This window comes from Andrographis paniculata, unplaced genomic scaffold (genome assembly GCF_009805555.1).
Source record: "Andrographis paniculata isolate CXL003 unplaced genomic scaffold, ASM980555v1 Contig54END, whole genome shotgun sequence".
NCBI lineage: Eukaryota > Viridiplantae > Streptophyta > Magnoliopsida > Lamiales > Acanthaceae > Andrographis > Andrographis paniculata.
In genome coordinates, this window is record NW_026137589.1 from 3,684,335 (window position 1) to 3,738,635 (window position 54,301).

The following is a 54,301-nucleotide window of genomic DNA, read 5'->3' on the forward strand; positions in this document are numbered from 1 at the left end:
TCTCTCGTCTCTTCTTTTTTTTTTCCGTATCAAATGTCAATTATTTATGTAACAGATAAGATCTGAATCCGTCGAATTTGAACTTATCATACATTGTTCAACATGCATGGTATAGATCTAGAGTTGCCAAACAACATAGAATTTCTTTTTTTGGTTATCCCATAGAAACATTATTTAAAAAATTAATTATACACAATTACTAGAAAGATTGCTTGATCATTTGTTGGGATATATATTTTTTTATGATACTGATTTTTATAAAAAAAAAAAAAAACTTATATATATTACATACGTAACACACACGATGTGCTACGTAAGGTTTTTTGTTGTACTTTTTTTCCTTCACTATGATTTTTTCTCCCACAGAATTTTTTCATAGTAAGGTTTTAATGAGGCATATTCTTCGTATAAAAACATCCAATGGGGAGTATTGTACACGTAACACACACGATGTGCTACGTATCTGCTATGTATGCTTTCAATTACTTCGTTGTGGGGTACTCTCGTATATAAATACTGATGAAAAGAATGAAATCAAAACACATCTCATTTTTACTTTGTCTATATAATTGCTATTCCTCTTCTGCATTTCCTCACCCACTTTACATACATTATATAATATAATATATATATATATATACTAGCATACATATTACATATATATATATTATATTCACACACACACGGCTGCACACATACATCTATATATATACCCATTACATATATATATTATATAATACAAAATATAAAATAGTGGCTATCGGTAAAAGTAATTAATATTTCTATTGGTTAATCCTATAATAATATTAAAACACATTATCAACACGATTATATATTTTATTTTTTGCAATGTGATAATTTATATTTTATCTGTTTATTATGTCTAACCTTGCCAAATAGGAATTTCTCTCTCTCCTCGTTTTTGGCCAAAATTACATGGCATAGGCTCGCGATGTTAAAATGCATCTGACATCAATGGGCTTGGAAAATACCATTGCATGGGATAAAAACTCCCCGAGCCAAGATCTTGCAAAGGCCATGATCTTTTTGTGCCATCACATCGATGAGGCACTGAAAATGCAGTATGTCATGCTGGAATCCCCACTCGAATTGTAGGAGAGATTGAAAGAAAGATATGATCATTTGAGGCTGACATTGTTGCAAAGGGCACGAAGCGAATGGCAAAGCCTACGGCTTCATGAGTTTAAAACAGTCCAAGAATATAATTCTGCAATGTTTAAAATAACATCACAGCTGCGCCACTGTGTAGCGAAAATGTATCTGAACAAAATAACTTGTCTTTTGCTGGCCGAACAAAATAATGAATTGCTATTGAAAAATCACGAATCTCGGCCGACAGGTGCAAATCCATTTCTAGAGGCAAATGCAATACAACCGGCAAATCCGGTGCGTAGCCATGGGCAAGTCAGAAGTCAAAGAATTGATCGCGACCGAAATTAGAATCGCGGACGGGGTCGGGCAAACGCATACAGTCACAATAATTATCAAAACAGACCCCGATATGTGCTAAATCGGCGTTATAATGACAGAAGGCCGCACAGACCTCAATAGAGGTTCAACACCGGGAGAAACATAAATAATGACGAGGAATGCACCCGGTGTGGAATCAAAGGCCATTGGGCTCATGTTTGTCGCACAGACAGTCACTTGGCTGAACTTTATTACGTCTCAAAAGAAAGGCAGGGAAGAGTTGTTGCCGAAACAAACCACGCTGCCCACAATGACACATTTGACGATGTGATGAATGAAAATATCACACACCTGGATGTCGATGATCTGCTTGACATAGCTGATGATGTTAGATGATAAAATATTGTTATATCTCTTTTGTTATTTTGATGCTTTTTGCCCCACTTTTTGTATTACCTCTTATAATATAAATCTATTTTGATTATGTTACTAATACATGTCTTTTATTATTTTTACCTTCTTGCAAAGATATGGATGCCAAATATTTTGGAGCCGATGACAATATATGCCTTATCGACAGTGCTACGACTCACAACATTCTGAAAAACAAATGTTATTTCTCCCACCTTAATATGAGAAATACCACAATTGTTACTATCAGTGGTGTATCGAAAATGATTGAAGGCTCAGGAAAAGCTACTGTATTTATCCCAAAATGGAAAAAAATGGCAATTGAAAATGTCTTGTTCTCGAGCAAAGCTCGAAGGAATTTACTGAGCTTCAGTGATATTCAAAAAAATGGGTATCACGTTGAAACATTGAATGAGACAAAAAATGAGTATCTCTTGATAACTCAGATTGTGAATGGCAAAAGAATTGTGAAAAAAAATTCCATCATTTTCTTCCGGCTTATATTATTAAAAAATCAGTGTCATTGAAACATATCACCTAGTAGACCAACTGACTACTAGCAAATTTAAAACTTGGCACGATCGACTTGGGCATCCTGGCAATGCAATGCTGAGGCGAATTGTTGAAAATTCAAATGGCCACTCATTGAAAAAGAAAAATATTTTGAATCCGAAAGAATTTGCATGTGCTGCCTGTTCCCAAGGGAAGTTAATAATCAGGCCATCTCCAACAAAGGTTGGATTTGAATCCCCAGTTTTTCTAGAAAGAATTCAGGGTGATATTTGTGGACCAATAGATCCACCGTGTGGACCATTCAAGTACTTTATGGTACTAATTGACGCGTCAGCGCGATGGTAACACGTATGTTTGTTATCTACTCGCAATCTAGCTTTTGTTAGACTACTTGCACAAATAATTAAATTGCAAGCACAATTTCTAGATCACCCGATAAAGAAAATACGTCTAGATAATGCTGGAGAGTACTCATCACATACATTTGATGATTACTGCATGTCAACTGGGATTACTGTGGAACATCATGTTCCCCATGTACATACGCAAAATGGTCTGGCTGAATCATTATCAAAAGATTGCAATTAATTGCTAGACCATTATTGATGAGGTCTAAACTTCATGTATCATGTTGGGGACATGCTATATTGCATACAACAACCCTCGTGAAAATAAGACCGACAAGTTATCACTATTATTCCCCTACTCAATTGGTTTCTGAAAAAATACCAAATATATCTCACTGCGAATTTTTGGGTGTGCTGTTTATGTGCCAATTGTGCCACCTCAACGCATGGAAATGAGACCTCAAAGAAGGTTGGGTATATATGTCGGGTATGAATCACCCTCGATTGCAAAATATCTTGAACCAACAACGGGTGATTTATTTACTGCAAGGTTTGCAGACTGTCATTTTGATGAATCTCATTTCCCGACATTAGGGGGAGACAGTAATCAACTGAAAAAAGAAATTTCGTGGAAAACATAACTTGAATTTGATCATCGTACGAAACACAGTAAACTTGAAGTTCAAAAAATTGTGCATTTACAGGAAATTGCAAACCAATTGCTTGATGCTTTCAATGATGTTGCCCGAGTTACAAAATCATATATTGCAGCAGTAAATGCACCGGCTAAAATAAATATCCCAGAAGGGAATGTGCCGAGTGCTAATGAGCATACTGCCCGCGTAAAACGTGGCAGGCCGTTGGGTTCCAAGGATAAGAATCCACGAAGAAGAAAATTGTAAATACTGGTGAAGAGATCAATAATGATCAGATACCTGAAAAGGTCAGTACAACCCCTGAAGAGGTTGATACTAAAAATTCTGACGAAAGTGATGATGAATTTATTGAAACTTCTGTTAATTATACCACCAGTGGAAAATTTGGAACAGAAAGAAAACAAATATTGATAATGCATTTGCATATTCTGTAGCACTTGATATAATGAAAAAGATAACGAGGATTATGAACCAAAATCAGTTGATGAATGTCGGCAAAGAGATGATTGGGCAAAATGGAAAGACGCAATTAAATCTGAATTGGACTCATTGAAAAAACGGCAAGTATTCGGCCCTATTGTCCAAAACCTGTCGGCTACAGGTGGGTGTTTGTGAGAAAAAAAATAAAAATAATGATATCACAAGATATAAAGCAAGACTTGTAGCCCAGGGTTTTTCCTAGAGACCGGGTATTGATTTTGAATAAACATATTCTCCGGTCATAGATGGAATAACATTCAGGTATCTGGTGAGCCTGACAGTACACAATAATCTTGATATGCGATTAATGGATGTGGTTACTGCCTATCTTATAGCTCCTTAGACAGTGATGTCTACATGAAAATCCCATAAGGGTAATATATACCTGAATCATTCAAAGCAAAGCCAAAAGAGTCATTTATTCCATCAAATTACAAAAATCTTTGTACAGGCTCAAGCAATCAGGCCGAATGTGGTACAATCGTCTCAGCGAAAGCCTAACAAAAGAAGGTTACATAAATGACCCTATCTGTCCATGTGTTTTTATAAAGAAAATTGGGTCTGAATTTGTAATCATCGCTGTATATGTCGATGATCTCAATTTGATTGGAACTCCTGATGAAATCCAGAAAGCTATTGAATATCTGAAAAAAGAATTTGAGATCAAAGATTTTGGAACAAGTAAGTTTTGCCTTGGTTTGAAAATTGAGCATTTGGAGAGTGGAACCTTTATCCATCAATTAAATTATACCAAAAGGGTACTAAAACAATTCATGATGTAAGTCACATCTGCTAAGTACCTCAATGATCGTCAGGGCACTCGATCCAATAAAGGATCCATTTAGACCAAAAGAGGAAAATGAAGAAACGCTTGGCCCAAAAGTGCCATATATAAGTGCTATAGGTGCATTGATGTATCTTGCTAACAGCACCCGACCTGATATATCATTTGCTGTAAATTTATTGGCAAGATTCAGCTCATCGCCTACTCGATGACATTGGAATGCAATTAAACACATTTTTCGCTATCTCCAAGGAACAATTGATCTTGGGTTATCTTACTCGAAAGATTCTCGACATAAATTAATTGGATTTGCCGATGCAGGATATTTATCGGATCCTCATAAAGCCAAGTCACAAACTGGCTATATATTTACTTGTGGCGAAACTGTAATATCTTGGAGATCAATGAAACAAACTTTAACTGTCACTTCTTAAAATCATGCTGAAATATTGGCGATACATGAAGTTAGTTGAGAATGTGTTTGGTTGAGGTCAACGACTCAACATATTCTGAAAAATTGCAGGTTAATACATGACGATAAAATTCCCCCAACTATATTGTATGAAGATAATACGACTTGTATAGCCCAATTGAAAGGGGGTTTCATTAAAGGAGATAGAACGAAACATATTTCACCAAAATTCTTTTTTACTCATGATTTTTAGCAAAATGGTGAAATTGATGTGTAGCAAATCCAATCCGATAATAATTTAGTGGATATATTAACCAAGGCATTGTCGACGGCAATATTTGAAAAACTGGTGAAGAAAATTGGGATGCGTCAGTTAAGGGATCTCAAATAATGCTCAGATCAGGGGAGCGAATCAATATAAGAATATTGTACTCTTTTTCCTTCACTATGATTTTTTGTCCCACAGGATTTTTTCCTAGTAAGGTTTTAACGAGACATATTCTTCGTATAAAAGCATCCAATGGGGAGTATTGTACAGTAACACACACGATGTGCTACGTATATGCTATGTATGATTTCAATTACTTCGTTGTGGGGTGCTCTCGTGTATAAATACTGATGGAATGAATGAAATCAAAACACATCTCATTTTTACTTTGTCTATGTAATTGTTTTTTCTCCCCTGCATTTCCTCCCCCACTTTACATACATTATATAATATAATATATATATACGAGTATACATAGTATATATATATATTATATTCACACACACACGGCTACACACATACATCTATATATATACCTATTACATATATATATTATATAATACAAAATATAAAATGGTGGCTAGCAGTATAAGTAATTAATATTTCTATTGGCTAATCGTATAATAATATTACAACAATATGAATGATTGTGATTTTTTGTTTTTTTTAAAGAATATACATAGATATTTAATCGAATAATTCATAATAAAAAATGTGTATAAACTGATTTTTTTTTGGTATTATATGAATCAAGAGTCTTACTCTAAAATTCATATATTTAAATTTATTATATTACACTAAAATTTAATTTTACATTCAAAATATCACATCAATACATATTTATATCACATCAAACAATTATTTTAATCAAAATTTTATTATTTAAAATAAAAACCTAAAATTAAAATCCTACAAAGAACCACACCCTAATAACCAAACATTTATAACAATTTTTTTTTTCTTTTTTGTTTTCTAATCTATACAAGAACCAAAATAAATATTAAAATAATTTATTTAGGGTGTGTTTGTTTGGGGTATTGGATTTTTTTTTTACTATTCATCCAATTTTTTTCCCCAAAAAACATCAAATCAAACACCTATTTTTTATTTTTTATATTATACTAAAAATTAATTTTACATTCAAAAACATCACATCAATACCTATTTATATCACGTCATACAACTATTTAAATTCAAAATTTTTACTATTCAAATCTCAACTCAAAATTCAAACCCCCAAACATACACACCCTTAGAGTACATTGAAAGAGGTCATTAAAAAATTATATATATATATATTGAAGAGATTTTTTTTATTATTTTTTGGACCACATTACATCACAAAAGATGCTGCAACTTTTCACGAATAGAAATAAAAAAAGGAAAAATAGTAGTAGAAATTACTTGCAAATAAAATTGAAAAAGTTGCAATATAATACTCGATCTGTTTCGACTATCGTGTCTCGTAGATACGAGAAGTTAAAAGTGATATAATTAATAAATAATTAAAAAATATTAGTAAAAACAATTGTCGTATAATAAAAATAATTTTAGATTAAAATTAAAATAATTTATTAGTTTAATTAAAATTTAAATAATTATAAATTAAAAAATTTAATACGTGGTTAAAATGTATAATTTTTTTTAAAAAAAGAATATAACAAAATAAGAGGACATACAAAAATAAAAAAGATAAACACGATAAATGAGACAAAAATGAAATACATGTTTTTGCTAGCGACTAAGTACAAAATATTTTATAGTCAAAGGAATTAAATCTCCAATTAGCCCATAAATTAAAAATGACAGCACACAATGTGCTTTTAAAAGATAAATTAAGTATCTATTTGCTTTTTGCAGGTAGTTTTAAAAATATTAGTATTATATTAATATATAGTAGGAATAAAATAGAAATGACTAAAATAACCTTATTAGTATGTGTGATATAAAGGTAATGACATTTGTCGAGTTGTAAAGGTATTTGTAATGTTAGATAGAAAGTATAGTTACTAAAAATAGGAAATAGATACTTTATTATGTGACGGATTAAAGTGAAAAAAATGGATATTTTATTATGAAACGGAGGGAGTAATAAATTAATAATTTTATCTCGTATATGGTAAGTTCAATTTTCCACCGGTAAAATTTACACGAGAGTTATTATTATACTCAGAAAAGCAAGGGCAATAATTATTTGGTTTCGTTCCTTTTGGAATTTAATACCAATAAAATAAATTTCTCAAACTTTAATGTTGATTAAAAAAATATGTTAATCTACACTTTATTAATATCAATTTTATATTTTAAATATATATATTATACTTTTTTCAACATCACATTAATCATTCCAGCAAAAATAAATAAAAAATAAAAAATCACATTAATCACTGATTAAATAATAAAAAATTGAAGTAAAAATTAAACTAAAAGTGGACAGAGATATTTTATTATATATATATAATTTTATTCTAATTTTTGAAGTATGATTTTAAATTTTTTATAATACTTTCAATATAATTATTCACAAAAAAAATACTATATTCTTTATATAGATAATAGAGCCAACACTATTCATTTTAAAAATATCATATTCAAATTAACATTGAAATCCTTTTAAGATCAAAATAGAAAATCACATTTTAGTTTTCTAAAAATATCACAACAAAAAAAAACGTCATTTTATTTCGAAATATTTTACTTAATATTTAAATCTTTTTTATTCTGTTTATGTACATATATATATTTAAATTTCGACAATAGCAATATTTTCAAAAAATATGATTATATTAAATATCTAATTTTTTTATAAATTATTAAATAAAAATACTATTTAAATAAATATTTTATTTTAAATTAATTTTAAACATTAATCTGACAAATTATATTCTAGAATATGGTTATCTATTTATATATACATACATCCTCCCTCTCAACACAATAATTTTATTTTATCATTTTTCAATCGTCACTAATAGTCTTATTTTTATTTTTTTTTAACTACTTTTCTATATTTTTACAAAATTATATCCCATTTTTTACAATAATTACATAAAGTATATTTTGGTTTTTTAAAAAATACTTACATTCAGTATCTATGGATATAAATACTTCATCCGTCCCGATGCAAGGTTATTATTTACTTTTTGTACGTAAATTTTTGAATATTAGTATTACAATGAATTGTAGCGAAGAAAACGAAAATACCCCTATTAGTATTGTGTAATATAAAAGTAATGACATTTGTATAATATAGTATAAATTTGATATTTATTATGTTAGATAATTAGTACATTGCTAAATTAGGAAAGAAAAATAACAACCATTCAAAAGGGAGGGACGGAGCATTATTATTTATTAATTTTCATATTTATCCCAACAGTCTTTATTTTTTTTTCTAAAAAATAATAATACTATTTTTTTTTATTATTTAAAAGATTTTTTATAAGCAAAAAACGGAAAATAAAAATCCAAAAACACAGGCATTTATTACAAAAAATTCTGTTACATTAAATGCTGCCAACGGAGACATCGATGGCCGATTTTCCAGATTTTTGCATTTCTGAGAGATCCGACCTTTCGCTGATTCAGTGCCTCTCTCTCTCTAAAAAGTCTCAGTAGTGTTTCTCTACTCACAGTCTCTTCCTATTTGATTCTCTCTCTCTGCAGTTCAGTCCAGTCCAGTCCAGTCCGTCCGTACGCTCCATTGTTCTTCTTTGGAGCAAGCTCACCGCTCTCAATAAACACATACACAGTCCCTCACACTCACATGTACCACATGATTTTTGCCATTGTTTGTCTGCCTGATTGATATATTGATTTTTCGAATAATGGAGTTTACTGTGTGGTGGGGTTTTCTTTTCCATTTCTGCTTTTTGGCCGAGTAAGGCGGCGTGCTTTGGTGAATCAAAGCCTTTCCTTTCTCCATCTTTACTCATCTTTTCATTTCATTTCTTGCTTGCTGAGAATGAGGAAATCGTTTTGCTTTTGAGCAATGTTGTGCTGCTTCGATTCAGATCCCCAATTTTTTTTAGTTTGATTTTGCATCTCTGGATTGTATTGGATTGGATTGGCTTTTTCATCGCTGCTTTCGATCTTCACTCTGATTGCCTTTAATTCGAAAACCCTAGCTTATACTTTCTCCAATTCCTCTTCGTAATGTGGAAGCAGTTTCTCAGTAAGTTCCCGAAGAAATCTCAGAAATCGGATCAGGATAGGAACCCTAATTTCCGTCCTGTTCTATCCTCGCTCGGTTCGGGCCGGGCCAACGCCATTAGCCCTGCTAAAAGGCGTACTTCGGCTGCAGTGTTCCCAACCTCTGTAATTGCAGGAGTGGAGCCGTTGCTTGCATTCAAGGATGTTTCCAGTTCGGAGAGGATGAATCTCTTCATCAACAAGCTGAATCTCTGCTGCGTGGTGTTTGATTTCACGGATCCTGCGAAGAATGGTCATGAAAAGGAGCTTAAACGAGCCACATTGCTTGAGCTACTTGATTTTGTATCACAGAATCCTTCCCCTAAACTCACTGAGCCTGCCATATCGGCATCGTGCAAAATGTGCTCGATTAACCTGTTCCGAGACTTTCCTCCGAATGCCAATGGAAGTTCCGGCGAAAATGACAGTGATGATGAGCCGACTTTCGACCCGGCATGGTCTCATCTGCAGATAGTGTATGATTTCCTGCTCAAGTTAGTGAGTTCATCTTCATTAGAAGCAAAGGTTGCTAAGAAGTACGTGAACAATTCGTTTATCCTGCGAATAATCGACTTGTTTGATTCGGAGGATCCTAGGGAAAGGGACTGCATAAAGGCGATTCTTCATCGGATATACGGCAAGTTTATGGTGCACCGGCCCTTTATAAGGAATGCTATAAGCAATGTGTTCTATAGATTTGTTTTCGAGACCGAGAAGCACAGTGGAATATTGGAGTTGCTGGAGATGTTTGGGAGTGTGATCACGGGATTTTCGGTGCCTTTGAAAGAGGAGCACAAGATCTTTTTTTCGAGGGTTCTGATTCCTCTACACAAGCCAAAGTCGTTGGGGATTTACTTTCAGCAGCTGTTGTATTGTGTGAGCCAATTTATCGAGAAGGAGCCTAAGCTGGCGAGTGTCGCCATTAAGGGGCTGTTGAAATATTGGCCTTTGACAAATAGCCAGAAGGAGGTGATGTTTTTGGGGGAGCTGGAGGAGATACTGGAAGTAATCAACATGGCTGAGTTCCAAAAAGTGATGGTTCCGTTATTTTGGCGAATCCGAAAGTGTATTAATAGCTACCATTTTCAGGTAACATGTTTTTTCACATTTATTTTGAAAGTGTTATTTAATTCATAGTAGTGACAGATGGATCTGTTTCATGTGCCTAACGGTTGATTGACGAAGTATAATCCGTATTTATGGACTATAATTTAATGAACTGAATCATAATATAGGATGTTTGTACTTTCGATGAGGTTAATTTGCATACTTTCCATTGTAAGAATGCTTAATCAAACACGCTCTATAGTTACCTCATAAGTTCTCTATGTTTCACATGATTACTAGTTTGGATCTGACTATCTAAGTTGTTGACGTGGTTCGTTATTCTCTAATTACTTAAGGAGTTCATTTATGACATATCAACCCATTCGAATTCACTTAAGGAGCTCATTTATTACATATCAATCCATTTGTGACCTTGAAATGAAGATTATGATTCTGTAGATCTGTATATATTATGATGCTAACTCCAATAGAAATTTCTCAATGGATAACAATTTGTATGAAAAGATGATCTTGTGGTGATGCAATAAGAGATGAACTTAGAAAGTTACATTTCCTATTTTTTGGTCATAAGATCCAACTTCATTTGCAGAAGTATGTTTTATTTTATCTTTTCGTCTCCTCATAAAGTGAAATCTTTGTTAGGTCGAATGGGATTGAATGTCCAAATCATAGATGTTTTGTTTGGTTGAAGTCCTGTTTGTGGATTTGGACAAATAGATGTGATCTTTTATATAGTTAAGTTTTGTCTTTGGTAAATTGTAATGAGTTTTTGTTGCGTGTATTATTGTTATTATTTGAATTTTATGATAATTGGATGATTAATGATCCAAAAAAAACATATAGATGCTCTGTTAATTTATATATTGTATATTAAAGTCTATATCTGGCTGCGCCGGTTTGAATGTGTTTGCACCGATGGTAGTATTTCCAATTAGGCTAAGGACATTTGAGCTCTGAATTTTGCTTAGAAACAAGAAAATTATACACTTTGATATGTTGTATGTTTCTGAGTTTCAAAACTGATCTAAAGGTTGATTCGAGAGTGACAAAGCAGCCGCAGGATCGAACAATTTAATGATGTATAGTAGATTTTTCACTCATTGTCATAGGATGTAATGGTCCTTCCCTTCCAATCTGTTTTAGTTCTTAGCAATTGCCATCCTGTGTTGAAAATCGAACATTTGATGTGATCTTATCCCGATTATCCTTAAATTGTGTACGTGTTCTATTTAAAAGGCTTGCTTTTTTACCACATTTATTGCAGGTGGCTGAGAGGGCTCTGTTCATGTGGAATAATGACCGAATTATCAATCTAGTCGTGCACAACCGAACAATTATACTGCCAATAATATTCCCGGCTCTCGAAGCCAATGCCCAAAGCCACTGGAACCATGCCGTCCTCAGCTTAACTTTAGGCATGCGAAAGATGCTCGTGGAAATGGACGACGCCCTCGCCCTGACCTGCATCTCAAATTATCAAAAGGAGCAGGAACTGAAAGACACGGTCGATGAAAAACGAAGACAAGCTTGGAAACACTTGGAAGCCGCTGCTAGTCTCCAACCGATCGCCGAAAACACTCCTGTTCTAGTAAGCCATTGAGGGGTGTCGCCGATCATGTACAATGCTCGTTTTCAAACCCTTATCGTTCATCGTGTTTATCTACCTTGCTTGAACCTGAATCCGCAGCAAAAATATATCGACTAGGATGATGAAAATGTTTATTATCATTCAGTTGTATAATATTTTGTCTTTAATGTTCGTGTAACATCCCCGTAATCGGGTTTTTTTTTTTTTTTAAGCGCTTGCCACATCTTGTTTCGCAGCATTGTAGGTTATCGGAACCAAGAAAAGATCGTTCTTTCTCGGAGCTGCGAGTCCTCGAGCTTCATCCATGTCGATGGCGTCGGGAATCATTCCATCGGGTACTTCCCAGTCGAAATGGTAGAGTAGTTGCGCCAAAAGAAGCTCGACGTTCGCTAGTCCGAAGTTCATGCCCGGGCAAATCCTTCTTCCCGATCCGAATGGTATGTACTCGAAATTGTTCCCTAAGAAATCGATGGAACTGTCGATAAATCTTTCGGGTCGAAAAGCTTCAGGTTCGACCCAATACTCGGGATTCCTTCCGAGCGCCCATAGATTAACTATGATGTTCGATTTGAGCGGGATCGAGTATCCGTTCACCGTGCATTCTTCTCTGCAAGCTCTCGGCAACAACGGGAGCGGCGGGTGCAGTCGAAGAGTTTCTTTGACGACCGATTTCAAATATTTTAGCTCGTGGATGTCGTTATCTCCGATAGCTTTTTTTCCCTTGAATGCCCGTCGTACTTCTGCTTGCGCTTTGATCATTGCACGCCGATTCCTCATCAGTTCGGCCATGGCCCAAACGACCGTCGTCGACGATGTTTCGGTTCCACCGGTGAACATCACCTGTAGCATCAAGCAACGGTAACACGGTCATGTTCAATACGATCGATTAGATTATGTTATAAAATGTGCTTACGAAAATGATCGCTTTGATGTTGTCGTCGGTGATGGGAAGTTCGAGTTTGCCGTTCCGCTGAACCCGGAGAAGAACATCGACAATGTCTTCGTTACCGACTTCGCCTTGCGGCTTCGACTTATGTTCGTTGATGATGCCCTCGAGAATGGCGTCGAGCTTCCGGCGCAGCCGCAGCAGCTTGTACTTGTTCCAGCACAGGATTTTCAGCAACTTCGACGACGGGAAAAGATCGGCGAGCTGGAATCCGAGGGCGTTGCTGTGCGCGATCTTCGTCAACCGAATGAGCTCGTCGTAATCCCGTTGAACTTCACCAAATGCGGCTCTGCAGAAAACGGAAGCTGAAAGCGCAGCGAGCTTCTCCGTCAGGTTGGCGGAGTCTCCCGACGAGGCGCGGAACGATTCAACGAGGCGCGAAACCTCGTCGCGCCTAATGAACCCGAAAGACCGGACACTCCGGTTGCTCAAGAGCTCCAAAATGCATACCCGACGCATCTGTCTCCAATACTCGCCGTAAGGACTAAGGGCAATATCGGTATAATTGTACCACATGATCTCGGCCCCGATGCTCTTCGGTCGGTCCGCGCACGCGAGGTCGTTTGCTTGGAGCACGTCTCGAGCGCCCTCCCGCGACGAAATAACCACCGTCGAAACCTCGCCAAGCTGCAGATGCAAGATCGCACCGTACCGCTCCGCCAATTTCGCGAACATGCGATGCGGCAGCCCACCAAAGACATACTGGTAAACGTGGGTGACGATCGCGAGCGTCGGCGGGGTCGGAGGCAAGTTCGTGTAGCTCCTTCGCGATCGAGATTTTCTCCACGCCTCGATTATGAAGCAGAGGAAAAGAAAAAGAAGAGCTAGAGAAGCGCAGTTAACGAAAGGGAGCTCGATTGTCTCCATTCGACCCGATGAGCTTATTCGAATGAAAACTAAGTGTACTTATAGGCACCCGGCAGCGAGGAAAAGATGACCGTTAGGGGCCGCGCGACGGCGTTTTTCGCGGGGTTTCGGAGGATGTCGGAATCCACGTGGATTGTGAAACACACGTAGGTTGAAAATCGACGGGTGAAATGTATATCTAGAAGGTATTTAGGTTAGGGAATATGTGTAGAGTTGGGAGATGTTCAAAAGTATGTTGTGAATAATGTTAGAAGTCTCGAGTACTATATAGAGTGTCGTAAGGACGTATAACATAGGTTAAGTTGTCGTTGAGCAGCAACGAGAAGTCAAATAAAAGGGGATTTATTTTATTTTATTTTATTTTTTGAAAATTTCGGAAAAATCGGTATAATAATATATATATATATATTGATACTATGTCGAAATTTTAATACAGTATCGATATATCATTTCATACCCACGTACTAAAATTTAAAATAATAATTTTTGTATCAATATATTGAATTATTTATATATACCGAATATTAAAATACCGAAATTATTTTAATATATACTGAAAATATCAAATTATATATTATCTTACAAAAAAAATTCAATATGAAATTAACTCATATAAAAAAGTTTAATATACTGAACCTTTTGTAGGTTTTATAATTAAAAAAAATATAATTTAAAAATTATATGAATAATTGAGAGGTGGGTGGGCACTGTAATGTCATTTAATGTGTGAGTGGAAATTCTTCCGAAATTGTGAATCACGACATGGTCCCGTCAACATTCTTAATATTAATGCATTTCACGCAAATAGGCTAACCGGGGTTAGGGGTAGTAACTAGGGTGGGTTAACAAGTGTTTTTGTTTCCCTCGATCGAACTTAAAACCCTACAAATTAAACCTGATCGAATCTAAATTATTTACAAATTAAACTCGAATCACACTAGACGAATCATGTGTTGCAGATGAATTTAGAGGCATCAAAATTTGAATTCATGACCTTATACTCACAAGATCACCTGCAGAATACCGGACCATCATGGTGTCCCCAATTTTATTTATTTATTTACAGTGTTAGCACTCATTTTTTTAGTCTAAAAAAAGTTTATATATATAATTATGTTAAAACTTCTCCTTAATTATAAGTTTTTCAATCATATACCTTTTTTACATTTTTTTTCTTCTACACCTATTGTTGTTGGACCAAGAAAAATCGAAAAATTCGATGTCGGATCAATGAAAATGAATTGGCATTTAGCCTTTTAGAATTTGGAGGCTGGTTTCGCTACTAGTCTAATGTAATTTACTTTATTTGTGTAATTTATAAGTTATTGCGATTAGTAAAAATTTATTCAATACACTCAAAATAACTATTCAAATTTAAAATTTTTACTATTCAAAATTTAAACTCCAAGCAAACACATTTTCAAATGTTTATAGAGTTTTTTTTTTTTTTTTTTTTTTTTGGGACACAAGAAGAATGATGCCAAAAAAAAAAAAAACCTACTAAAAGTTGCAACAATTAATATTTACATCGTTGCAGAAGATTGCGACAATTACTATTTCATTGTTAAGCAAAGGCAAATATGTGACAATTAACAATTACATTGTTGCAAAAAAATGCGACAATGAATATTTTCATTATTGCAACTTTCAGTAATAATTCATCACAATCTTCTGCGACAGTCATAATAAGCACAAAAAAAATCCAGTATGGAATTACTTCTGCGACAATTCCGTAACAATTTATTAAAAGTGTGTTTGTTTGGGGATTTGGATTTTGAGTTGGGATTTAAATAGTAAAAATTTTGAATTTAAATAGTTGTATGATGTGATATAAATAGATGTTGATGTGATGTTTTGAATGTAAAATTGATTTTTAATATAATATAAAAAATAAAAAATAGGTGTTTGATTTGATGTTTTTGGAAAAAAAAATGAGATGAATACTGGAAATTAAATCCAATCCCCCAAACAAAAATATTGTCGCATAAGTAAATACATTCCCGCAACAATTTCAACATCGACAAGATGACATACATTTTTTCTAATAGTGTCATTTTGATCGAACATTTGACGTACAATATATATCTTTTCAATCATATGAAAAGTAAAATAATCTTATTTACTCGTATCTTCTTCTATTTCTTACTCATCGAAATTATCATTATTCAGTACATAAGAAATCAAATACTTAACTTCTCGAAACCTCATAGACTATGGGAACCAAGAAGAGGCCATTCTTCCTCGAGGCTACAAGTCCCGAAGTCTCGACCATGTCGATATCATCTCCGTCGGGAATCTTCCAGTCGAAATGATAGAGTAATAGCGCGAGTGGAAGCTCGACATTCGCTAATCCGAAATGAATTCCCGGGCAAATCCTTCTTCCCGATCCAAACGGTATGTACTCGAAGCAATTCCCCATGAAATTCACCGAACTCTCGGCAAATCTCTCCGGCAAAAAGGCTTCCGGCCGGTCCCAATAGTCGGGATTTCTTCCGAGGGACCATATATTGATTATAACACTAGTTTTCAGAGGAATTTTGTATCCATTTGCTCTGCATTCATCTCTACATGTTCTTGGAACTAATGGAATTGGTGGATGCAATCTTAGAGTTTCTTTGACCACTAGCTTTAAGTATTTTAGCTCGCCGATGTCATCGTCTTCTACCGTTTTCTTCCCTCGGCAGACTTTTCGTACTTCCGCCTGCGCTTTCGCCATTGCGCCGGGGTTCTTCATCAGCTCTGCCATCGCCCAATCGATCGTCGACGACGAAGTTTCGGTCCCGCCGGTAAACATGTCCTTTGGATTAAGCATTACGATAGGGTTACGGTTACGGTGCTGATTAATTATAATCAAAGAGATATTATTAGCGTACAAAAATAATACTCCCTCCATCTCATAACAAAGTATTCATTTTTTTTATTTAACATTACAAATACCCTTAAAACTTACAATATATTATACAAATGTCATTACTTTTATATCACAAGTACTAATAATATTATTTTAGTTATTTTTACTTTATTCCTATTATATCTTAATATCATACTAATATTTCTAAAACTACGTGGAAAAACACATGAATATTTATTTACGGGACGGAGAAAGTATAATTTTACGCTGAAATCAATTATATCCCTTACTACTATTAGCACGTGTTGATTAAACCTAATACATACCTTATTAATTAACCCTAATTAGCATGTGCGAAAGGAAATGATTTGATACTTACAAAAATGATGGCTTTAATGTTGTCATCTGTAATGGGAACTTTGAGTTCCCCACTTGTCTGAACTCTAAGCAAAGCATCGACTATATCTTCACCCCCAAACTCCCCTACCTGCTTCAGCTTATGCTTTTTTACGATGTCGTCGAGAACGGCGTCGAGCTTCCGTCGCATCCTCCGCAGCCTATACTTATTCCAGCAAAGGAAATTCATCATCTTCGACGACGGGAAAACGTCGGCCAAACTCAATCCAACCGCGTCGCTATGCGCCGCATTCATCAGCGCTATAAGCTCGTCAGAATCCATCCCCGTTTTACCGTATGCCACCCTACAAACGATCGAACCCAGCAGCTCCCGCAGCTTCTCCGAAAGATCGATCGACGCGCCGCGCGGCGAGGATCGAATGCGTTCGATGAGGCACGCGGCCTCGTCTCGCCGAATGTACCCGAACGATTTCACATTCTTGGCGCCTAATAGCTCGGCCGTGCAAATTTTTCGCATCTGTCTCCAGTAGTCGCCGTAAGGACTAAAGGCGATATCCGAGCAATCGTGGCGCATGATCTCGGCGTTGATGTTTGACGGTCGATCGGCGCAAGCTGGGTCGTGAACTTGGAGAACGTCTTTAGCGGCGTCCCGCGACGAGATGACTACCGTCGGAATTTCTCCGAGCTGGAGGTGGAAGACGGCACCGTATTTGTCGGCTAATTTTGCCATTACACGGTGAGGCGGCCCGCGGGCCAAGTGGTGGAGGTGGCCGAGTATCGGCAACGTCGGCGGGCTCGGAGGCGAGTTTTCGGGCGGGCTCGGAGGATTGTGGGCTTTCCTCCGTGGCTTGGTTAAGAGGAAGAGGAAGAAGAAGAAGAGAAAAATGAGAGTGGAGAGGTTAAAATGTTGCAAAATCTCCATTGTTGGATGGAATGGATCTTTTGACAAGCAATCGAACGTATGTTTTATAGTGGTTTTATAGTCTTTTGTCACATTTATTTTTTTATGTATTAGATTTTTTAATATTAATGATTATATGAAAACATAGAATTTAGAAAAAAATGTTAAAAATATTTCTATTAATGTAATATAATACTATTATAATGATATTTCTGCAAAAAATTATACAAATATAAAGATATTTTTAGTATTAAGTATAATGACGCAAAAGGTAAATGAGATCCTTAGAGCCGAACGGAGAAAGTATTTTTTTTTTTTTCAGGGTAAATTATTTTTTAGTCTTGTAACCTTTTTATTAATTTAGAATTTTAAATAGATTATGTTTGAAAATAGTTCCACAAGTAAATTTCTTTTTTGGCTAAAATAGTCATCCAATGTGGCATCGACGTAGCAATGACATGTCAGTCGCGTTTAGCAAAAAAATTCTACATACGAGACTATTTCCAGACATAATCTATTTAAAATCCTAAAATAATAAAATAATAAATAGATAACCTATTTTTCATAAAAGATCTTTTAATATTAATTATTATATCAAAATATAGTACAAATTAAAAAAAAATTGCAAAAATACTTTCATTGTCTTATAATGCTAATAGAAGGACATTTATACAAAAAAAAAAGAAAAAATTTATACAAATATAAAAATATTTTTAATGTTAAATATAATAACATAGAAAATAAATATGACTCTTAAAAATATGCATATAAAATATATATTATTAATTTAAAAAATTAATAAGTTAATACATTTTTATATTTTTTATATTACCGGTATATTTTTTCATACTTAAAAAGCTATTGCACCAAAACACACACAAATGAACACACTTATAATCTTTTTATTTTATACCTCTTCTAATAACTAAATATATTTATATATATTTAAAACTTATTTATAATAATTATATATATTTATTTGTATTATATATTATTATTTTTAAAAAGAGATATTCATATAGAATATATTTATTGAAGTATAATTATTAGAATACTTCGAAATTTAGATTTTATTTTAAATTAAATATATAATAGATTATAATTTAACCATCAATCAAACAATATTTTATTCAAAAAAATTTCCAACCACAATATTTTATACAAATTGCGCGTTTCTAACATGGGAACATTGCTCATTGATATTTAATTATGCAGTAGTACTTTTTGGCTCAATGGCCTATATTTTTGGTGCGACATAATATACTCCATTCTCTATATTTTTTTTTTTTTCGTGATTATATATAATTTTTTTTCTAAGGGTGTCTTTGTTTGAGGGTTTGGATTTTGAGTTGGGATTTGAACAGTAAAAAATTTGAATTTGAATAGTTGTATGATGTGATATAAATAGATGTTAATGTGATGTTTTGAATGTAAAATTGATTTTTAGTATAATATAAAAAATAAAAAATAGGTGTTTGATTTGATATTTTTGAGAGAAAAAAATTGGATGAATAGTGTAAATCTAATCCAATCCCCCAAACAAACACACCCTAGTATTTTGAAAAAATATATATTTGTTACCAAAAAAAATAAAAATAAAAATTAATCAAAGATATCATGTGCTTAGTATGTCAAATTTTTAGAATGATATGTAAGAGCAAATACAACAGCTTGATTATCTATGACAGACTCCCTTGTCATTTTAGTTCCGTAAGTGGAGTCTGTCGCAAACTAGTCCTATAAGTAAAATTTTTTTATTGTTTTAGTCCTCCGGTGCCGGAGACGCCCGCATGGATTTTATTTTATTTTTATTTTTTTATAATTTATTTTTAATTTTATTTTCCTTTTTAAATTTTTTTTTATTTGGTCCAATTTAAAAAAAATGAAAAAAATAAAATAAAATCCACGTGTCCGCCAGGTGTCGCTGACCTGGTGGATACAGTGGCCTCCGGCGAGCCACGCGGGCGTCTCCGGCGCCGGAGGATTAAAACAATAAAAATTTTCTACTTATGAGACTAATTTGTGATAGACTCCATTTACGGGATTTAAATGATAGAGATGTCCATTACGAAATTAAAAAAACAGTTTACCCTAAAATAAATAACGCATAAAAGATGAAAGCATGCTAGATAAATCCAGAATAGATGATAAATTCCATATTAAAAGAGTGTAGGATGCGGATTTAATTGACGGAAAACGTAAAGTTGAATCTCGATTTTAGAGCAGTAGTTAGAATGCTGATTGATCAAATTAGCACCGGATATTATATGATCAAGTAAGCACATTAACTTGAAATAATTAATATTTTTTCACAAGAAAGGTAAAATATTCTATATTATATATACAAATGTGTTTTTATATATTATATTGTGATGAAATCAATATATGTTGTGTTACATGAAACTATAAATATTTTGATTTTGTTAACAAAATGTTATGATTTTTTTTTATATCAAAATTAAAAGATTATCTAATTTGAAATTTTCGATAAATTTCAAAATTAGATATAACTAGAAAATAAATTAAATTCTCTACATTACTATAATTTATGAACCGGCGTGGCATCGCTTCACACCGTCAATAGATTAGAACAATGTAGTAGTTAGTAAAATACTCCCTTCTCCTCGGATATTTTGTCCGGTTAATTTTAAACACGAGAATTTAGGAAGGGTATAATTAGTTAATAATTAAAAATATATTAATGAAAATAATTATTGTATAATATAAATAATTATAAAGTAAGATTAAGATAACTTATCAGTATAATTAAAATTAAAAAAATTATAAATTAAATTTTTTAAAATAAAATTAAAATTTATAATTCTTTTCTAAAAAAAAAGTGACAAAATAAGTGGAACGGACGGAGTACTATTTAAATTTTATAAATAGGTTTGATGTAATCCTATCAAATTTAGATTAGCATCTTACATTATCATTCTACTGAAAATTTTGGTAACAATATTATAAAGGGTAAACTGTTTTTTTAGTCCCGTAACTGGACCCCTTATCATTTTAGTCCCGTAAGTGAAGCCTGTAGCAAACTAGTCTCATAAGTGAAAATTTTTCGCTGTTTTAGTCCTCCGGCGCCGGAGACGCCCGCGTGGCTCGCAGGAGGTGACGTGTCCGCCAGGTGTCGCGACCTGGCGGACACGTGGATTTATTATTATTTTTTTTCAATTTTTTTTAATTTTTTTAAAATTAAATCAAATTAAAAAATTTAAAATATATAAATAAAATTTAAAATAAATTAAAAATAATTTTTTAAAAAAATTTAAAAAATAAAAAATAAATTAAAAAATTCACGTGTCCGCCAGGTCAGCGACATGTGTCGCTGACCTGGCGGACACGTCACCTCCGACGAGCCACGTGGGCGTCTCCGGCGCCGAAGGACTAAAACAGCAAAAAATTTTCACTTATGGGACTAGTTTGCGATAGACTCCACTTACGGGACTAAAATGATAAAAGGGTTCAGTTACGGAACTAAAAAACAGTTTACCCTATTATAAATATATATGTCAGATTAGTTAAAAAGAATTACTTATTTATGAGTTTTTTTGCACGTGCTTATTAATTTATACAAAATTTAAGTTATGCCAAAGTTGTGATTTGACTAGGCATAAGGCACTTGGCCTTGAATCCAATAATTTTTTGGAGAAATAAATAGTGTTTAAAACATTTTTTAAAAGCATAAGTAAACATATATAACTAGTTTTTTTTTTTTTCTAAATTAGATGAAGTATTTATCGTCTCTAATTGGTTGAAAATAGCCGATTGCATTATTTATATTAATATAATATAAATACAATATATAAACTAACAATACATGACATATTTTTGTACAATAACAAACAACATATATCTTCAGAGCATACTCACATTTTCCCTTGACTAATAGTGGGTCCCGTTGTTCCTATATCACTGTATTTTCCGATTCTATATTTCACGTTCTACTGATTTGTCTTGGTCAGCACCTTAATTCATCTATTTTACACGGGATCATACGACTAGTTTGAAGAATTATAAATCATGGGAACTAACAACAAACCTCTTTTCTTCGATGCTACAATCCGTTCTCTCTCAGCATGTCTATGTCTTCTCCGCTCACTCCTCGAGCCATTTTCCAATCAAAGTGATAGAGCAATTGAGCCAACACAATCTCAACATTCGCCATCGCAAAACCAATCCAGAGCAAATCTTTTTTTCTTTTCCGGCCTCAAATGGAAGAAACTCAAAGCAATTCCCCAAGAAATCCATAGCGCTATTCTCAAACCTTTCGGGTAGAAACACTTCCGGTTGTTCCCAATACTCGGGATCCCTTCCCATCGACCAAACGTTGATCAAAACTTTGGATTTTGAAGGAATCGAATATACGACAACCTTTCATTTTTCTCTACAGCATACATTACGGTAAACAGTCGTAAGTACGGCGTCACAAAAAATATATTTTGCACGAAAAATAGGTTGTAGTTACGATTTTTCGGCCATAGTAGAAAACTGTTTTTTTGGTAGTATCTACATGCACAAAGTAGCAATGGGACCGGAGGGTGCAATCTCATGGTTTCCTTGATAACAAATTTTAAGTATTTTATCCCCGAAGATCACTCTCTTTGATCGTTTTTTTTTCCCCCTTGAAGTAGCTTCGCCATCAGCCAGGGTTTCTCATAAGTTCTGCCATCGCCCAATCTATAATTGTCGACGCCGTATTGCTTCCGGCAGCAAACATATTTTACATGTATATCCATTAACTATATTGATTTAAGTACATACTACAAATAAATAAATAAATAAATAAAACATTCATAAACTAAAAATTTTAGAGTGTGTTTGATTTACTTACCTTATGATCTACATATAATTTTTTATTTTTTATTGGAAAAACAGCAAAAAAAACCCTCCGTGGTTTACCAAATTTGCTGAAAATCCCCTGTAGTACTAAAACTCCAAAAAAAACTTACTTGTGGTTTGTAAAATATACTTGTAAGATATGTTTGTTGTTTTGCCTTTTTTATTTTTGTATCTTTTCAATGAATAAATATACTTTATATTTCAATTTTTTTGCTATATTATCTTTAGTTTCAAATGTCCTAAAATTTTGTAATAAGTTTATATAAATGGAGTGCAATTTGTTATTGTTATTATTTTATATTGCTATCATTTAAAGAACGTTTTTTAAAATACATTTAAAATAAAACAGTGTATAAGGATAAAATAGTTTTTTTTATTTAAATAATAATAATAATAATAATAATAAAAACCTTATAAAGTTATATAATATTTTAGATCAAAAGAAGTCCGTGGTTTCATTTTCTTGTCTCCGAGTAGATACAAAAATTTAAATAAATTATAATTAAAAAATAATAAATTACAATTAAGAAATATATTAGTAAAAATAATTATTATATAAAATAAATAATTATATTAAAATTTAGATAATCAATTAATTAAATTATAATTAAAAAAATTATTGATTATGAAATTTAAAATTTAATTAAACTATATAAATTTTTTTTTATAAAAAAAAAATAATAATAATAGTAATAACAATTTAAGTGTACCTACATCAACTTTATGTTCTACACATTATTCAATTAATAAAAATATACAGTCTTTTAAAGGATGCCGGTGCGGGCGAACATCTGATTGAAATTATTGATTCAAATTTATTAGTTTAAATTTTCGATACTTTCATATTTTGTCCGTTACATATGATTCGTTTGGTATAACTTGCCTTATCAGCTATCATTCAATTACAAATTATCACTTAATTAATATATATGATTCAAAATTAATTTCTAACAATTTCTTTTCAAATAAATATGATAAAGATAAGATCATCATATATAATATATATATAAAAGAGATAAGAGAGATGACAGAGATGCTCTTCTCAAGAAATCAATTTCATCTGCACCATATCTACATATAATATATATCATGTCTTTCTTAAGCTATTTTTAATCAATTTTTCTGAGTTTGTTCTTTCTATTCTTTTAATATATTTTTTAAAAAAAAATTAATACACAATATATATTCATTATTTTTATATTTTCTATATAATTTTTAAAAAATATACATAGAAAAGAACAAGATCTTAGAAAGATATTAGTTTTTTCTGCCAATTTTAAAAAAGATTTGGAATTTGATGTTGTAAATATTAGAATGAAACATTAAAAAACAAAAAGAAAAAAAAAGACAAATTAAATAAATAAAATGTATGAAATGAAAAAAAATATAAAATAAAATATAAAATATAAAAAGCAAAAAAAGACAATAGGAATGAATTATTTGTGTTGTGGCGGTGTCCCCTCATCCAAATCCTCCTCTACCTATTTTAAAATTTACAGTGTGTTTGTTTGGAAGTTTGAAGTTTGAGTTGGGATTTGAATAGTAAAAATTTTGAATTTGAATAGTTGTATGACGTGATATAAATAGATGTTGATTTATTGTTTTGAATGTAAAATTGATTTTTAGTATAATATAAAAAATAAAAAATGCGCGTTTGATTTGATGTTTTCGAAGGAAAAAAATTGGATGAATAGTATAAATCCAATCTAATTCCCCAAACAAAACATAAATTTGATTTAATTATTCTTGTGTTTGTTCACCAAATTAAAAATTTTCCATATACATATACATGTCCACTACAGAATTTAATAATTAAATATAAAATATTATTTTTTATATTATCCATATTTTTTTTTATATCTAACATAAATATAAAAAAAAAAAATCTTAAAATACAAACCAAACACACTTGTTTAAAAATAAATAAATAAATAAAAATGAAAACTCCAAATTTTAAAGTGATGCCTTCAAATTTATTTCCATAGTAAATCCATTCATTCGACTTCCTTTAATTCTTCTTTTTCTTATGTGGTTCATTTCAAATACTAGGCACAAAAGATTGATTTATTTCTACAAAAACACAAATATAAAAAAGATTTTTTTTTTTTTTTTTTTTTTAAAAAAAAGACATTAATAGATGCATAAATTGAAATTTAAGAGGACAATCTAATATATTAAAATATTTTGTTTTTTTATACCAAAAAGAACTAAAGATTAGGGGTGGAAAAGTTGGCCCCAAGCCCCTACGTACATCCGGCCCTGATAAGATTGGGGATTTCATCCCATTTTATTAAATTCAAATTTTTCGATACTGTTTTACTTTATTTGTCGAATAAAATTTGTTTAATATAACACGAATTAGTCAAAATGAATTATAAAAAAAATAAATAAATAAGAATTAGAGATGCTAATTACTAAAGAATTAAAGAGTGAAAATATGTTGAAAGACAATAAGGATGACTTATCTGTCAAATTGTTTCATATAATTTTCAAAAACCAAACTTTACCTAACCCAAATTGTAAGAGTACAATTAATCTCTTGATCTTAGATCACTAATAATAATAATAATAATAATAATAATAATAATAATAATAATAATATTTGTTATAATAATATCGATTTCCGGCATCTCCTCATCTAGAGTTGGCGATGGGGTCAATTCATGTCGGGTTTGTGTCGGTGGAATACTTTAAACGAGTTAAGTCACTCAATCGTAACCCAATACATTTATTATCGTGTAAGATTCATATTCACTCGTATACATAATTAAGTCGAAATCTTTCATTCAAATTAAATTATTATTTGTCTTGTGGTTTTATATTAGTTTATATTGTTTTAATTTAAGGTGTACAACAAATTATATTGAATTATTTACAATTTACTTTAATTTAAATTAATATATATAAACTAATTAATTATTAAAGTAGAATTCTTTTACATATATAATAAATATATTAATTAATGTTACGATTTATGGAATAAACTCAATTTTCGTTAAATCACAATTATGGTACAATATTATATTTATACAAGAGATATATTAGGTAGAATATATATATATATATAAATATATAAAATATATATACAATATATATATCAACATCCCCTCAAACTCAAGGTGAAACGGTGGAACCCAACTTGAGTTTGCTCAAAAATGACTGAAAACGCCGGGAAGGTGAGGTTTGGTGAATCCGTCGGCCGTCTGATCAGCAGAGGAAATAGGAGACAAGGAGATGCTTCCATGAGCAACGTGATGACGTACAAGGTGACAGTCGATCTCAATGTGCTTCGTACGCTCGTGGAAGACATCATTCGTCGAAATCTTCATGGCGCTCTGACTGTCGCAATGGATAATAGTGGCTGAGGGCTGAGGCACTCCGAGATCAGCCAGCAGTCAGCGAAGCCATAGAAGCTCGGCAGCGGTATCGGCAAGGGCTCTATATTCGGACTCTGCACTGGACCGGGAGACAACCGTCTGTTTCTTGCTGCGCCATGAAATAAGCGAGTCGCCAAGGAAGAAGCAAAACCCGGTGGTCGAGCGGCGATCAGAGGGATCTCCCGCCCAATCAGCGTCAGAATACCCGGTCAAAACTAAGGAGGAACGAGCGGAATAATGAAGCCCATGAAGAAGGGTACCTTTGACGTACCGGAGAATCCGTAGGACAGCAGAATGATGAGTCGTCCGAGGAACAGACATAAACTGACTGACGATATGGACGGCATAAGCAATATCCGGTCGAGTGACAGTCAGGTAGATCAGACTTCCCACCAGCTGACGATACAAAGTCGGATCATCAAGGAGAACGCCGTCCATCGGAGTAAGACGACAGTCAGAATCAAGAGGTGTAGGAGCAGTCTTGGAGGGAGTCAGTGAGACCGGCACTAGATAGGAGGTCGGAGGCATACTTGGCTTGAGAGAGATAATATCCGTCGGAGGTGTCGGAGATCTCAAGTCCTAGGAAGTACCGAAGAGGCCCTAAACTCTTCATCTCGAAGTGGCGGTGTAGATGAGCCTGCAACTCGGAGATACCTGATGCATCATCTCCCGTAATGATCATGTCATCCACATAAAGCAATAAAACAGTAATTCCAGCTGACCCACGTCGAAGGAAGAGAGCCGAATCATGATCGCTAGAAGTAAAGCTAAGCTGGAGTAGAGCAGAGCTAAATTCCGAAAACCAAGCTCGAGGTGCCTGTTTCAAACCATATAGGGCACGGCGAAGTTTGCATACCTTGGAAGAGGTAGGAAAACCAAGAGGAGGAGACATGTAGATGTCCTCGGATAAATCACCATGCAAGAACGCATTCTTGACATCAAGCTGATGCAGGGGTCACCGACGAGCGGCAGCAATGGCGATAAGACAGCGGACAGAGGTGAGACGAGCAACCGGGGCAAATGTCTCCTTATAGTCGATACCATACTGCTGGGTGTAGCCTTTGGCTATCAAACGCGCCTTGTAGCGCTCGATGGATCCATCAGAGTGAGTTTTGATTCTGAATACCCACTTGCAGCCAATAGGTTTCTTGTCAGGGGGAAGATAAACCATATCCCACGTATGGGTTTTCTCCAAAGCCTGCAACTCCTCAGACATAGCCTGCCGCCACAACGGATCCGCATACGCCTCACGAAAGGACCTTGGCTCATGATGGGACAAGTTAGTAGGAAGGTGACTAACCCGAGTGGAACGACGAGGGCCAGGATCAGGGGCTGAGATTGAAGTCGTGTCAGGCTCTGGTGGTGGTGATGTATCGGAGTCGAGAGTAGGAGTAGGCTCGGGGATGAGCGGCGGTTCAGGAGGCACAACCGAGACAGCGTCAGGAGCGGGAGACAGAGACGGAGCCGTGTCACCGGAGGGGAATAGAGGTGGAGAGGACAAGGCAAAGAACGGAGACGAACGATCAAAGGGGACTCGGAAGTGGGACAAGGAAGAGAATTTGGTATCCTCCCAAAATGTGACATGACGAGAAATACGTAGCCTATTGGAAATGGAATCCCAACAACGATAACCCTTATGCTCTAACCCGTATCCCAGGAAGCAACACAGACGCGCGCGAGGTTCTAATTTAGTGCGCTCATGAGGAGGGAGGAGGACAAAACTGACACAACCGAAAGGGCGGAGAAGACTATAAGGGGTACGATTATATAGTCTTTCAAAAGGACTGACATTACCCAGGACAGAGGAAGGGACACGATTTATAGTGTGGACAGCGGTGAGTGCGGCTTCCCCCCAAAAGCGATCCGGACAAGAGGCAGATAAGAGAAGGGTGCGGACTGTATCGAGGATGTCATAAGGCGTATATCAGAGGTCATATGATTACTGCAAGCAGAATCAAAATACCAAGGAGAGTTACCTGATGTGGTAGACATGGCGGTATTGGAAGATAGAACCTGTTTAAGAAGAGCTTCCAGGTCCTGAATCGTAGGAGGCGCAGGCGCAGGCGTGGCAGAGGCTGTGACAGATGAGGTACCAGACTGAGGTCCACGAGAATGCCGAGGCTTGTAGTTACTACTGCCAGAGCGAGACGGCCTAGTGGGGCAATATTGTATAGTATGACCTAAAACATGACAGTAGTGACACTCCACCTTTGGGCAATGACCAAAGTCATGATCAGAAGACTGACATCTTTTGCAACGATGACTCTGAGTAGGAGTTCGGGCAGTGACCGCAAGAGCAGAATCAAGCTGAGGAGCCTTAACTAGGTGGAGACGAGTTTTCTCAAACAGAATTTCCTGAATAGCTGCATCCAAGGTAGGAAGTGGATGCCGATGTAACAAAGAGGCACGAACTGCCTCATACTCTGGACACAAAGCCATCAAGACCTGAATAAGGCGAAGATGATCAGGACTGATCTCTACTTGATCCAACCGATGCCAAAGGGGTTGCACTTGGGCAAGGAAGTCGTTGATAGATTGTCCTGATTCTTGTTTTAGATCGTGTACAAATTTTTTGATATTGTTTTACTTTATTTGTCGAATAAAATTTGTTTAATATAACACGAATTAGTCAAAAATGAATTATAAAAAATAAATAAATAGAAATAAGAATTAGATATGCTAATTACTAAAGAATTGAACAAGAAGAGAGTGAAAATATGTTAGAAAGACAATAAGGATGCCTTACCTGTCAATTGGTTCATATAATTTTCAAAAACCAAACTTTACCTAACCCAAATTGTAAGAGTACAATTAATCTCTTGATCTTAGATCACTAATAATAATAATAATAATAATAATAATAATAATAATATTTTTTATAATAATATCAATTTTCGGTATCTCCTCATCTAGAGTTGGCAATGGGTCAATTCATGTCGGGTTTGTGTCGGTGGAATACTTTAAACGAGTTAAGTCACTCAATCGTAACCTAATACATTTATTATCGTGTAAGGTTCATATTCACTCGTATACATAATTAAATCGAAATCTTTCATTCAAATTAAATTATTATTTGTCTTGTGGTTTTATATTAGTTTATATTGTTTTAATTTAAGGTGTACAACAAATTATATTGATTATTTACAATTTACTTTAATTTAAATTAATATATATAAACTAATTAATTATTAAAGTAGAATTCTTTTACATATATAATAAATATATTATCGGTTGTTTTGACAGTCTAAACTCTAACTCAATTCGTTTATTATCGTATAGAATTCGTGTCAACTTGCATATAGAATTGGATGAAATTCTCGACCAAAATCCAATTATTTCGTATTAAATAATTTTATATATATGTGCAATAATTCACAGGAATCAATACTCAGATCAATCGATCGATCCTTCCATGGCGACGGAGCTGATCACTCTAAACTACCCCACTCTCCTTCTCCTCCTTTCACCTCTCATCCTCCTCTTCCTAATCATCAATCAACGGCGGCGCTGCCGCCGGAATCCCCAAAATCTACCTCCAGGGCCCCCAAAGCTGCCGGTGATCGGCCACCTGCACCACCTCCTCGGCGGGCTGCCCCACCAGGTTTTCGCCGGATTATCCCGCAAGTACGGCCGCGTCCTGCTTCTGCAGCTCGGACAGATTCCGGCGGTGGTGATTTCCTCGCCTGCGGCCGCCAAGCAGGTCCTCAAGGACCAGGACCCCGCCTGCGCAGACAGGCCCAAAACCATCGGATTCGAGATCATGTGGTACAATTACTCCGATCTCGCCTTCTCCCCTTACAACAACCACTGGCGACAAATGCGGAAAATTTGTGTTCTCGAACTTCTTAGTTCCAAAAACGTTAAATCTTTCGGGTAATATTCTAGAATGTCCTAATTCTAAGTTGTTATGATATTGTTCGCTAATTTGCTTTTAATCTTTTCAAAGAACAAAAATAAAATGTAGAGTTAAATCTTGACTTATGATCAATAATTTTATTTAAGCTGAATTTGTTTATAATTTTCTTATGATTTCGAAATTTCACTTAAATGTCTTGTGTGCTTTAAAAAATTATATGACGTCTTTTTATACTTTAAAAAATATATACTATTTTTTATAATTTTCTTTTTATAAAAATATGATTTTCTACCTATATTTTCGGATGACGAGAGGTTTCTTACAACAATTTTAAAAATATAAAAAGTGTCATTCAATTGTTAAAATATATAAAGAATTTATGCTGAATTTGAAAACTATAGAAAAATTATGAATAATTTTATATTTATTTACTTTTTTAGATACATTACGAAAGACCACTTTAAGGTCAAATTTGTAAATATTTTTTGAAATTTTTCGTTAAATGCTGACGAATGGTTAAGGATTTTTTTTTTTTTTTTTCTCAGCTACATTAGGGAAGATGAAGTTTCGCGTTTGATCTCAACCGTCCAATCCTTTGCGCTATCACAAGAGGCGATCAATCTAACGAAGAATCTTCTTCGATTTACGAGCTCCGTCATTTGTCGGGCGGCGCTCGGAAAGTATCAGGCGGCCGATCGAGATGCTTTGATTGAAATGATGAAGAAGGGGTTGTCGATGGCAACCGGATTCGAGCTCGCCGACCTGTTTCCATCGTCTAAATTGTTGAATTTGTTGTGCTTGAATAAGTATAGGCTGATGTGGATGCGCCGGAAAGTTGATCCCATTCTCGATGATATTGTGGAGGAGCATAAACTCCGGCGGGGCGGCGAATACGGCGGAGAAGATATAGTCGATGCTATGCTGAGGATTAATAGAAGTGACGATGGTCGAGATTCTATTTCCAAGGATACCATCAAGGCCATCATCTTTGTAAGTATCAAGTGTGTTCGGTTGTAGGATTTTATCAAAATCCTCTTATTCATCCAAAATTTTCCCCCCAAAAATATCAAATCAAACATCTATTTTTCATTTTTTATATTATACTAAAAATCAATTTTACATTCAAAACATCACATCAACACCTATTTATATCACATCATACAACTATTCAAATTCAAAATTTTTACTATTCAAATCTCAATCCAAAATTCAAACCCCCAAACAAACACACTATTTGATATAATATTTCATAAAAAAGATAAATATTTGACAGAATATCTAAAAAAATAATTTTTTTTTTATTCAAAGTATTTTTTTACCATTTTCATTTGTCTTACTCCAAAATATATTTTTTTCCTATTTTAGTAATAATAAGTATACACTAATATTAAATTTTCCTTAATATTTTTTTCAAAATTATAAATATATTTTTTACCGTACAATTACTTTACACATAAAATCAAATTACAAAATTGTCAAAACTTCGTACACAATTTCACTAACTTTCAAAACTTCTTACACAATTAAAATTTTCAAATAGCCCATTTGAAGTGGGACGGAATGAATATTAATAAATAGTGTCAAAATGATAAAAGTATCTAAGTAAATAGAACAAAACAATTATTCAACAACTAAAAATAGTTTTTTAATTCATAAAGGACGTGTAATTAAGGATATCAAATGGGGCGGGTTAGCCCCGGACCCACTCTTAATGGGACGGGTTCGGATCTAAATAATATGTTTCGGGGCGGATTGTGGATTTAAAATTTTAAATCCGGCCGGGTTCGGGGCGGGTTACGGGTTTTACTAAAAACCCGTCCCAACCCGGACCCGGACCCGGATATTTTTTAAAATTGTTATAACTAATATATATGTACATTTACGTAATAAAAATATATTATTTATTTACTTAAATAATTTTAAATATAAAATTCAATTAGTAGCATGTTCCAAATAATTTTTTAAAATTATTATATCTAATATATGTATATTTATATAATAAAAATATATTATTTATTTATTTATTTTATTTTTATGGATCAATATTTGATTGTTTTTAGATTTTTTTTTTTTGTATTTTTAATGCTATTTGTTTTAGTATTCGTATTTATTATTATATATTTTTTTAAAAAACCGGGTTTGCCGGGTTGATCCCGAACCCGGAGGATTCGGGGCGGGGCGGGTCTCGAAGCCTAATATTTTCTAGCGGCGCGGGTCTCGGGGCCTGCAGAACCCGTCTCGAACCCGCGTCGTTGACATCCTAGCTATAATGCATTGACATACTTTATTAAATATACATAAAATATTTTATATTTAGTTACTATATAAAAACAGCAATAGTAAAAGCATGAGGTAATATTATGATTTTCACAATATTTGTTTCTATCAGTTTAAATATATAGATACAAGATCTTAAATGATGTATTCTATGCAAACTTTATACTACGAATATCATGTAATTGAGTAATTATTATGTGCATTTTTAATAAAACGACAAGATTATATCATCTATTTACAGGACATGTTCACTGCCGGAACAGAGACAACTTCCACAACGATCGAATGGGCAATGGCAGAGCTAATGAGAAACCCGAGAGTGATGACCAAAGCACAAGCAGAGCTAAGAGAAGGTCTAAAAGGAAAAAAGACAATAAATAGCGGCGACATCGAAGGAATGAAGTATTTAAAACTGTTGATCAAAGAAACCCTACGATTACACCCTCCAGGAACGTTACTACCTAGAGCGTGTAGAGACGAATGCACGGTGGATGGATATTCGATCCCTCTTAAATCGAAGGTTTTGGTAAATGTTTGGGCTATTGGAAGGGATCCCGAGTACTGGGACGAGGCTGAAATGTTTAAACCGGAAAGGTTTGAGGATGGTTCGGAAAGGTTTGAGGATGGTTCGATAGATTTCTTTGGGCAAAACTTCGAATACTTACCATTTGGGACCGGGAAAAGGATGTGTCCCGGTATGAACTTTGGATTGGCAAACGTCGAGTTGCCTTTGGCTCGACTACTTTACCATTTCGACTGGAGAATGCCCGACGGAATGGAGGCGAATGAGATCGATATGGCCGAGAGATTGGGCATCTCGGTGTCCCGAAAGAATGACCTTTTCTTGGTTCCTTTGTTGTGCAATGTTCCATAGTTCACTTTATGCAAGTTATCTACATTATGCACATTTACCTTTTCGAATTTATATTTGAAATTTTAAATATGAATAAATGATGGACTTTTTGAAGTCGCAATAAAATAATTTGAAAATAATAAAAAAGTTATATTATGTGAAATAGAATATGTATTTGATAGAATATTTAATAAATATATTTATTGTTGATGAATTATATTAAAAGCTATAAAACTGTCTGTATAAATAGAACTAAATTTTATATTTTCTTATTTATTTTGCTATTTTAATTTGTCCAAAATTAATTTATCGTTTTTTTTAATTGCAATTCTAACTTAAATAAAAAAATAAAAATACTGCTTTATATATTTTACACAAATAATTGGTATATTCATCTTTTAGTTCCCTAATTAGACTAGTTTATTATTTTACTTCTGAAATTGAAAGTTGTCGTAAAATAATCGCATTACCCTATAACATTTCAATTTTATAAGATTTGAATTTGAATGGAGCTAAAATTATTGAATAGTTCGAACTTGAATATATATATATATATTCTTTTATTACGATTCTAATTTATTTTAAAAATAAAAAATCTAGCAAATTCAAATTTGCTTGCATAATTAGTGAAGTCTGAATATGTTTCTTTACACAATTTTTTTTAAATTTTACTATTTGGACTTTGTATTTTCAGAAAAAAAAATATATTTTTTCTCTCATAAAACATTCCATCAAATATTATTTTAATATCAAATTAAAACCAAATTTTTTCAAACTCAACCAAAAAAACACACTTGTCTCTAAACTTTTTTTAAATTTTGACAACAAAATATATATAAACTATTTAATATAATATTTTTGTAAAAATCAATATCTATACTTTCTCGTATGTATGTATGTGTATGTAAACAAATACTTTCACGTATATACCCAAAGAGCTACATAACAACAATCTAACAATCTACAGTACAAATTCGATTCCAGATCAGATCAAGCTATAGTCTAAAGCTACAACAAAATACCTCTATTTTCATATGACCGTTGCGAGTCAGTTAGTTACCGTTATCTTCAAAAGTTAACTCATTATGCAGCTTCATCGCCATTTCCAGCCTTCCGGCCTTCCGAAAACTATCGATCAGAACTCTGTAAACCGGAGCAAGCGGCGACGATGAACAATCTCTACCCATCTCCTCCATCAACTCGAGACTCGACAAAAATTCCACGCCGAACCCATCGAAAACCTTCCGAGAGTTCGACTTCGCCAACCGACGAGGCCAATGCGTCCGTTTCATCTCCTCGACGAGTCGATACGCGTCATCCAACCGCCCCCCGGTGCAGCAATGATTTATCAAAACCGTATACGTGATGTAATTCGGAGCGCAACCCTTCCCAATCATGTCGTCGAAGAGTTTCAAGCTTCGATCGACTTTCCCGGCTTTCCCTAACCCGTCGATCATCGCCGTATACGTCACGACGTTCGGTTTGCAACCCTTCTCCTCCATCATCACCATCAGCTTCTGCGCCTCGTCAGTTTTCCCGACTTTACACAGCCCGTCGACCATCGCCGTATACGTTACGACGTTAGGCGGGCAAGAGAATTCGAGCATTTTAGCGAGTAGCTCGACGGCGAGATCCATCCGTTTCTCTTTAAAGACCCGATCGATTAAAGTGCTGTAGGTATATACGTTCGGAGCGTATCCGCACTCTGACATTTTAGATAACACTTTTTGGGCGTCGTCGAGTTTCCCCGCCTTGCAAAATCCGTCGATAAGAGCGTCGTAAACGATATGATTTGGCTCGCAGCCCTCGTCGGTCATTGCGTTTAGAAGATCCCGAGCTTCTCTCACTCGATGCTTTTTGCACAATCCGTCGATTAAAGCTCCGTACGTAATCACATTCGGCGCTTCAAGATTTTCGCTCGACGTTTGGAAATACACATCGACGTCGTGTACGTTGGTACTCCCTCTCATTTTTTCATAAATAGCGCAAGCCGTATCCGTGTCCCCGGCTTTGCAAAACCCGTCGATCAGAGCTGAAAAAGTGACAACATTCGGAACGCATCCGTTCGACAGCATAGTCTCGAATATTTCATTCGCGTTCGATATCTTCCCCTCTTTAAGATAAGTGTGGATCATTGACGTGTACGTTACGACGGTAGGCGCGCATTCATTCTCCACCATTTCGTCGAACCAGCGTCGAGCCTGCTGAATCAATCCAACTTTGCAAAACCTATCGATCATAATCGAGTAAGTGAACACATTCGGAATAATACCTTTCCTTTTCATTTCTTGGAACAACGAAAGCGCTTTGTCCACTCTCGATCCATCGAATAGAAAACCGATAACTTGGTTGTACGTACCCGCATCCGCGACGAACCCCATTTTCGTCGTTTCACCGATCACGCTATACGCCTTATCATACTTCCCAAACTCGCAAAGACACCGAGCAAAATTGCTAACATTGACCCTATTCAACAACAATCCAGAATCGACCATTTCGTCGTACGCTTTCTCAGCCAATTCCATAACTTCGCGGCTCGGAGCCTTCTCGCTCCCGCAAACACTTCCGATGAAAATATTATACACAACATAACCGGGATCACACCCGCAATCCGACATTCTTTTAAACAACTTATACGCATACGAATAATCCCCCGACTTGCAATAAGCGTCGACAAGAGAACAAAATATCTTCGGACTCGGATAACAACCTTCTCCGATCATCATCACAAGAATTCTCTTACACCTACCGAGCTTTCCCTTATTCAAGCACCCGCAAAGCAATGCTCGATACGTTTTCACATTCGGGACACACGAATTCGATCTCATTCGATCGAGAAACTCCATGGCCTCGTCAAACAACGAGGCCTCACACAACCCTACAATCATTCTTGTGTAAATTACAGTATCTGGATGAACATTCTCCTTTTCGATCGAATTCAGAGCATCTCTCCATCTCCCAATTTTGCATAAGAAATGTAAGAAAGAACCTAAGACATGTTTATCCATCTTAAAACCTAAATGCAGCATTTCCCTATGAAGCAACAATGCACTGTCCATGTTTCCAGCAGTTAAGAAAGCATGCATCAATGTATTGTACGTTACCCTTGAAGGCTTGTACCCTAGATCCTTCAGCCTTCCCAGCTCCTCCAATGCCGAATTCCAGTTTCCGCCATGGCAGCGCTTTTGAATCAGGAAATTGAGCAGTTTACCCAAAGCTTCGCCGTCGTCGCTCCCTATCTCACGCAGGAATTGATCGTCGATTCTGTCGTCGTTGCCTCTTTCCAACAATTCAACCAACGCATCGTAAACCGCCGTAGAATGAGCATATCCAATCTGCCTTCCTGCCCAAATGAAAAACCTAACCCCTAATTCGACATTCCCCACGCTTCTCAGCACATTGGCCACTAATTCTCCGTCGAGCTTCTCCCGAAACCGCCGAAGGAATCTCTCCGATTTCTCCCCCAATCCGTCGTTGTAGCCTCTGATTGAACTTGCTATCGAAACAGCAAGTGAGGAACATTTGTTCAAATCAAATTCCCCGGGGCCAGAAATCGAATTTCTTATGAACGTCAAGTCTTCGGTTGAAAATTGTTGAGTCGGAGGAGTATCGTTGATTTCCTGGTCGGAAATCAAGCCTTCAAGAGTATCTCCGGTGCTGAGGAACCTCGTGGAGAGTTTGAATGAGCTCAGGCGAGGCGGAGGCGGCGGAAATGCTGCAGACTTGAGTAGACGTTTGCTCATTCTACGGCGGCGGATTTTTCCCTGGATGATCGGAGACGGCGGGTTGCCATTGCCAATACATTGTTGGGCCGAAAGAGTTATTACACTCTTTTGGGCTGGTTGAGTTATTGTTATGATTTTTTATTTTTTATTTTTTTATTGGGAGTTGTTTTTTTTAAAAAAAAAGTTAAATTAAATATATTTTTAAAAAATATTAATATATTAAATATTTTTATTATTTTTATATTTACTAAAAAAAGTTTCATACTTCACATCAAAAAATATTTATTCAAATTATCTCACGAAACAAACACTCGAATTTATTTGAAATTTTTTATACTAAAAATATAAAAATAAATGAAATTTTCTTTTTAGACAAATAAAAAGAAAAAAATAAAAATAACCATATTTTTAGGAGACGAATAGACTATAATTTACCGCTATAGTTCATAAATTTATATTTTTAATAATTTTGATTTTAAAATATATAAAATAATTGCTAATAATGAAAATATATAGTAGAAAAAAATATATATACAGTCAAGATGTATATCTTAAGAATTTGTTTTGATTGTGTTTTGAGTTTTAATTTTTTCTTTAATTAAAATTTTAATTTAATTAGTACTTTACTTTATAGTTTGTAGGAAAAATATTAATATGTTTTTGTTAAAAGTTGTATAAATTGAACTGAAAAATATTTATTTGTGTGTGTGTGTTCTTTCTATTTTTTTTTTCAAATAATTGTCAACGTAAATTGTCATCTTTATATTACTATTAAAAAATTGTGGCGATAGTATAATTAAAATATATTTCAATAAATTGTATTCATTGAGTTTTAAAATAATATTCTCGTTTTTATTTTTTTTAACAAGTTTTTATCTTTTTATAAAATTATTCATACTTTTTTATAATAATTACATAAACTATGAGCATTTTGATCTTTAAAAAATATTTTTATCCCCACTGTCAATGTAATACTATTATTCATAATTATCATCATTAAATCAGTTTAGGATTGAGCCATAAAAAATCAATTAGGGTGTATTTTGGATTTGACTCTTGATAAAAAAATTTATATTGAAATAATTGTACAATATTATTTTAAAATCAAATAAAAAATTTAAATCCAATTTGTTTTAGTTTAATTTATTTGTTTTTCTTATGCAACATTCTTTATAAAAATATATTTCCTTCGTCCCAATACAATAATCTTGTTTATCATTTTTTTTCGTCTCAAAACAATAGTCTCATTTTCATAAATAATCATATCACTATAAAACTATCCTTACTTTTTCATTATTATTACACAATTGTCACTACACTAATACACTTGCAAGGGCAAAAAAGTCTTTTACCCGTACTTTTTACGGAGGGAGGAATATTCACTATGTTCTTTCAATATTATTTTTTAATTATGACTTACTTTGTTGGGTCTACTTTGCATGGTATTAGGTTCGGCCGAGGATTTTCACATTATAAATATATATATAAGATATATATTTTAATTACTACTACCTCTTACTCCAAGGGTCATATTTATTTTTTTGCATTTTTAACTTTGAATATTAATTATTATATCAAAATGTAGTACAAATTAAAATTAAGAAAAATAAAAAAAAAATGCTTCTATTAGTGCCTTTTAATACGTCATTGTATTTAATCTTAAAATATTTTTATATTCGTATATTTTTATTTTTTTTTGTACAAATGTAGACTGAGGGAGTATTATAAATATATATATATAAGATTTGTATACGAGTATATTTTTAAACTTTTCAAATATTTACATCATAAGACGATTGTTACTACTGCAAAGTTAAAGGGTTTGTTTAGGGTGTGTTTGTTTGGGGGATTGGATTAAATTTCTACTATTCATTTCATTTTTTTCCCTCCAAAAATATTAAATCAAACACTTATTTTTTATTTTTTATATTATATTAAAAATTAATTTTACATTCAAAATATCACATCAATACCTATTTATATCACATCATACAACTATTCAAATTCAAACTTTTTACTATTCAAATCCCAACTCAAAATCCAAACCCCAGACAAACACACCCTTAGTTTGTGTTTTATTGGAATTTGGATTGTTTATTTGGATTTAAATTTAAATAATACTTCATCCGTCTCACATATCATGTCCACGTTGCCGTTTCTGTTCGTTCATATTTCATGTCATTTTTTTTTAAATGACTACACATTTTAATCTCATTTTAAATTTTTTAATTTATTTTTTTAATTTTAATTAAACTAATTAATTATTTTAATCTTAATTTATAATTATTTATATTATAGAATAATTATTTTCACTAATACATTCTTAATTATCTACTAATTACATTTCTCCTAAAATACCGTGTTTACAGTGTAACAGACACGGTATATGGGAGGGAGGGAGTAATTTATCTGGAACAACAATGTATTTATTCGAACTATATAGTAGAAAAAAAAATGGTTAGAAATGCAAATCAAACTAATCTTGAGGATTTGTTTTTTTTTTTTTAAGGCAAAATTGTCTATAACTCTCTTGTGGTTTCGAAACAGCATAAATTTCTCATTTACTTTAAAAATTGCATGGAGCCCCCTTATACTTTAAAAAACGTTGTATGAAATCTCTTTATGATTTTGAAACTCAGTGTAAATCTCCAATTTACTTAAAAAAATTTCATGACACCCTCTTATATTTTAAAAAATATTGCATGAAACCCCCGCCGTGCAAAATATATGGATAGAAAATCGTCTTTCCATCACACAACGGAGGTTTCATGGGGGTGGGGTTTCATGCAACGTTTTTGAAAGTACAGAGGAGTATCATGCAATTTTTAAAGTACATAGAGATTTTACGCATAATTTCAAAACCACAGGGAAGTTATGAGCAATTTTACCTTTTTTTTTTTTAAATCGAAACTAATATATTGTTTATTTTGCATAATTTTTAATAAAATACACTGTTTTTTCTTATAAAATATTATATCAAAATATTTTTTAAATAAAAATCTAAATCAATATTCCTTTTAAAATTAATTTAAAACCACAGTGAAACAAAACCTTAATGATAACATTATCATCAGCCCAATAATATTGATTGTTGCAATTATGTGTTGGTTAATAATCATAATCATATCATTATCATCCCACATGCAACGTAATAAATAAATCTTACTATTATTATTGATAATTAAATGTTTTTGCATCACCTTTATGTTACATCAAACAAATTTTATTTCAATATCATGTGCTTAACTTTCTATATATACATCTCTCTTCTCATGCTACGCAATCTCCAAAAATGACAAGCCAATTATTAATAATCCCAGCGTTATCCAATTGGATGCTCATTTGACTTGATTACGAATTTTTTAAAAAAAATAGGTAAAAGTTTTTTAAAAATTACTTTTTTGTAAACAAAAAGTCAAAAAAGTGATACTCCCACCGTTCCATATACTATGTTCACATTGTCATTTCTGTCTGTCCCATATTTTATGTCATTTTCTTTTGGAAAATGATTACACACTTTAATCTTATTTTAAATTTTTTAATTTATTTTTTAAAATTTTAATTAAACTAATTAGTTATCTTAATTTTAATTTATAATTATTTATATTATCAAATAATTATTTTCACTAATACATTCTTAATTATCTACTAATTACACCCCTTCTAAAATACCGTGTCTACAGTGTAACAGACACGGTATATAGGATAGAGGGAGTATTTTTTTACTAAAAATAAAAATAGATTTGGATGACAATAGGACTATAATTTTTAAAAATAATATTAATAGTATTACTGTATTTTTTCAACAAACAAAAAGTAAAATTCAAAGATATGAAAAATATATTTAAACTTGATTAATTAGTGCCTGAGATTAGGAATTTCTAAACACTGTACGATACATAAAGAAATTAACTGGAAAATAAAATGCTGGAAATTTAAAGTGGTGATCCCCAAATCTGACTTTGCTGAAGTTGATTGAAATGCCTTCTCAAGAAAAATCCAAATCCTTAAATACTTCCTGAGAAATTGTACTAGAAACCGTCGTCTGAACGGTTATAACGTCTCATTTTCAACCGTCTGCCAACCCTTCTACTACTGACACGTGTCCTCAGCAGACCACCATTATCACTCTATTCCAGTCTTAACAGCATCCGCCTCTTTGGACCGACCGCAGACCTTGACCTTCCGACCTAAAGACCATCCGACTTACTGGTCTAGTCGCAGACCATCCGACTTACTAGTCTAGTCGCAGACCTCCCGACTTAAAGACCATCCGACTTACTAGTCTAGTCGCAGACCTCCCGACTTAAAGACCATCCGACTTACTGGTCCAGTCGCAGACCTCCCGACCTGAGGACTTTCCGTCCTGACGACTTTCCGTCTTGAGGACCTCCCGACCTAAGGACCTCCCGACCTAAGGACCTTCCGACCTGCGGACCTCCCGACCTGAGGACCTTCCGACCTGCGGACTTTCCGTCCTGAGGACCTCCCGACCTGAGGACCTTCCGACCTGCGGACTTTCCGTCCTGAGGACTTTCCGACCTGAGGACCTCCCGACCTGACCTCCCGACCTGAAGACTTCCCGACTTGAGGATTTTCCGATCTGAAGACTTTCCGACCTGAGGACTTTCCGACCTGAAGACTTTCCGTCCTGCATTGTCCTTAGAAATTAACCTATTTTCCTTGAGTTCCCACAGTGTCCTTCAGCCAGTTCGATCAACTCTATTACCAGGCCCATTTTTTCTTTTACATTGAGCTTTTTAATCTAATTCTAAATTTCATACGTAACAATTACTAATACTTCATTTGTATCACATAACTTATTTATTTTTTCCTATTTGGGTCTATTTCATATTATTTGTCATTTCTTTTATTTAAAATATAATTATACATTCTAATCATATTTTAAAATTCATAATTTATAATTTCATTTTATTTTAATTAAATTATTTAGTCATCGTAATATTAATTTATAATTATTTTCACTATATCATAAATATTTTTATTAAAATATTTTTTAATTAGTTACTAATTACATAATACGTGAAACTTTATGCTCATTTAAAGTGGACAAATTAGTTGAAAGTAGGGGAGTGTTATTTTTGTTCTAATTGAATATATATATATATATTTTTATCATTTTCGTCTGTTTTACCAAAAAAAAATTTTATAAAATTATCAAAAATTATACTTCCTCTGTCCCAAAGTATAGTTTAGATTGTGTTTGACATGAAATTTTAAGAAATATTGATATTACATTGATAGTGGATAAAAAGTACGGATAAAATATTTTTTTGCCATTTTGAGTGTATTAGTATAGAAAGTAGTGGCAATTGTGCAATAATAATAAAAAAGTAAGAATAATTTTATAGTGATATGATTACTTATAAAAATAAGACTATTATTTTAGAACGGACAAAAATAATAAATAGAACTATTATTGAGACGAAAAGAGTATCAGATATTTCTATTAGCCAATAAAATAAATTACGAAAACCATGTGCGATAAGCAACACTTGTAAACGTCTTTTATGTTGTTCTTTGATTTTACTATACAACGTTTTCTTTTATACGGTATTGTTGTTTAAAATTTTGTTAGTGTATACGGATGTATTTGTTTTGCAAGATTTTTTAAAATTTTTTTTTTTAATATAAAAATATGAAAAATTGTATATAAAATATAAAAATAATAAATATGTGTAATGTATTAATTTATTTTTTTAAAAAAGAAATATGTGATTTTTTTTTTTTTTTTTTAAAAACAAAGCCTACGTGTGCGTAAGGTAGCCAACAAAATACTGTACGTATGCTAACATAGGCGCATATAGGCTGCAATAATGGGCCGCTGCACGGCGGCGGTCGTGTCAGACAATCCTCCATGAAGATGACGATCAAATCAATCCAATCCAATCCAATCATCCCTCCATTTCTCTAATTTTTTTGGTTATTGAATTCTGAGGTTAAGCAGCTGCTTCTTCATGATTCAATAATGGCCTTCCACTTCCAGAAAAGCAGCTGCACACTTCTGTCAGTTCAATCTCGCCCTCATCCTTCAACCACTCCATTAATGGCAGTTTCAAGCGCCTGCAGGATTCGTCACTCGTTTCCTTCAATTAATGCTCCCAATTTCGGGAATTTTCGGTCAGTCAACAGTGCTCAACTACTGATCGATTTTTATTTTTTATTTTCCACCCAAATGTCCAAATCCAGCAGCGTAATTTTCAAACCTACCTTTACCCACCGTTTCTTCCTGCCTCCCGCGCGTTTCGTTGGTGGTTGCTTCCTGCTGCCAACCATCTCATCGTTCCAGTACACTACATGTGCCAATTAGGGCACAGAAATTCGGGGAAAACGAAACAAACAAAGTTGGGGGAGGATTGACGAAGAAGCCAATTAATGCGAGCATTCAACAACCCCTCATCGTAGCCTCCAAGGTCGTTGCAGATTGACTCATCAAACGCCACACAAGATGGTTCGTCCTCACACAATAAGAACATGTAGCCTTTTTTTAACCTCTCCACAGGCTACTCCTTTTTATCCTGTGAATCTACTTTTTCCCTCACAATTTTGGTGTTGCCCTAGAGAACTATGTTCCCAAGGAAGGCGTTGAGTAATGGAGCTAGTAATGGCGACGAGGATGAAGAAGAGGGCGTTGTGTTGGCTGCTTTGCAGAAGTCTCCGACCTATGACAGGGCGGGGATGGCGCTTTTCAGGAATGGTGCCGGGGAGCTTTCGTTGGTTGATGTTCGGAGGATCAATGGGATAGAACAGAAGCAGGTCTTGGATAAGTTGGTTGGTTTGATTAACGAGGATATTGAGGGGTTCTTCGGCAGAGTTAGGGAGAGGTTTGATGCGTAAGTCTTTTAAGAATTCTTGGTTTGATTCAGTATGCATTCTCAGTTTCTGATAGATTTGTATTCAGCGTTTTATGTTTCAGTAATTGTGATGATTGCAGTGTTGGCTTGGAATTTCCGAAAGTCGAGGTTCGATTCGAGGATCTTAAGGTGGATGCACTAGTCCATGTTGGGAGCAGAGCTTTGCCGACCATTCCCAATTTTATTTTCGACATGACTGAGGTAGGCCATTAGAGCGCAAACGTTTGCCAGGGATGGTTCTTGAATTGCCCTGGCTGATGATGTCTGTGCAACCTGTGATGAACAACAGGCTTTCTTGAGGCAGCTTGGGATTTTCTCTGGAGGGAAAAAGAATTTTTCTATCCTGAAGAACATAAACGGCATTATCCGCCCTTCGAGGTTGGAGAATGGAGAGTGAACATCAATTCAATGGTGTATTATTACTGCATTCGGCGTGAGTTTTCAAATTTAATGATGACTGTGATTGTATAATGTTAGGCTGACCCTGCTTCTGGGTCCTCCTAGCTCTGGAAAGACGACGTTTCTTTTGGCACTTGCAGGTCGACTTGCATCCAGTTTAAAGGTAGTTGAACTTACTATTTATCAATGCTTCATGTATGGTTCTACTATTAGCACAATTAGTTGTAAGTTTGTTCTCATCTTGTTATAGATAGATTTGTTATTGATTCAGCCTCTTGTATCAAGAGGCACTTAATGTTTAAACTATGGAGAAGTCTAATCCCTTTTGAGATTGACTAGCTCATGGCTTAAATGTAATTAGATTTCTAGTCGGTCGACATTTCGACAAAAATCTGTGATTTAGATAATCTGGTCTTAATGGACGCATTCAGCTTCGCATCTAGATCATGAGCTCATTTTGTTCTTATCAAGTCAGTGAACCAACCTACTTTGAAGATGTCAGGGAAAATTACGTATAATGGTCATAATCTTGAGGAGTTCACTCCTCAGAGGACTTCAGCATATGCCAGCCAGCAGGATTGGCACATTGCTGAGATGACGGTGAGGGAGGTTCTTGAGTTTTCGGGGCGTTGCCAAGGAGCTGGATTCAAGAATGGTAATACTGAACTCTCATTTATTAAATGATGTTAAAGGAAAGGTTTTCTATACCGCTTCTTATTTGTTACCTTTTCCTGTAATCACGATGTGAAGACATGCTCATGGAACTTCTTAAAAGGGAGAAAGCTGCTGGAATAAAACCAGATCATGACCTGGATATCTTTATCAAGGTCTGTCTATCTAATTGGTGCTGCCTGTGATTAATTTGGCATCCTGTATGTAATTCTTTTGTTCACTGTATCACTTGTTTGCTGTACTGAAGTGCTTGTTTTCTCCTAGGCAGTAGTGTTGGGGCAGCAGACAAGTTTTCTTGTGGAGTATATCATGAAGGTGCACCGTAATTTCATACTTATGAGGAGAAAAGTGCTGTGTCGTATAATATACACCCATAACATTTACATGATTATTCAATTCTTTGATTCTGCTGCTTATATAGATATATATATTTTTGTGAAATGTATGTGAAGATTTTAGGGTTGGATATATGTGCTGATACCTTGGTAGGAGATGAAATGCTAAAAGGTATATCTGGTGGCCAAAAGAAGCGACTCACTACTGGTAATTATCCTCACCGAATTGATTGCACTCGAGCTGTTCTGAATATTGCTAAAATTACTAACATGCTAACATTGGCAGCTGAACTGCTTATGGGTGCTTCTAGGGTGCTTTTCTTGGATGAGATATCAACTGGATTGGATAGCTCGACAACACATCAAATTATCAAATATCTCCGGCACGCAACTCATGCTCTTGATTGTACAACACTTGTATCTCTCTTGCAGCCTGACCCTGAGACATATGAGATGTTTGATGATGTGATTCTTTTCAGTGAGGGGAAAATTGTGTATCAGGGGCCTCGTGAAGCAGCTGTAGATTTTTTTGCGTTCATGGGTTTCAGGTGTCCATCTAGAAAAAATGTTGCCGATTTTCTGCAGGAGGTACGCTTTTGGGGTGTGAACTTCAAACTATATTCCCTGATTGTTTCTTTAAATAAACCTGAACCATTCAATGCACATGTTTTTTCTCAGGTAATATCGGAGAAGGATCAAGAGCAGTATTGGTTTCTCAATAGTCAATATGAATATGTGCCCGTGGCAAAATTTGTGGAAGGTTTTCAGACCTTTCAAGTTGGCAATTCATTGGCACAGGAGTTGTCCATCCCATTCGATAAATGCTGTAATCATCCGGCTGCCCTCACATCCAAGACTTACGGTATATCCAGGGCTGAGCTTCTAAGTGTTAGTTTCTTGTGGCAAATGCTGCTAATGAAGCGGAATGGTCCTGTCTTTATTTTCAAGTTCATCCAGGTAAAAACAACTTTCAGTAAATCTTAAAACAATCCTTAGATGTTACTAACTCTTGTGGAGCATTTGGATTGAAATTCATCACAATCAGTACTTTTTTAGCCTAAGAAATGTATTTCATTTGCAGCTGCTCCTGATTATATTGATTATGATGAGTGTGTTCTTCCGGACAACAATGCACCGTAATTCACTTGATGATGGAGGCGTGTACCTTGGTGCTCTTTACTTTGCTATTGTCATGATTCTTTTTAATGGATTTATGGAGGTGCCGATGTTGATAGCTAAGCTACCTGTTATTTACAAGCACCGAGATTTACGTTTCTACCCCTGCTGGGCGTACACTCTTCCCTCTTGGCTCTTGAGTATTCCTCTCTCACTTATAGAATCCTTTTTATGGGTAGCTGTTACTTATTATGCCATTGGCTTTGATCCTCAAATCACTAGGTAGGTTACTGTCAGTTCCAGTCCTTTTCCTAAATTTTTGATAGTTAGCAAATGATATCAAATGACTTGTTCTTTTGCAGATGCCTGCTACAGTTCTTCCTATACTTTGCTTTACACCAGATGTCAATAGGGCTTTTCCGGGTGATGGCATCATTAGGACGAAACATGGTAGTTGCCAACACGTTTGGATCCTTCGCAATGCTGGTTGTCATGGTCCTTGGAGGATTTATTCTTTCTAGAGGTCATAGACAGTGCACTTTAGTTCCTTAATCAATTCTCCATACGACTTGAGCTGATTGCTTGACAATTCCACCTCTGTTTGATTTTCGTTTTAACTTTTTACACCGACAGATAGCATTCCAGTTTGGTGGATTTGGGGTTATTGGTTTTCCCCCATGATGTATGCTCAGAGCGCTGCTTCTGTAAATGAATTTCTCGGCCATTCTTGGGATAAGGTGATCATACCATGTTCTTATTCATACCGTTGACACATTATTCTAACTACTGATGCTTTAGTTCACCGTCTGCTGAAAATGTGTGCACTTGGTTGATAGCTATTTGTTGTCTGGATGACAGAAAGCTGGAGACGGCACTACTGTGTCTTTGGGAGAAATGTTGCTGAAGGTTCGCAATCTATTTCCAGAGGGCTATTGGTATTGGATTGGTGTAGGAGCATTATTTGGATATATGCTATTATTCAACGCCCTATTCACTTTGTTTCTGACGTACCTAAATCGTGAGTTTCGTACTTGAAATATCTTGGTTAGACTAATTTGCATGGAATGATGAAACCTTATATGCAGTACTACAATTTCTCTTCTACTTTTGTGCAGCATTGGGGAGTCAACAGGTTGTTATTCCCGGGGAGGATAATCATCGCATGAAAAACAAGCGGCAAAGGAGTGAATCTGCCATTATTTCTTTTGGAGAGTTTTTGCAACACTCTCACTCCTTCACTGGCTTCCAGAAGAAATCAGGATCATCTGTCATTTCTTTTGGAGAGTTTTTGCAACACTCACACTCATTCACCGGTTTGTTTCTGCTGAACCAATCTTGTCGTTGACTTCCCTTTCCTGGAACCATTGTCTTAAATTGTATATTCACACATGCTGGCAGGAAACAGCATCACGAAACATAAAGGAATGGTGCTTCCATTCCAACCTCTTTCAATGTCCTTTCGAGATATCAGCTATGTTGTCGACATCCCCATTGTATGTCAACTTACTTTATCTTGAGTTAATGATTGGAAAGAAAAGAAAATGGATTGATAATAAGCTATTGTATATTGCAGGAATTGAAAGGGCAGGGCATTCAAGTTGATCGGCTACAGCTACTGGCTAATATAACTGGAGCATTCCGTCCCGGTGTGCTTACAGCATTAATTGGTGTCAGTGGCGCCGGTAAAACCACTCTCATGGATGTTTTGGCTGGAAGAAAAACAGGTGGACATATTGAAGGCAGTATCTACATTTCCGGATATCCCAAGAATCAAGAAACATTCGCAAGGATTTCGGGCTACTGCGAACAGAATGATGTCCATTCTCCTTGCCTAACTGTGCACGAGTCACTCCTTTTTTCCTCTTGGCTCCGACTCTCTTCTCAGTGTGATTTTGCGACGCAAAGAGTAATTTCTCAGTTTCTTATCTGACCCTTTTCTTATTCGATTTTCTCTTGAATTCATGAGTTATCAATTTCAGGCATTTGTGGACGAGGTTATGGAACTAGTCGAGCTAACTCCACTGTCCAGACTGTTGGTCGGGGTTCCAGGGGTGAATGGCTTGTCCGTTGAGCAAAGGAAAAGACTGACAATTGCAGTCGAGCTCGTTGCCAATCCTTCTATTGTGTTCATGGATGAACCAACCTCGGGACTCGATGCCAGGGCCGCTGCAATCGTCATGAGAGCTGTGAGGAACATCGTTGACACTGGTCGGACAATCGTTTGCACCATCCACCAGCCAAGCATCGACATCTTTGAATCTTTCGATGAGGTTTTAACTTAGATAATATATTAGCATGCTTTTTATGCTATGGTTGAGTCAATATTTGATCTTTCATTCTCCCTCTTTGCAGCTGCTACTAATGAAACGAGGTGGACAGCTCATTTATGCAGGTCCGCTGGGGACCAAATCTGTCAAACTTATTCAGTATTTTGAGGTGAGCTCTTCTTTTCCTTCCTACTTTTAACTCGATGCAGAGGATGACATTGTACGTAATTTTCCGTAGGCTATTCCAGGAGTTCAAAGAATAAGGCCGGGATATAACCCTGCAGCGTGGATTCTTGAAGTTACTTCTTCTGCAGAGGAAAATCGTCTCGGTGTGGACTTCGCAGAAATTTATCGCCAATCTGATCTTTTTCGGTTAGTCTTTCATTTGCTTTAAGCGAAAACTGGCGCGTGGAGATTGCACCCTTTGCAAAATACGAATTCTCCCCTTTTGTTTCAGGGAAAATAACGATCTCGTTGAGAGATTAAGCAAACAAGAAAAGGATTCAAATGAGTTGAGCTTTCCGAGCAGATATTCGCTGTCATTTTTTGGGCAGTTTCTCGCGTGCCTTTGGAAGCAAAACTTGTCGTACTGGCGTAATCCACAATATACTGCCGTTCGATTCTTCTACACGGTTATCATCTCGCTTATGTTTGGAACAATATGCTGGAAATTTGGTGCCAAAAGGTGTTTTTTCTTTGCTATAATTCGATTCATACTTGAACCTTTCGCGTACTCGGATTACTAATGTTGATCTGTTCCAATGTCATTAACAGGGAATCACAGCAGGACATATTCAACGCCATGGGGTCGATGTACGCAGCTGTATTATTCATTGGAATCACAAACGCGACATCGGTTCAGCCTGTGGTTTACGTCGAACGATTTGTCTCGTTCAGGGAGAGAGCTGCAGGAATGTACTCCGCATTACCATTCGCCTTCGCCCAGGCATGTCTCGATTCCAAAACACTTGTATCATGATGTACCGCACTATGTTATAGACATATACATCCTGAAATTGAACTCAAAACACGATTTGGCAGGTTGCAGTTGAATTCCCGTATGTCCTCGTGCAGTCGCTCATCTACAGCACCATCTTCTACAGCATGGCATCATTCGAGTGGAACGTTTGGAAGTTCCTTTGGTACGTCTATTTCATGTACTTCACGTTGCTTTACTTCACCTTCTTCGGAATGATGACGACCTCCGTCACCCCCAACCACAACGTCGCTGCTATAGTCGCGGCCCCTTTCTACATGATGTGGAATCTCTTCAGCGGCTTCATGATCTCCCACATGGTAAGCCCTAAACGACTGCCCTCATTTACGATGATATTTCAGAAAAACCATAAAAGATTAGGCTTTGTTTTGAAATGGTTCTATATCTCATTAGTTGACTCGTCGCCCCAGTAGTCTTACGTGCATTATATGATAATTTGGTCGACAATTATTTCAATTTATGTGTTGTATTTATATTATATTAATGTACATAATATCTTGCCGTCAGAATTGTAAATTCAGCGATGATTGTATTTATTTGCAGAGGATTCCGATATGGTGGAGATGGTACTATTGGGCGAACCCGATAGCGTGGAGTCTATATGGGCTTCTAACATCCCAATACGGGGATGTAACCGACACGGTGAAGCTCGCCGATGGAGTTGAGGAAGTGAGAATAAAACAGCTGCTGAAGGATCAGTTCGGGTTCAGACACGACTTCCTCGGAGTCGCCGGAATCGTCGTCGTCGGCTTCTGTGTGCTGTTTGGAGTAACGTTTGCATTTGCCATCAGGTTCTTCAACTTCCAGAGGAGATAAAAATGAATCAAAATCATTCTTGGTTTTTTCTTGTCTTAATTTTTTGCATTTGTATTGATTATATATATATATATATATTCAGCATGGACGTGAGGTTGATTTTTTTTTTTTTTTTTGTATTACTATTATTTTGTGAGGAGGGAATTATTTGTAAGAAGGAATATATATATACTGTCGAAGCATTGGACTACAGTAAAGATGGGAATGTGTAATTAGCGTTTGTTCGTTTGTTCGTTTGAAGAATTTTATTAAAATTTTATTATTCATCCAAAATTTTTTCTTCAAAAATATCAAAAAAACACCTATTTTTTATTTTTTATATTATATTAAAAATTAATTTTATATTTAAAATATCACGTCAATATCTATTTATAGGACGAATTCCAACTCAAAGAGTCAGATTGGCATTTGAGACAGAATATAACCTCGTGATCTTTCAATCGCGCAGTGCGGGTCCCGCCAGCTCATGTAATGTCCATTTTTACTACACCGTACATTTTACTCAAAGATGTTCATGTAATGTAATATGTTATTTTTATATCACACCTAATATTATATTTTAATATAATATTAATATTTTTAAAATTTTATGTAAAAATCAAATAGGTAGCTAAAATATGAAGAAAATTTGAAATTTAAAATAATTATTAAAAAGGTTACTCTTTCTAAATGTATTCATTCCAATCGAAAGTATTTTTTAAAATATTTTTGTTTGTTTTATTTAAAAATATTTATTTTTTATTATAATAAAAATAATTACATATTAATATCAAATGCACTTTAATTTTTACATAAATTAAAAATATATTGTTACAAATACAATTAATTTATACATTTAAGTACAAATGATAAAAATATCAAAATCATTTTATACACTCACACTAATTAATAAAATATCATATTTTTTTTTATGTATTACTCCCTCCATCCCACATAATTTGTCTCTATTTTCTATTTTCGTCCGTCCCACATAACTTATCATTTTCTTTTTTGGAAATATAATTATACACTTTAATTACATTTTAAACTTTATATTTTATAATTTTTTTAATCTAAATTAAAGTATTTAGTTATCTTAATCTTAATCTATAATTATTTTTACTATACAACAATTATTTTTACTAATATATTTTTTAATTACTTACTAATCATACTTTACCTAAATTCTCGTGTCTACATTAACCGCCCAAATTATCTAGGATGAAGGGAGTATAAAAATTCAAAATGCTATTTTAGATTGGGATGAATGAAGTATTTTTAATCTACTAGTACTCCTTCCGTCCCATAATAAGGTATTCATTTACCTTTTGTATCATTGTACTTAACGTTAAAAATATCCTTATATTTGTATAATTTTTTATACAAATATCATTATATTAATATTATAAATATTTTTGCAATTTTTCCTTGATTTGTAATATGTTTTGATATAATAATTAATATCCAAAGATCAACACGCAAAAAGTAAATGAATACTTAGTTATGGGACGGATGAAGTATTATTTTTTAATTTAGAATTTTTTTATGTCTTTTTTGAACTATATTTGGGTAAATATTAAATATATATATATATATATATTTATATATATCTACAAATAATAACACTAGTGAAACCGATTCTAAATTTTATTGAGTTTGGGTTGATGCAAGTTAACTTGTTTGTTAACAATAAAACTAATGTTATGTATTACACCATAAAATATATATATATATATATAAATTGAAATTTAGATAACAGAAAAGAAAAAATAAAAAAATAAAAAAAAGGAAGAAATAAAAATTTAATCCTATAATTTACCCATATTTCGAAATAATAATAGATTCATACGTCCCAATTTTAATAATGTTTATATTTATATACTCCATTCGTATCATATCTATTTATTCATTTATTTTTTATAAGAAGTTTTAAAAATATTAGTATTATATTAAAATATAATATAAATAAAAGTTAAGAAGATTAAATTTAACCTTATTAGTATTGTATGATATAAATGTAATGATATTTGTGTAATATATTGTAAATTAGAAGGGTATTTGTAATGTTAGATAAATAATACAATTACTAAAAAAAATAATAATAATACTTTATCACTTGAGACATATAAAAATGAAAAAATAAATAGATTTTGTAGGAATTGAGAGAGCATGTGATACTCATATATAACTTACAAAAAATTAAATAAAATTTGTTTAATTTTTATTTGAAATTAGAGTGGTGATTTAAATTTTAATTTAAAGAGTATTTTAATGTGATATTTTATAATTAAAAATAATATTTTTTTCCGTCCCAAAACTATAGTCTGAGTTGTGTTTGACACGAATGGGTAAAAAGTAAGGATAAAATACTTTTTTGCCCTTACGAGTGTATTAGTGTAAAAAATAGTCGTAATTGTGTAATAATAATGAAAAAGTAGATGTAGTTTTATAGTGATACGATTATTTATGAAAATTAGACTATTATTTTGGGACGGACAAAAATAGTAAATAAAATTATTGTATTGGGACGGAGGGAGTAACTTTTTAAACACAACCTAAATTATAATCTATAAATTTAGGACTTTTGAAATGCAATCTAAACATAATCTATATAAAATATTAAAAAATAATAAATATCTCCAGATCATTGGAGTAATATATATATATATATATATAATAAATATAATGATTGGTCACAATAACAATGAAGGACCATATGACTTTTTGGATGGGCTAAGGATTTTATTACACTTATATATATATCATTATTGGGATGTCATTACTCATTATTGTTGGCCCCATTCTAAACTTTTTATTCAATGTACAAACATATTTGCATTTTTTGTAATCTATTTATATTTATATATTTATAAATTTTAGTACTATTTGATAATAATATAATTTTTTTAATAAAATATCAAATTAAATATTTATTTTTTTAACAAAATATTATATTATATTTTAGGAAAAAAATCAATTTTGATCTCAATATAATCAAATTTTATCAATTTTGGTCTCAATATAAAAACTCATCAATTTTGGTCTAATTATAAACAGTTTCAATCAATTTTGGTCTCATTATAAATAATTTCAATCAATTTTGGTCCCACCAAGAAAAAACTAACGAAAATTGCTGACCTATAAAGTACACGGCCATGTACAATTATACACAGTCATGTTGTTATACGACCGTGTATATTTCAGTATATAATTATACATTGGCATGTTGTTACACAGTCATATATAATTTTACACGGCCGTGTACATTTATGTTTTAGTCTAAAATTTTATTTTTTTGTTATATTTTTTTTAAAAAAAAAAGTTGAATTAAAATAATTGATATAGTTAAAATTGACAAAATCAATAGTAATCATAACATAATTAAAATTTATCAATTTTAATTCAAGTATAAAAATTTATAAGATATTTTTTTAAAAAAAATTTGTCTAAAATTCTATTATTCATAATAGAAATGTTCTCTTACAAACATTCAATTACACAACTATTTTGTAAATTTGTATATTATAGTAGTATTACAAATTAATTTATTATTTCAATACAATAATTGGATGTTTGTAAGAGAATTTTTTTTTTTTTATGGTAGATAGTAAATTTTTAGACAAAATATTTCAAAAGAACAAACTCGATAAATATTTATATTTGAACTAAAATTGATACATTTTAATTATATTATTATTATTATTATTATTTTCATTTTAACTATATCAACTATCCTAAATTTTAAAAACAAATTAAAAAAATAACAAAAAAATACCGAAACATAAAGGTACAGGACCGTGTAGAATTATACATGGCCGTGTAACAACATAGTCATGTATAA

General features: G+C 33.8%; 7 protein-coding genes across 11 annotated transcripts; 3 read left to right on the top strand and 4 right to left on the bottom strand.

The window, feature by feature from the left end:
* The first annotated feature begins 8,823 nt into the window (after positions 1-8,823).
* On the top strand, positions 8,824-12,320 carry LOC127255695 (serine/threonine protein phosphatase 2A 57 kDa regulatory subunit B' kappa isoform-like). Its single transcript, XM_051281371.1, has 2 exons — positions 8,824-10,582; positions 11,826-12,320. The coding sequence occupies exons 1-2, from the start codon at positions 9,458-9,460 to the stop codon at positions 12,159-12,161; spliced, it is 1,461 nt and encodes a 486-aa protein (XP_051137328.1). The 5' UTR covers positions 8,824-9,457; the 3' UTR covers positions 12,162-12,320.
* Positions 12,269-14,186, bottom strand: LOC127255694 (cytochrome P450 71D95-like). The gene is made up of 2 exons (XM_051281370.1): positions 13,063-14,186; positions 12,269-12,989 (listed from the first exon to the last, which is right to left on the bottom strand). The coding sequence occupies exons 1-2, from the start codon at positions 13,960-13,962 to the stop codon at positions 12,357-12,359; spliced, it is 1,533 nt and encodes a 510-aa protein (XP_051137327.1). The 5' UTR covers positions 13,963-14,186; the 3' UTR covers positions 12,269-12,356.
* Positions 14,187-15,907: 1,721 nt separating this feature from the next.
* Positions 15,908-18,116, bottom strand: LOC127255396 (cytochrome P450 71D95-like). Of its 2 annotated transcripts, none has more exons than XM_051280905.1 (2): positions 17,193-18,116; positions 15,908-16,798 (listed from the first exon to the last, which is right to left on the bottom strand). In XM_051280905.1, the coding sequence occupies exons 1-2, from the start codon at positions 18,090-18,092 to the stop codon at positions 16,151-16,153; spliced, it is 1,548 nt and encodes a 515-aa protein (XP_051136862.1). In that variant the 5' UTR covers positions 18,093-18,116; the 3' UTR covers positions 15,908-16,150. The 2 variants fall into 2 exon arrangements, with proteins under 2 accessions (XP_051136862.1, XP_051136863.1); XM_051280906.1 differs by having other exon boundaries at positions 15,908-16,759; positions 17,193-18,115.
* An 8,195-nt stretch (positions 18,117-26,311) lies between these two features.
* Positions 26,312-26,731, bottom strand: LOC127255476 (uncharacterized mitochondrial protein AtMg00810-like). The gene has a single exon (XM_051281007.1). The coding sequence runs from the start codon at positions 26,729-26,731 to the stop codon at positions 26,312-26,314; it is 420 nt and encodes a 139-aa protein (XP_051136964.1).
* Positions 26,732-29,682: 2,951 nt separating this feature from the next.
* On the top strand, positions 29,683-33,419 carry LOC127256006 (cytochrome P450 71D95-like). Its single transcript, XM_051281834.1, has 3 exons — positions 29,683-30,166; positions 30,695-31,139; positions 32,668-33,419. The coding sequence occupies exons 1-3, from the start codon at positions 29,706-29,708 to the stop codon at positions 33,298-33,300; spliced, it is 1,539 nt and encodes a 512-aa protein (XP_051137791.1). The 5' UTR covers positions 29,683-29,705; the 3' UTR covers positions 33,301-33,419.
* A 749-nt stretch (positions 33,420-34,168) lies between these two features.
* LOC127255980 (pentatricopeptide repeat-containing protein At1g06710, mitochondrial) lies at positions 34,169-37,085 on the bottom strand. The gene has a single exon (XM_051281792.1). It carries the CDS (start codon positions 37,020-37,022, stop codon positions 34,332-34,334), a length of 2,691 nt encoding a protein of 896 aa, XP_051137749.1. The 5' UTR covers positions 37,023-37,085; the 3' UTR covers positions 34,169-34,331.
* A 5,768-nt stretch (positions 37,086-42,853) lies between these two features.
* Positions 42,854-50,706, top strand: LOC127255596 (ABC transporter G family member 32-like). 4 transcript variants are annotated; one of them, XM_051281212.1, is made up of 25 exons: positions 42,854-43,501; positions 43,587-43,858; positions 43,960-44,080; positions 44,169-44,257; positions 44,357-44,441; positions 44,774-44,933; positions 45,029-45,105; positions 45,215-45,265; positions 45,403-45,493; positions 45,572-45,873; positions 45,964-46,242; positions 46,367-46,683; positions 46,764-46,924; positions 47,035-47,138; positions 47,260-47,419; positions 47,517-47,714; positions 47,800-47,894; positions 47,975-48,307; positions 48,381-48,671; positions 48,754-48,837; positions 48,907-49,040; positions 49,126-49,353; positions 49,443-49,614; positions 49,710-49,964; positions 50,209-50,706. In XM_051281212.1, exons 2-25 carry the CDS (start codon positions 43,593-43,595, stop codon positions 50,479-50,481), a joined length of 4,326 nt encoding a protein of 1,441 aa, XP_051137169.1. In that variant the 5' UTR covers positions 42,854-43,501; positions 43,587-43,592; the 3' UTR covers positions 50,482-50,706. The 4 variants fall into 4 exon arrangements, with proteins under 4 accessions (XP_051137169.1, XP_051137168.1, XP_051137170.1 ...); XM_051281211.1 differs by having other exon boundaries at positions 42,854-43,476; XM_051281213.1 differs by lacking the exons at positions 42,854-43,501; positions 43,587-43,858; positions 43,960-44,080; positions 44,169-44,257 and having other exon boundaries at positions 44,781-44,933; positions 50,209-50,705.
* Positions 50,707-54,301: the final 3,595 nt, after the last annotated feature.

Bases quoted from the DNA above. Each gene is read 5' to 3' on its own strand.
- LOC127255695 (XM_051281371.1), top strand. From the start codon at position 9,458: ATGTGGAAGCAGTTTCTCAGTAAGTTCCCGAAGAAATCTCAGAAATCG. The intron at 10,583-11,825 runs GTAACATGTTTT...CATTTATTGCAG, and splicing joins TTAATAGCTACCATTTTCAG to GTGGCTGAGAGGGCTCTGTT.
- LOC127255694 (XM_051281370.1), bottom strand. From the start codon at position 13,962: ATGGAGACAATCGAGCTCCCTTTCGTTAACTGCGCTTCTCTAGCTCTT. The intron at 12,990-13,062 runs GTAAGCACATTT...TTGATGCTACAG, and splicing joins ACATCAAAGCGATCATTTTC to GTGATGTTCACCGGTGGAAC.
- LOC127255396 (XM_051280905.1), bottom strand. From the start codon at position 18,092: ATGGAGATTTTGCAACATTTTAACCTCTCCACTCTCATTTTTCTCTTC. The intron at 16,799-17,192 runs GTAAGTATCAAA...ATAATTAATCAG, and splicing joins ACATTAAAGCCATCATTTTT to CACCGTAACCGTAACCCTAT.
- LOC127255476 (XM_051281007.1), bottom strand. From the start codon at position 26,731: ATGGACGGCGTTCTCCTTGATGATCCGACTTTGTATCGTCAGCTGGTG.
- LOC127256006 (XM_051281834.1), top strand. From the start codon at position 29,706: ATGGCGACGGAGCTGATCACTCTAAACTACCCCACTCTCCTTCTCCTC. The intron at 30,167-30,694 runs GTAATATTCTAG...TTTTTTTCTCAG, and splicing joins AAAAACGTTAAATCTTTCGG to CTACATTAGGGAAGATGAAG. The intron at 31,140-32,667 runs GTAAGTATCAAG...ATCTATTTACAG, and splicing joins CCATCAAGGCCATCATCTTT to GACATGTTCACTGCCGGAAC.
- LOC127255980 (XM_051281792.1), bottom strand. From the start codon at position 37,022: ATGAGCAAACGTCTACTCAAGTCTGCAGCATTTCCGCCGCCTCCGCCT.
- LOC127255596 (XM_051281211.1), top strand. The intron at 48,838-48,906 runs GTGAGCTCTTCT...AATTTTCCGTAG, and splicing joins AACTTATTCAGTATTTTGAG to GCTATTCCAGGAGTTCAAAG. The intron at 49,965-50,208 runs GTAAGCCCTAAA...ATTTATTTGCAG, and splicing joins GCTTCATGATCTCCCACATG to AGGATTCCGATATGGTGGAG.